The sequence below is a fragment of the Neolamprologus brichardi genome, chromosome 2, assembly GCF_056152115.1.
Source record: "Neolamprologus brichardi isolate AB-2024 chromosome 2, ASM5615211v1, whole genome shotgun sequence".
In the NCBI taxonomy this organism is placed as follows: Eukaryota; Metazoa; Chordata; class Actinopteri; order Cichliformes; family Cichlidae; genus Neolamprologus; species Neolamprologus brichardi.
Genome location: NC_142105.1, coordinates 22,193,846 through 22,254,793, shown reverse-complemented (window position 1 = coordinate 22,254,793; position 60,948 = coordinate 22,193,846). Strand labels below are relative to the sequence as shown.

Genomic DNA, 60,948 nt, shown 5'->3' with positions numbered 1-60,948 from the left:
AACTGCATTTCAAAAACCTTTTTCGAATTGCACTTTAATAAACTTCATTTCAAAAATCTTTTTCGAATTGCACTTTAATAAACTGCATTTCAAAAACCTTTTTCGAATTGCACTTTAATAAACTTCATTTCAAAAACCTTTTTTGAATTGCACTTTAATAAACTTCATTTCAAAAATCTTTTTCGAATTGCACTTTAATAAACTGCATTTCAAAAACCTTTTTCGAATTGCACTTTAATAAACTTCATTTCAAAAATCTTTTTCGAATTGCACTTTAATAAAGTTCATTTCAAAAACCTTTTTCGAATTGCACTTTAATAAACTTCATTTCAAAAACCTTTTTCGAATTGCACTTTAATAAAGTTCATTTCAAAAACCTTTTTTGAATTGCACTTTAATAAACTGCATTTCAAAATCCATTTCCCTTTCCTGTTCGCTCAGGGATTAACATGTGGATTAGCATTTGGATTAGCAGTTGGATTAACAACTTCATTTTAAAAATCCTGCTGCTATTCAAATGAGCCACACCGTGGGATGTAAGGAGCTCTCTGATTGGTTGGTCAGACACAGGCTGTCTGCCAGCCTGGATGTTTCTAGCTCATAGCTTCGCCCTGCTAAGAAGCCTGTGTGCTTGTACAAAGGCCGTTCCACCTCGGGATTTACACTCGGTTCGACAAGGATATGTGAAGAATGAAGGGACCCTGCAGCGAAACGGAGAGCCCAACCTCTGGCTGAGTGCCTGTTTACAAAGTCTGACCACCTGTGAAGGTAACGTGCTAACGTGGCTAACGCTAGCATCACCGCACGTAGCCCCGTTATTTTAAGGTCATTTTAGCTTATGAAAGTTTTACGTCGCAGCAGTACAAGCTAGCTACGTGTTTTGTAAGCTGCTGTGCTCTTCACAAATAAAGCTGGAAGCAGCTCAAACTATTAGAACCAGCACTGAGGCCTGTTACATTTATACAGTGTTGGAGCAACGGCTGCAGCCTACAGCCTTTAAACTAGCGATTAAAATGCTGACAGTAAACTCGTCAGTCCAGATGTTACCACATTACTTTGTAATACTTGTGAGTTAAAACAACTGAGACAGGCTGATTAAAATAACAGCTTTCAGTTCTCTCATTCAGCATATAAAGACTGGAGTTCACACTACTGATTTCAGCTCATTTAATATGTGAGTGCACAGATTCATTCTCAACTGGACATAAACGATGATCAAAGGTTGTATATATGATGAAGTCATCAAACCCCAGCCTGTAACACAGTGCGCTGAATCTTAGCTTTGAATGTCCAGTATATTCTAATCAGTGCAATCTAAGCATTCACTGAACCTACAGTATCTACACCTGTGTGGTAAATGTGTGGTAAAGATACAGATAATGAAATTTAATTATTAATACAATATACGTCATGAGAAACGAAAGCTGAAATTGATTCAGTTTAGTACTTTTCTCTGTATGCTCTGTGATCATAAAGGCCTTAAATTCTGTGATATATACTGTAAATGATTTTCACAGAGGTCTTAAAGTACTTAAATCACTGCTGATAGTCTGGTTGTTTATATTTTCACATTTTTGTGTCTGTAGGGCTGTTTGATGACAATTTGGACTCCTCTGGGAGATGAGGACACACCCACACCTGTTCCATACTGCAGCCAATGATGGTGTTACGGCTCTGAGTCAGCTTTGGGCCATCAGACGCACACACTGGAAAACCAGCACCTGGACTTCATGCAGGAGAGACGGCCTCAGTGATTTAGGTTCATAAGCAAGTTCAAACATTTCTGGCCTATTATCACTTAGATTTCTTAATCTTAAAAGTGAATGCATTTAAAGCAGGAACTGCACACCTAGCCATCAGAAGTGTGGCAGCATGAGTACTGTAAAGTTTTGTAGGGTCCTTGTTAAAAATTCCACAAGCACCACACATTTGTCATATAAAGTTCCATTTTTTACAGTACAATGTTGAAATTATAAACTATATATTCTAGTTGTCCACTTGTCAGTAATTTTTGAGTAAATGGATGTCAGTGATAAATCAGTGTTGATTCACCTGCAAATGTTTTTAACAAACTTTGTTTTTTGTAGAATTCCTCAGCAGCTGTGGAGAGATGCATTTGAATATCTTCTGGTTCCACTTCTCCTTACCTGGAAGCTGAGCATTGCTCATTTCTGACAAGGACATACACCTCAGTGCTTATCATGGGTGTTACATCCTTCGTGCAGCAATTCCAGAGAAAACAAGAGAGCAACGACCACTCATTAAGACCAGCCAGAAATCTGTCCCTTTCTGGCAGCTGTGGAAACTTCCAATAAGAAAGTTTGCATTCTTAGAACAATGCTGGATCATGTGTGATGTGTCATATCAGGATATTACCATTTTGACTTAATTCTGCTCAATGTGTTTTGATCGTTGATCCAGTATTTCAGCTTTGTGTTGTGCTGCAAGTTTAAAACCCATTGTCCTCATGAGCACAGCATCTAACAACTCTCCTTGAAAAAGTCGATTGACTTTAACTGGACACAATGGTTTCCAGTGGGAGATATTTTCATCACTTATCCGTGACACTGGAGAAGTCACCTGAGTGAGTGATAAAACAATTTTCCATGGAAAATCCAGAGGGACTAAACTTTGTTGTTTCTTTGGGCTCTATTTCAGCTCTAGCAGCATCTCTCAGAAGAAAACTGTTTTCCCAATAATCAGATGAAAAAATTGAACCAGGTGGTATTCTCTGGAGTTTAAGACCAAGACTGAACTCAAACAGTGAATTGACATTAGACTGGAATTCATAAGATGATTAGAAATACTGCTGAAGCTGAATGATTCATTCATATATGATTTTTTTTTCTCCAATTCACCAGGTCTGTATAGTTCAGTATGACTGTGGTACATGATACAAAAGAATAAATACAGAAGAATAAAAACTTTGTGAATAACTTTACTCTTCTTAAAAATAACTAATAAAACAAGTAAAAGTACAAATGTGTACAAGTTAGAGACTTCCTCACTAAGATTTTAATTGTGTGTTAAAGAGAAAGAGATTAGGAGGTAAAATAGACGATGCAGAGTCCATCATCACTGAGGCCGTCTCTCCTGCATGAAGTCCAGGTGCTGGTTTTCCAGTGTGTGCGTCTGATGGCCCAAAGCTGACTCAGAGCCGTAACACCATCATTGGCTGCAGTATGGAACAGGTGTGGGTGTGTCCTCATCTCCCAGAGGAGTCCAAATTGTCATCAAACAGCCCTACAGACACAAAAATGTGAAAATATAAACAACCAGACTATCAGCAGTGATTTAAGTACTTTAAGACCTCTGTGAAAATCATTTACAGTATATATCACAGAATTTAAGGCCTTTATGATCACAGAGCATACAGAGAAAAGTACTAAACTGAATCAATTTCAGCTTTCGTTTCTCATGACGTATATTGTATTAATAATTAAATTTCATTATCTGTATCTTTACCACACAGGTGTAGATACTGTAGGTTCAGTGAATGCTTAGATTGCACTGATTAGAATATACTGGACATTCAAAGCTAAGATTCAGCGCACTGTGTTACAGGCTGGGGTTTGATGACTTCATCATATATACAACCTTTGATCATCGTTTATGTCCAGTTGAGAATGAATCTGTGCACTCACATATTAAATGAGCTGAAATCAGTAGTGTGAACTCCAGTCTTTATATGCTGAATGAGAGAACTGAAAGCTGTTATTTTAATCAGCCTGTCTCAGTTGTTTTAACTCACAAGTATTACAAAGTAATGTGGTAACATCTGGACTGACGAGTTTACTGTCAGCATTTTAATCGCTAGTTTAAAGGCTGTAGGCTGCAGCCGTTGCTCCAACACTGTATAAATGTAACAGGCCTCAGTGCTGGTTCTAATAGTTTGAGCTGCTTCCAGCTTTATTTGTGAAGAGCACAGCAGCTTACAAAACACGTAGCTAGCTTGTACTGCTGCGACGTAAAACTTTCATAAGCTAAAATGACCTTAAAATAACGGGGCTACGTGCGGTGATGCTAGCGTTAGCCACGTTAGCACGTTACCTTCACAGGTGGTCAGACTTTGTAAACAGGCACTCAGCCAGAGGTTGGGCTCTCCGTTTCGCTGCAGGGTCCCTTCATTCTTCACATATCCTTGTCGAACCGAGTGTAAATCCCGAGGTGGAACGGCCTTTGTACAAGCACACAGGCTTCTTAGCAGGGCGAAGCTATGAGCTAGAAACATCCAGGCTGGCAGACAGCCTGTGTCTGACCAACCAATCAGAGAGCTCCTTACATCCCACGGTGTGGCTCATTTGAATAGCAGCAGGATTTTTAAAATGAAGTTGTTAATCCAACTGCTAATCCAAATGCTAATCCACATGTTAATCCCTGAGCGAACAGGAAAGGGAAATGGATTTTGAAATGCAGTTTATTAAAGTGCAATTCAAAAAAGGTTTTTGAAATGAACTTTATTAAAGTGCAATTCGAAAAAGGTTTTTGAAATGAAGTTTATTAAAGTGCAATTCGAAAAAGGTTTTTGAAATGCAGTTTATTAAAGTGCAATTCGAAAAAGATTTTTGAAATGAAGTTTATTAAAGTGCAATTCAAAAAAGGTTTTTGAAATGAAGTTTATTAAAGTGCAATTCGAAAAAGGTTTTTGAAATGCAGTTTATTAAAGTGCAATTCGAAAAAGATTTTTGAAATGAAGTTTATTAAAGTGCAATTCGAAAAAGGTTTTTGAAATGAAGTTTATTAAAGTGCAATTCGAAAATGTTTTTTGAAATGAAGACTTAAAAAGCATTTTAAAAATCAGTTTATTAAATTGGAATTCAAAAATGAATTTACAAATGCAGATTTTATTCTACAATTCATTAATTAAGCACAGGATTTTTTATTTCGATGCGCGTGGCTCTTGTGGTCCTCCATAGGGGCTGAAGAAGCACATGCAGCGCTGCGAAAACACTCACATGAACATGTTCAGACACTGACAATGTGCTTCATTTACATGTCAGGATACAACTTATTTATCAATTTGCTGTTCTGGAGCTTTCAGTGACATCATGTAATCTTCAGCTGCCGATTGAGCGCGCCCAGATGTGAACCAGAAATCCCTGAGCTCCTTTAGGAAAAAATGGATGTTAAGAAAGCTGGGCCAACTCTGTCTGCTGATAAAGATCATGTGATGCAATCCAAAACTCCAGAATGGCTTTTAATGGACCTCGGGGCAGGGTTTTCTGAAGAGCTTTATTCAAGGTCAAAAAAAAAAAAGTTGTAATATTATTACTGCATGTTTGAATGTAGGCTGTAAAGTCAAATTACATGCTTTTGTGGGGTCTTTTCATAGGCTGTATGTGCTGCTTATAATAATAAATAAACCGTTTCATTTGCCTGGACATTTTTTAAGCAATGAGAAAACATTCATTTTCAAATCACGAGTATCGGCAATACCAGTTCAACAAAACAAAATTGTTCGTTTTTTAAAGCTGATCGAATAGTAAATTGTATGATCAAACTTGACAGTCATCCTAAAAGGCCACTGGACACTTACTTAAGATGTTGTTTTGAATAATTTTACAAATTAAATGAAGAAAATGCTTAAAAAGTTTGCCGACTTTCCCTCTATAACAAACTGTTTACCTCCGAGCTGAATCCTCACAATCCTTTACTTACCATAATACACAAAATTCGTCCAACAACTGCTCCTACGCAATCAGCATTTGAGCAACCCAACTTGACACATTGGTACATCTTAGGCCCCCGAAGGTTCTCGTCAGATTCTATGAAGTCACCACATTGCCTAGCAACCGCCTACCAATGGACTGAATTGACCCATTTGTTGCATTTATGCACATTCAACACTTTTTTAAAAGCATTGTGTCGTGTCAGTAACTTCTTACTGATGTTCACAAAACTTGAAAAATACATGAAGTCAAGTATGTATTATGACGCCATCACCTTGCCTGACAACCATCTAAGACTAAAATCACAGACCAAGAAATACAGTACTGCATGGGCTTTTACTAGCAGACTATGTCTCTCTCTTATAATGTTTCTGATATGATATCTTTTCATCATCTAACATCTAACTCTAGGCGCCGGGGCGAGATTAAGTACAGAATCTCTATATGCTGCCAGATCTCTATTCACCCAGAGTCTCATTAAACTGTCATTCAAAACTATTTAAAACAGTACAATGGCCTGTCTGCTACATATCTGTTTTTTTAATGAGTCCACAGACAGGTACTGTCTCATTTGCATTGATTATTATCAGAAGCTTGTCACTGATGTCTGTGTGTTACCAATGAAAATGATGATACTGTGCAAATACTACTCAAGCATAATAAAACTAACTTAAAGTTCAATTGTTTGACTTTTGTTTCAGAGCAGCGCTTGAACTAAAGTCTGATGAACATATCAAAGTTAGGTGGCTGTGATTCACTTGGTAAAGTAGGTTTTGCTTTTCACATGGCACCCCCACTATACTGGTGAAGAGCTGAATCACAACCCCTTAAAGACTTAAATTGCTTGTAAGAAGCACAACTTGCTTAACATTTGGCATCTTTTTCTAGTTTTAGGGCCCATTTTGATCTCTATGTCTAGACTCTGAAGCTAGTTTTGAGAACTATAGTCCATTAAAACTGGTGTGCCCTATGGGCAGATTTCTTTTGTCAATTTGCTTGATACAGGACAATTTGACTATATTTAAGAATATTTGGCTTCTTTCTAGTGGGGCTGGTGCCATCCTGCCAAGATCTATCGAGCTCTCTTAGGCCTTCAGAAAGGCTATCAGTGGGTGTCTATCAGTCTGGCTGTGGGTTTAAAAAGATCTCCAAATTATTTGAAATGAACTATTCTGCTGTAAGGAAAGTCTTCTTCAAATGGCTCAGATTTCAAATGAATGCCAGTTTCTCCAGGCTAAGGGTAGACTGGTGATGGATGCATAATCAGAAAAATATTACATAGATAAAACATAGAGAATGGACATTAAGATGATGAGCAGGTGTTTTTGGAATAATGTGCTGAAAGACAGAGTTGTCTGGCCATGGTAAAAGCAGAAATATTAGGCCCTGACCCCCAGACTTCAGGAGAAACTATGAGAAATGGTGGTGGGAATATTAAGGGTTGAGGTGGTTTGGCGCCTCGGGGACTGGGCAGCTCACAGTCAGTTATTCAATTATTAATCCTGCATCGCGCCAAAGAGCGCTTGATGATAATGTGAAGGCATCTGTCTGTCAGCAATTTTCAGTGAAAATGTAAATGGGTTTATCAGGAGAATAATTATTCTAAAGCACACAGAGAAACATATCAAGAAAAGGCTTGGGAAGGAAGAGATAGAGCCAAAGCCCTGATTTCAATCCCTTTGAAATGCTGTTGGGAGATTTGAAACACACGGTACATAAAAACACTCCTGAAGGACACAAAAGTGGTGTCAAAATGTAACAATTGTGCGAAATAGCTACAGTAATGTTTTTTTGTTGTTGTTTGCCACAGAGGGCAATACCGGCTTTCGAGGCTTTATATTTACTTCAGACTCTGTGGATGTTTTTGATAATCAATAATTGTTTAAGTCAGCGCTGCTTCAATGAGGACTGTCCAAATTTATACATAAACATCACAATTTCCTTGGGCTGTTCTTACTTTTTTATATTGTGCGTATTATATTGTGCATGAGCACACCCTGCCTTGGTTGTGTCACTGGTGCATTTATTCTTTAAGCCTCGTAGCAGATTTGTGCACAGAGTGTCTGCACCTATTAAACTGGTCTGCTGGTTTCTGCTGCCAAACCTCTCGTCTTCTGGCTTTTTTTATTGCCTCCTCTAGTCTGAGCCAATTGCTGAAACCATATTGCCTCCTTTAAGCATCCCGACTCAAACAGTATGTTCTCTGGCAAGTAAACCGCAGCACAACGAGCTCTGCGTGGATGGATTTGCACATTATTACAGTTACGAATTAAAGATGCAAGTCACCAGAGCCTCAGCTTCTATGAGGACAAACAACAACAAAAAACGCTGACCTTTTTATTGTCGCACTCTAGAAAGGCCACGCTTTAAAGCTATTTATGACCTTCTGTGGGGGCCAGGTGGGGTAGGGTTTAATAGAAAACACTGCACAAGGAACAGCAAGAAACTTTGTGAAAGTGACAGTGGGCGTCCGCTTCCGGCGTGCTCTGTGCAAGGCCCACAGCAGGAGTCCCTCTTAGCAAGACAAACACCCTTGCGTCTGCCTGCGTGTATGAAAGCGGAAAAGTGTTTTTCAGCGTTTAAATTGAATGTCAAAATCAATGTCCAGATTTCGTTTTGATATGGCTGAGGGTTGTCATATCACATTAAGATGGATGCCCTGTGGGGAGGTGTTGCCAGGAAGTGCGATGAGGAGGATCCTTTCCTCCAGGAGGAGCTAATCAATATGCCTCTCAGACACTCTCTTTTCCAGTCTAAGCACCGCTTTTTTTTAACACTGCTGACACAGTTCAATTAAACTTGTGCTGCAGATAAAAAAAAGTCCCGATTCAGTGGATGGAGCCGAGTCTAACTCATTTCAATTTCAGAACACTCAATCATTTCCCAGCTATTTAATCTCCATTCCACACCTTTTTTAATATAGATGATCAAAACAATTAAGTTACGATGCATCTGGATCAGCACTTGAATGTAACCCGATCGCTCTTTCATAACCTGCGCGTGCATGCTTGTGTGTGTGTGTGTGTATGTGTGCACTGAGATATGACAGATAACACCTTGCACAGTGTGGTTGCATCCTCTGTCATCACTCCATCAGGTGTGCCCCGACGGAGGCAGAACAAGTGTGGAAATGATTATATTGAGGTGCCTCGGGGCTGTACAGAGACACCTGATCAATATTCAATCTCAGTTATTTCACCCCGCATTACCATCTCACGCGGAGCTGCTAGATGACTGGAAGGGCCGCCTCTGCTCGTTGAGCCTGAGAATCGCTTAATCAGAGAAAGTAACTAGATTTAGTGGCGTCAATAGGAACATGTTAGCCAGTGTGTTTGAAGCTGGTCGGGATATTCTGTTCAGTCTTTGATGCAGGAAGACAAATTGAGGAGGATTCTTCCAGCACCTCGAGACAGAAATCGTTTCAGTAGTTGTGCCAGTGAGTGGGAGAGATATGAGGTGCATTAGTGAGCTGTTAGTAGTGTTTATTTATTTTGTGGGTAGCAATATTAGCTTAATGACAAAAGTAAAACAATAGAAGAGCGCTTAGAAAGTGTACTGAACACCGAGGCCAGAGGATATTTTTTATGGTGGATTTGCTTCATAGTACTTGTGGTAATTATCCAAATACAGTTACTGAAGAGTTTTTGGATGTGTTACAACCCTCTGGCATCAGGAGACAACTTCCTTCCAAAGCAAAGATAAATCACAAAAGCGCAGCACTAAGATATTTGCCCATTTCTGGTTTCTGGTGGCACCAGGAGAATCTATTTATTGGAGAACCGTAGCCAACTGGTTTTCATGACAGCAATAACTTAAAACAGTCGCTTTCTTTGTGAATTATCGGTCTCTCATTGCTGTGAAACTCTCTGGCGCTTTTCTACTCTGTTTTTAAAAAATCTGCTGTAGAGTTGCTGCTGTGCTTGGGATCACTGTCCTGTGGCTCATTTCGGGCCAAGCTGTTGAACAGATAGCCTCACATTTGACTCTAGAGTATTTTGGTAAACAGAAGCGATCACGGTCGACTGAATGACTGCAAGGTGGCCAGGTGTGGTGGTTACAAAAAACAGTCCAAATCATGCTGTGCTTGACAGTTTGTACGAGGTGTTTGTGCTCATATCCTGTGTTTGGTATTTGTCAAGCGTGGAGCTGTGCATTAAGGATAAACACCTCTACTTTTATCTCGCCTGTCTTGTGGTTTGTTTAGATGGGACTTTGTAAACTACACCGTGCTGTCATGCTCTTTTTAGAGAGAAGAGGTGTTCCCCTGCAAACTCTTCCAAACAAGCCAAACTTGTTCACTCTTTTTCTAATTGTCCTGTCATGAACATTTCACATGCTAACCGAGGCCCGTAGAGCCTGACATAATAATAATAATGGATTGGATTTATATAGCGCTTTTCAAGGCACCCAAAGCGCTTCACAATACCACTATTCATTCAGTCTCGCATTCACACACTGGTGGAGGCAAGCTACGGTTGTAGCCACAGCTGCCCTGGGGCAGACTGACAGAAGCGAGGCTGCCATATCGCGCCATCGGCCCCTCTGGCCAACACCAGTAGGCAGTAAGGTAAAGTGTCTTGCCCAAGGACACAACAACCAGGACAGAGAGCCCGGGGATCGAACCAGCGATCACAGATGCGCTTCCCAACCCCCTGAGCCACGGTCGCCCTGTGAGATGTAGCTCTTGGCGTTTTTTGCACTTTCTCTATGCAGTGCACAGTCTGACTTTGGGGTGAATTTGTGGGGATGTCTACGGTGGCCCTGAGAGGCCAAACGGACTGATCTTGAGAAAACACCAGCAATAAGAAAAACGCTGCAAAAGCACACAGAACACAACGGAAATAGGAAAAATGACAACGGAAATAGGAAAAAAGAAAACAGAAATATGAAAAAACAGATTTCCAATAGCACAAGGGAAGTGTTTCTGGGGAGATAATAACCAGACGGACCAGTTGCTGGAACCCAAAACATGCTAGGTGTGTTTTATCATGATTCCTATAATACTGATGACAGATTTTTAGGCTAATAGTCAGGCTAACACACTTACCTCTCATCTTTTCTTTCCTCATAAAACCGATAGATCCTCCACTTCTTTTAAGAGTCTCCCAGCGCAACTCTTAGCATATTTTGGTTCCTGCAACTGGTCCGTCAGGTTATTGTCTCCCCAGAAACACTTCCCTTGTGCTTTCGGAAATCTGTTTTTTCATATTTCTGTTTTCTTTTTTCCTATTTCCATTGTGTTTTGTGTGCTTTTGCAGCGTTTTTTCTTATTGCTGGTGTTTTCTTAAGTTGCAGTCCGTTTGGCCTCTCAGGGCCACCGTAGATGTTCAATGCTGGGAAGATTGTGGGATTATATAAAGACATACCTAAAAGCTTGAGACCAGCAAACTGCCAAAACCTCTACTTTTTTTAGAGGTGCTCACACTCACTGATGAATATTTAATCAAATACATTTGATTAGCAGCTCCTAGCTGCTATTTGTCCTTTCCTATGAAGGGAGTATGGGTGTACTTATACATAGATATGGAGAGCCGATCCCGATTCAGACCAAATTTTAACTGGGTTCCACTTTCCCCCATCTCTTCCCCAAGTTTAATTTGGCTCAGGAGCTTTAGTCTTATCTTGCTGTCAGAGTAGAGTGACAGAAAAACAACAGACAGGCAGACAAACGGTGCTGAAAAATCTGCCACTGCCTCAGTAGCTGCGCTGGCTGTTTCAACTTAATTCAAGGAAAATACTCCTGTGAGCAGAGCAGTTGAGAAGAAAGATGGCTGAAAAGGGGTTTAAGTTTGCTTCTTAATGGGGAACAATAGGCCTGGTATCACAGCTCTGCATATCTACGTCTATGAGACTGGACATTACACTGAGTAATGTGCTCATAAAATTTGTTACAGCAACTGTACTGAAACAGAAAGTCTCTTTATGTTATGAGAAAAAAGTGTAATTGTGAAGTTACCGAGTCATTTGTATTAAAAATTGCTTGGGGAGTTGATTATGTTCAGCCTGTTAGAACAGAGTAGGGGAAAAAAGCCAGAACACAATGAACCAGTGCCCTAGCACGGACACGAGGAGAAGTACCTGATAATAGTTGGAAAATATTACCCCATCTTCCCCACAGGCAGTGAAGGAGACAAAGCAAAGAGGTACAAAAGGTAACACTTGAATTGGTAAGCATGGAAGAAATAGTACGCCATCATTTTCTGTCACACCCATGACTCTTTAAAATGAAATCCACAAAATACTCAAACTTGTTGTAATTTAAATTAGAAACAATCATCTTGCACATTTTGACCAACTTTCTTATTAAAAATTAAGAATTAAAATCAGCTTAGTGCTTTTCTAATAGTTTAGATAATAACAGTTTTCCTCCAAGATCCTGGTAGACAAAGAAAAGAAGACATGGAAGAAATGCTCTTATCAAGCCACAGATAAGTCCCCTCCGTCACTATAAAGCATTCAACCTTGTGACTCAAATGACTCAAATGAAAACTCTTTTGATTAAATAACTGCTATTACATAATAATATAATATATTAATTATACTATTTATTAATATTTAAAACGATAATTTATATTAATAATTCTTTTGAAATGTTACAATTATAATATAATACCACCTTTTTACTAAGGTTATGTCACAGCTGTCATCTCCTCCTGATGTTTAAGTCATCAAACAGTCACGAGGTTTTAAACTACAGTTCTTTTAGGAGTTAAGCTGGTCGACAAAAGCTAAAAACTGCGCACATGCATAAATAGCTTTGGGTATGTTACACTAAAACACCAACAGCAGGAAATGGCACAGTGTTCTCATGTTGCCTCGCTTACTGTTTATAGCGTTCAGCCAAGATGTATCTAAGAAATTTGTTTACTTGACCTGGCACGACAACGCTGCCGAGGAGTTTGCTGTTGAGTAAGAAGCAGGGACTGAGGGTTTACGCCGTTTGGAGTGTGTTTTTCTTGAAAGCCTCCATGAGAAAACACTGAATCTTTAGCTCAAGCAGGAATTACACAAAACCTTCATTCAACATAGTGTCCTATATGATTTTCGTTCTTGCAAATATGCATTCTTTTCTGTAGCTGAAAAGTCATGTTAGGCGAGGCCTGAAGACCAAGCTTTGTCAGTACAAGGATCCTTTTTATGTCAATGGAAAAGAGGCCATGACTTATGCTTTCAAGCTTATGAGCCTGGATGACTGCACAAAGAGCTTCCAGCGTGGATCACTGATGTGCACAACTGACTACATATCTGTAATTTCTTTCAGTTCATGTTTTTTCATGTTAGGATATAATGAACACATGACACATCCCACTGTGTCGCTATTCTTTGGAACAAAGACTAAGCCAAAATAAGCACACCCCATGATTCAGTAGCTTATAGAACCACCTTTGGTGAAATAATCATTTTCAGTCTCTCACATCGTTGTGGAGGAATTTTGCCCCAATATTTTCCTTACAATGTTGCTTTAGTTCATTGATGTTGCTCTTAACGTCTCTCAGCTGTCAGACAGATGGCTTCACATCTGAATAATCTGGTATTCATGGTGGATCCAGTGGTTGCAAAACAAGCCCAAATCATCACCGCTCCACCACCTGTTCTGATATGTTGTGTTTGGTTTGCTCCAAATGGGATGCTGTGTATTATGACTAAACCTGTTCACTTTGGTCTCATCCATCCAAAGATCATTGTTCCAGACATTATGTGGTTTGTTCAGATACAATTTTGCAAATCTTTGAGAGAAGAAGCTTTCTCCTGGCATCCCTTCCAAACAAGCCATACTTGCTTGGTCTTCTTATAATTGTAATGTGATGAACTTAAACACTTAACATGCTAACTGCAGCCTTTAGAGCCTGAAATGTAGCTCTTGGGTTGTTTGCAATTTCTCTGAGCATTGCACGGTTTGATCTTGGGGTGAACTGACTGGGACAACCATACATTCGCTGCTGGGAGGATTGTGGATTCACACCTGAATGTTCCAGAGCAGCTGCTTTTATAAAGGTGATCATCAGTTAATTGTTTGCATTTCATTAGCAGCACCCAGCAGCCACTTACCATCCTTCCATAATTCCTATGGAAGCAGTGAGGATGCACTTAGTTTTTTCCACACACTGCTTCTGCATTTAGGCTTAATCTTTGTTAAATGCATAATGATATAATATCATGTTGTTCATCTCAGCTTATCTTGACTTAAATTTAAGATCTGATTAGGACCTGATTATTTGTATTGTCTCCTTAAATGTACTTTCCTTTTTACATGGCTGCATGAGACATGTGATATATTGTCTTATCATATATTAGTTGCCTTTAATACTGCTCTAAAGCCACCTTAATGTGCTCTCAGATTATTTTTTTTAACTATCTGCCGGGACCAATCTGACCTTTGTAGTTTTTACTATTTGCCACAAAGGACTACAAAGCATCTTAAGCTTATAAGGATTAATGAAGTAATGCAATCTAGTATATGCAGTATATGCAAATGCAAGAAATGAAGAACTGAAGCTAAGCAGGGGAAGAGGAGATAAAACATAATTGGTAAAGTGCCCGAGCTTGATCGGGGACTTCCACTGCAACTGTACTGCTGTTATTTATTTTTATTTTTTTGTGGGTTCATATTGTTCTCCCGAGTGTTAAAAAGCACCAATCATTTTAAAGGGCTTTACTTTGTGCACATTTTTCCCAACTAATCACAACTTTGTTTTTACCCAGAGAAAGTCATGACGAGCTTACTTACTGCTTCCTAGCAGAGAAATGTCAAGATGACAATATACAGAAAAAATGGCATAGTTTCTGAATGTCACCCTCTCTTTCCCCTGTGATTTTCACCTTTTCTCCAGGGTTTCGATGTGTCTTCAGTTTTCCTTTGTCACAGGGTGCTAAACCATGCTTCTTCATCCCCCTAAATTGCGCTCTTTCTGATAACGTAAAAAAATGTCTTAGTTGCACTCAAGTAGAGAGGAGAGAGATTCTGGAGGAGCAGAATCCTGAACAAAAACTGTAGAGGCTTTGTTTATTTTCACAGAGCTTACTTTTCTGTGTTGCATATATGCATCAACAGATAATATAGCTGATTAAAGTACACTGTCACACCTTATTCAGATTAATCTCACACAGTGCAGTGTTTCTACCCTTGTGCAAGTTGTGCACAAGTCTCCCCACCCATCTAAGCCCAGCTCTGCCTTCAGCATCCGCCTCCTTCTATTATTATTAAATTTCCCAAAGGCAGTATTGTTGATTTGACTGTAGCGTACTGCTTTCGGGTGAACTGTTCCATGAAAGCAAACCTCCTCCTGTGAGAGCATGCTGGTTTAATATTAAGAATTAGGTTCAATAAAGTTATTAGTCTCTCTGAAAAAAAAATGTAAACCCTAATTTCAAAGAATGCATTTAATGATCCAAACTCAAAGCTAACTTGAAAATGTTGCACACTTATAGTCTGTAATTTGATACACATTCATCAACATGTGTATTTGCAAAGCACTTTACAGTGGTAATACACACAGACGCACGCTGGACCAGAGGCACATTGGAACAAATTACTAACCCTTAAAAACTGACCAAATTAGTGGTCACTTTTTTTATTGGATCTAGAGGTTATATTCTAATTTAATTTGGTACTGTGTTTTGAACATAAGTTGTGATTTCAGTCTCTCTCATTTGGTGTTTAGACTTCAAAACTACTTAGTTAAGATGCATTTTTCTAAAATGACATGCATTAGATTTCAAATTGTGATAAATGGCACCACTGTACATGAAGGGAAAGAAAGAGATCCTATTCTTAACTACTCTGTGAAATGGAGGCGAACTAGTGAGCCGTACTGTCGATTCCACTGACGGGGTTCATATTCATACATTTTAGTTACACATGTTCAATAAGTATGTGGATGTTGACGCAGCCTTAGAATATGCAATAATAATGTGAGCGAAAATCATAAATGTGGCAAACAGGGAAGTCTTAAAATAACTTGTGAACTGACAATAATAACTTTTTACCTTGAAAATGACTGAAAAAGAGACAAAAACCTTCAGGAAGCCTGGAGAACTGTTGCTGAAGACCACTTCTGTCACGGTCCTGAGTCTGTGGACTGTGTTTTTCTGTTATTCTCTATTAGTTATCCTTGAATTCATGATGTGTTTTTGCTAGCCTCTTGGTTTTGATTTCTGTCCCTAGTATTCCGAGCTCCTTAGTTCCTTAGCATTTCTTGTGTTCTAGTTCTTAGGTTGTGGTTCTGTGCTACTTCTGTTTAGTGTACAGTCATTTTTGCCAGTGTGTTCCCTTTGTTCTCTGCCAGCTGTATCCCCTAGTCAAGTCCTCGTCTGTTATGTTTCCTGTTTTACTTTGAAAGTCTGTGTATTATTATTCAATGTTGCGTCCTCCACGTTAGTTGTGTGTGAGTCCCTTGTCTTGTATCGTCAGATCATATCAAGTCACCAAGTATTCTTGGTTTACTTAACCTTCCTAGTTGGAGTTTTATTTTTGTGTGGCCAAGTTTCTTGTGCCAGCAAATAAAGCTGCCACTTTTGAGTTAACTATTCTGTCTCGGAGTCCTGCACTTGGGTCCAGCCATTGCCAGCCACACAGCTCACCGTGACAGTCTCTGACTCCTTGGAAAAATATAAAGAAACGAGGAGTGAAAACTTTTGCACAGCACTTCTTCTTGTGGCTGCTCCCTTTAGGGGTTGTTACAACAGATCATCTGCTTCCATCTCCTGCTATCCCTAGCATCCTCCTCTGTCACATTGACTCTATGCATGTCCTCCTTCATTACATCCATGAATCTTCTCTGAGTTCTTCCTCTTTTCCTCCTGTCTGGACGCTCTAGCTTCAAGTTTCCATCATTTTTCCTCAATCTGCACATGTCCAAACCATCTCGAACTTGCCTCTCTAACCTTATCTGTGTCGATCCTCGACGCCCCCAACGAAAACCTCCTCATTCTCTTCATAGCTGCCCTCACTCTCTTCTTACTAATCCACTGAACTTCCTGATTCACTAACCGTCCTCCACACCATCCCTTCTCCTGTCTCGCATTGTATTGATTCATAAGTGTTAGTTAATTTCCATCTCTATCCTTAATCATCCTAACCTACTGTACATCCTTTCCTGTTTAATCTCTCTGCCTAACCAATCAGTACAACTCCTGCTCTCTTTCCTTAGTGTTCAGTCTCACATACATGCATACCTTTTCCTTTGAATACTACTACACTTCCTCATTTTGCCACCAGGTCTTCTTGCCTTCTTTCCTCTGCCTTGAGACTACACCCAACACCTTCCTGGCAGTTTCCCTCACCACTTCAGCTCTAAGTTCCCAGCCATCTGGTATCGCTTCACTACCACCTAGAGCCTGCCTCAACCCCTCCCTGAACTCTGCACAGAATTCTTTCATCAAAATCCACCATTTAACCCCTGCTTCTCACTTTACTTGCTTCGTCTTCTTAGTTTCTAAAGTCATTCTACACACCGCCATCCAATGCTGCCTAGCTACTTTCTCCCCTGACGCCACTTTTCAGTCTTCTATCTATTTCAGATTGCACCCTCTGCATAAGATGTAATCTACCCGTGTGCACCTTCCCCCTATTCTTATACATCACCCCATTTTTCCACCCTCTTCTTCAAGTACATGTTCACCACAGCCATTTTCATCCTCTTCACAAAATCCACAACCATCTGTCGTTACAGGTTTCTCTCCTCAACACCATACCTACCTAACACCTCACCTCCTCGTTACCTCTGTTCCCTTCACCCATATGTCGCTGCAGCCTGCTCCAATCACTACTCTCTTCCCCCGGAAACACTCTCCACCTCTTCATCCAACTTACCATACAATTCCGCTTTTACTTCTACCTGGCATCCAATTTGTGGGCATACAACATGACAACATTTTAGCTTCAAACTCATGATTCTGCCTGACGCTCTTCACCTCCACAAAACTATTCAGATACTCTTCCTTCAAGATTACTCCTGCTCCATTTCTCTTCCCATCTAAACCATGGTGGAACAGCTTGAATCCACCTCCGATGCTCCTGGCTTTGCTTCCCCTTTTGCACCGTATTTTCAAGACACCCTGAGTTAAGATTTTGTGATTAGATAAGATTGCAATCCTGGTTAGATGGGAGTTTTTCCTCAGTGAAGAATGTTTTTTGTTTTTCAACTTATGAAACAAAGTTCAAACCTAAGTGCAACCGTGTGTGTGTGAGGAATGAAAAAAAAAAGTGCTCGTAAGCAGAGATGGGCAGTAACGCGTTACTGTAATCCGATTACTTTGTTCAAGTAACGAATAAAGTAAGGGATTACTATTGCAAAAACGGTAATTCGATTATCGTTACTTTCCTGTAAGCACGCTGCGTTACTGCATTACTAAAACGAGAATGTCTCATGACAGTGACGTAAGCGAGTGCGACGTTCGTGACAACAGCTGTGTGCAGATCAACAATGGATCATATATCGAGTGCAGGAGAGAGTATGAGCGTGCAGCGTTTAAAGCATGGAAGTACTGACCTTATTTTGAGTTTGATTCCATAAAAAGTGACAAAAACATTAGCGTCCGTTGTGCGTGGGAAGAAAACTTCTCTTTACAGCGAAAAAAAACCCCCTAAACTTCCAAGCAAGCACCGAGTGCGCTACCACGTAATGAGAAATTCACAGAGAAACTCGCGGATTCTTCAACTGACCGCTGCGGCACACCTGCACCAGGGTAAACCTCCGCCTGCCTCACTCCTGCTTTACAGGTGAAAATAGAGCAACAGGACCGCTAGTCTTTGATTTTATTTATTTTCTGCTGTGTTTTACTTGCATCTATTTGAAAGACTGAGTGTAAACACAAAAAAATATTTTATTTTATGTGCTGGAATGTGCAGAAAATAGGTTTAAATGTTAAACAAATTTCTTCCAGTCTGAGAATGTTGCATATAATTAAATTTAAAGTTAAAAGATTAAAACTAATAAAAGAAATTAAAAAAAAAGACTTTTCCATTTGATTACATTTTGTATGATGGATTATGCAGAAAAAGAAGAAAATGAAAGAAAAAGAAAAAAAAGAATTGGGCTGAAAGATCTATCGCTTTATCACCTATTCAGGTTGTAAATCATGTTTTTAAAAAGTAACTAAGTAACTAAATAATTAATTACTTTTGAAAATAAGTAATCAGTAAAGTAAGAGGATTACTTTTTTGGGGAAGTAATCAGTAATTAGTTACTGATTACTTTTTTCAAGTAACTTGACCAACACTGCTTGTAATACATAATCAGATTCCACCATGGAGAGTGTGATTGGCATATTTAGGTCTGGTAATTTTTTATGGATCATCTCCCTGCAGTGCAAATAGAAGTGGGCTCTATCCCGGGGAAGCTTGCTGTAAAATCCCTCGTGCCACAACCTCCTGGTGTTGCATTAAGATTTAATTTCCAGTAAAACAATGAGTCTTAACATGCATCAGAGCTATTTAAAGTCCAAGGGAGAGCAACAAGTGTTGCTCGCATGGCTCTCCATCAGCAGTCACAAGACCTCAACCCCAGTGAATATTTGGCATCATTTGAGGAAGAAAATTTTCAAACAACATCACAAGACATGCTCTGGGATGCTCTAAAAGCGAGCTGGAATTTTGTGTTTTGTATGGTTGAAGGGAAAAAATAGTTACGTGACGTGTGAGTTCTGATAAAAGCAAACAGTGAACAAAACCAGACTTTTAAGAGGGTTTCAAACACTGAGAGTAGTATCGCTGTGGCAGAGGCGGAGTGGAAAATCTGATTAGTGACCAATTGCATGTAATCTGGGATTTTAGGCTGTATCCACACTGATAAACCTGAAAACACATTTTTCTCTCCTGCTGGGCTTTGTATCTGTGCCAGAACTGCTCTTTGCAGTTTCGAAATCAAGCTTTTTGGGACTGCTGACTATAGTAGGTGAATCTGACAGCGCACGTTTCTTATATAACTTAGGAACGAGCCTCATGCTCTTTTATAGCTGCTCCAACCATGCTCTGATCATAATTATTCATCCCTTGTCAATCTTCACGTTCATTAAATATATTTCTGAACTTGACACACACCAGTTTTAAACTATGATTAACTTTATTCACTTCCACTGAGATTGGTTTTGGTCAGTGGTTTTGCTTCACGGACATAGCAGATCAACAGAAAGTCAGCTTATTTTGCCTCCACATCTCTCTGCCTCTGTTTAATTCTCTAATAGCTGATCACATGAGAGAGTAATGCAGGGAAGCTGCTATAACCGTGAAGTTGATGATGTCCGTGAAGATGTCAGAGCCTCGGAGTGGAAAATTCAAGACAAATACACATCTGTGTAACACTTGGCAGTAACATGTTTGATAGGTGATCTCATCGCTGGGGTTTGAATGCAGATCCACTGGGGAAACAGACACACAGAACCAGCATCAGCATGTGTATGCACAAGCATCACAATGAAGGATGATCCACTCATTTACATCCTCTGTGTACACAAAAGTACGTACTAATGCACAGCCTATAGTGATGTGTTACAGTGGACTCAAAAATCCTGGGAAACTTGCCTGGATGACAACGAAAAATCTAAGATGTTTTGATCTAGTTTTCCTTGAATTTTCAACCTCAGGCTGCAGGCCATGTTTATTTGCACAAGAGACATGACATGACGTCCCTTTAAACCAACGTAGAGATGCATGTTAATGCCAGATGTGAACAGGGTGAATGTAAGGCTCCTTGTAATTCAGCACACTCTGTCATCTGTTATGACTTTGCAGACTTGCTACATTTTAAATGTATGTAGCTATGCATGTCAAATTCAGTCTACTGCTTAATTATGTCGTCTATGTGCTCATCTGCAAGCCACCGTAACATCTTAATGTGTTCTGAATTTTGATTGATTTCGACTGCACATGTCACATCCACATTTTAAACTTTATTCTCTTAATCATCTGATTTATTTCATGCATGCAGGCAGAGAAGAGCTCTCTCTGCGGATGGCTCTCTAAAGCACCGCATTCAAAGCGGCTTCCCTCTTATTAGTTCGGTGCTCATCAAATTTTTACACTGTGGTGCTCGAGGGTTTAAAGTCAATACTCTTAAAGTCACTGAGTGCCACCGTATTTAATTTGTACGTGAGCGGTCACAGTTGTTGGAGATCAGCTCCAAATCACCCAACAATCTGCTTCCCATTCACTCGCCAGCTAATAAACCCGCGAGGCAGGTTTAAGACTGCTGCAGTGCACGCTCGTGTCACATCCACATCCAGCGCTCTCCTTCGATCACCGCGGTGCATGTAAACGTTCGCTCCACCACAAGTTCTGCCACACCGCTCACCTGAAAATTATGCTGACGTACGCTGCTGTCGCTGGCGTCCGTACAGCATTCATACGCCTTCCTGCACCCCGGCATCCAGTCGCATTTTAATACTTTCAAATGTCTTACATCAACACTGTGCACACGTTCCCATAATCATGTTTTCCATTTGAGTCGACATCCTGAAAGCTAAGCCTTCTGATTGTGACAAGTTTTGACTGTGCTTCCTGTGTGACTGAATATTTTTATGATTGTCTACAAATTCCGCATTAAGAATCTAGCGGTTCGCATTAGAATTTGTGGTCCGGTTTAAAAAAAAAATAAGCCAAAAGTAAACAGTGTGGCTCATTTATGTGTTCAAACAGTTTGAGCAATGACAGAAAGTTAAATTAAAGCTGACTGTGGCTCCACAGATGATCCCTGTTAATGCTTTTGGTCTTCAACATTATTACTGAATGAATTCAGAGTTTGAGTTTGAGCAGAGCTCCAAACACAAACAGTATATATATATTTTTTTACTGTTAGAGAGATAGATTTTCAAGTAGCATCAGCATTACTGTGAGAGAGCTGTGCTACTGCAACATTTTAATATTCAGTGAAGTTTTTACAGTCAGTGCCGGCCCGTCAGGTTTAACTCCAGCAACCCCTGTGGAGCATCAGCTCACGTTTTCTGCATTCTCTGTAATGTTTCAGCAGCAGAGTGGAAAATGTGTCAGATGTGCAGCTTTTCTGATATCATCATAATGCTGGTTTCTTCTGTAATGCAGGCAAATAAAAAAGAAAGAAAGGCTTCCTTTCTCCCAGCAGAGACTGGAGTGTATGGACTCCATAATTGAATTTATGTTGTCTCCGGTGGGAAAATATTAAGTGAAGCTGGGCTGGAAGGGATCTGCTTCACTGAGATAGGAGGGAGAAGTCAGTGCAGATGAGAGGTGAGGAGGAAAATGTGATTTATATGTTAGCCTGGATCATAAAAAGGACTCCTGTCAAACCTTTGATTGAATCACAGCTGGAACGCATTCAGGTTTAAGCTCTGAACAGGTGCTGCTTGTACCAAGGATTGCGGAGAGGAAGGCAGGATGACCCGTCTACCTCGACCGGCTTCAGTAACGAAATGTGAACACAAGAGTGAGATCTCCCTTTGAAAAGAGCTGAAAATCACATTTTAAAAGGGCAAGCGGGGCAAACCCCTATGAATAAGAAAAGTAAAGGTGGACTGAAAGTTATTTTCATTTCAAATTAAAGTCTACTTCAGAAACATAATCATATAAATACACATCCAGTTGATGGACCTGTTCTCTAAAACTGCTACTTGTTCATTTCGTACTTGGTTAATCATTGCTTGATTGGGAGTTTGCTTACTAACTAATTTCTTTCAGGACTCTAAGAAAATACCTGACATTTATTTAATCACTTTTTTCCTGAGCTTTGGATGAAAAGGTGGACAACACTTCATACAATGGAGGATATAGTGATTTGATCCCCTGCTGGATTTGTAAGTTTGCTCACTTACAAAGAAATGAACAGTCTGTGGTTTTTATATTAGTTTAATATTAATGAAGAGAGAACAAATATCCACCAATAATCCAGAAAAACAAATGACATAAAAGTTATACATTGATTTGCATGTTACTGAGTGGACTAAGCATTTGATCCCCAAGCAAAGCACAACTTAGTACTTGGTGCAGAAAACCTTGTTGGCAAGCACAGCAGTAAGATGTTTCTTGTAGTTGCTCACCAGGTTTGCACACATCTCAGGGGCCACTTTTCTTTATAGAAACTGTCTAAATCCTTTAGATTTCACCCTCCACAGATTTTCTACATGATTCAGTTTGGAGACTGCCCACTCCATGACCTTAATGTGCTTTAGCCACTCCTTTGTTGCCTTGATGGTATGTTTTGGGTCAGTATTATGCTGGAAGGCCCAGCCATGACCCATCTTCAGTGTTCTGACTGAGGGAGGATGAAGACTTCCTGGACCCTCAGCAGAAAAAAGGCCACAAAGTAAAATGTTTCGATCTCTGTGCGTACCGTTTCTGAGCGCACCAACAGTCAGCACCTTCTCACCAAGCTGATGATCCACTGACAGCGCTTTGGACTTACTCATGGGGGGTTTAGCAGATCGAATGCTTATTTCACGGCATGCAAATTAGTAATAAGTTTTATGTAATTTGGGGTTTTTTCCCCCCATTTTTGGTTGATTTTCTGCCCCTATTCATTAAAATGAAACTACCATAAAAATTAGAGACTATTCATTTCTTTGTAAGTGGGCAAACGTATGAATTCAGCAGGGGATCAGAAAATTATTTCCCCTGTTGGATCAGTGCAGCTGGAGTGAGCAGACAGTTAGACAGACCAGCAACAGCCAGCCAGGCCCTGTCTGAAAATTTTAAAAATTCGCCTTCTAGTACTTACAATGCTCACTAATTAATTCTGTTAAAATCCCTATAAGCAGTTTCCACCTGTCATATTAAACTAAACTAGCAGTCTTATCCTGTCTAAAGATTAAGAATTTGACTTTCTCCTTTAATAGGAAAAAAAAATCTGTAAAACTCCTGTTTTAGCTATCAGGAAGATTTTGTTCAACTGTGTTCCCAACTTTCAAATCAAAGATCCAAAGAAAAGAGGAGTGGGGGTGGTGGTTGTTGATGAAATCCTCTGCAACTTCACTTCACTTAACTAAAACAAAGACAGAGGTCGATATATCATTCAGGGTCATTTCAGTGCACTGGTGTGACTTTGAAGCTGTTTTGGCTGCTGACGCTTTGACTCTTGCTTCGAAGAAGGCACGCAGGCATGTCCCAAAACACTAGACTAACCTGGGCCAAGCACACTTCCCCAGTACCTCCTTTTTTAAGCTGGCACTTTCAACTGTTCCTTTGGCATTACTGGCATGTTGCTGGAGTGCTAAATAACACAAGAGCTACTGTACGAGCGTCACCGTAAATAGCAGAGGCAAGTGTTTTTGCTTGATGCGTCTGAAGATAATCAAAGATAAATCTGAAATATTACCACTGCACCAACTGCTGATTAAAAGTCTGACTCTCCATGGATACTCTTTATGGTTGCTAAAGTGAGAATCGAGAGCACCGATGTATTAAATGAAATGCTGCTTGAATTACTGGGAAATGATTTGGAAGGATGCAGTTATACTGTACAATATGCTGCAGGTCTGAACATTTACAAGAAATTCAAAAAGAACTCACAGAGTTCATATATACGATTGACATGTAAGTCATAACAAAAGCTAGAGAAGCCACAGAAGCTTTAAAGAGGCTTTTAAAGCTTTCATTGGCTGAGTAATTCAGCATAAAGGAATGAAAGAAAGAAAATAAAGAAAAAGCACTTTACAATACAGACAGTGAGGAGACCACAGCAAAGCAAGGTCAGGGCTGGATTAACCCAATGTTGAGGTCCCTGGGCAAAAATCAGTTTTATTTATTTTTATTTAGATTATTTGATTTCACTTAAACTTGTTTGTTCTGGATGTAAGCTCAATGGCACAGAAACAATAAAGGGAAATGCCACGAGTTTCACACATTAAACGCAGATAGTGAGCCCTAGTCTGGTTCAACCTGTGAAATTGAGACTCCCAGCAGAAACAACAGCAGCGCTTCTTCCAGCAAATTTCCCAAAACAATATGTTTACAACAAGCTAGTGGTTTATAACTAGTGTCACTATTATAGAGTCAAGTACCAAAGAGGAAGAGAGGATCGGGGAGGATGAGCAAACTAACAAGATGTGAGAGACGGCAGACGGTCTCCCATTTCCTGTGTCAACAAAGTGTCTTTTATGCACCATTCTGGTCATTTCTGGTAGAAGGATTTTACTGTAACCATGGTTACGAAGATTTGTTTACCTTACTAAAGCAGCAATTTTTAATCCAAATCATAGTCTGTCCCTAAGATGAATCAAGCTGCTTAAAGCCAATTTCTTTTAGCTTTCACTTGAAATCTATATGGAAAAAAACCTTTATTGTTATAAAGAATCGTTGAGTTCAGAGGTTGTAAAATGAGGGAAGTGTTGCTTACATTGAAAGTTACACAAGGTTTGTCCCATCAAGTCTGAGAAAACGGTTCTCCTTCAGCATTGGGGGAGAGTTGCTATCCCAAGGGAAGGAGTTTGACCATCCCCGAGTGATGCTAACACCGAGTTTGAGATGGATGAGTGGACTGATTAATTCCACTGTGGTGAAAACATAACCCGAGCTAGATGACAAAGCTTTCCATTTACCAGTCCATCAGTTTTCCAACCTTCTACAACAGTCACAAGCACTGAGTAGTTCATTTCCCATTCGGTTCACGTTTATTTACATAGCACTGAATGACAACAACAGTCACCTCGAGGTTCTTCATACTGTACAGTAAAGACATTACAGTATTCTGGAGAAAACCTCGAGATAACACTTTGAACCAATGGGAAGGAAAAACTCCCTTTTAACAGGAAGAAACCTTCGGCACAACCAGGCTCAGGGAGGAGCAGCCATCTGCTACAACCAGTTGGGAGTGAAGGGAAAGAGAAAAAAGAAAGAAAGAAAGAGAAGACAAAAGAAAGAGAGGAGCAGGAAACCAGACTAACATGGAGTAACGAAGAGAAAAGAGAAAAATGTAACGACTTCCTGCAGGGGTTCATAAACGCCTAGGGAGTGAAAAGAGGTGAGTGGAGATGTGCTAAGTGCATCGCATGAGGTCCTCCAGCAGTCTGAGCATATAGCAGCATTACTAAGAAAGGATTTAGGGTCACCTGATCCAACCCAAACTATAAGTCTTATCAAAAAGGAAAGTTTTAAGTCTATTATTCTTTATTAATCTTTATTCTTTAAGTCTATCTCCCAAATTCATACTGGGAGCTGGTTCCACAGATACAGGCTCTGCTTCCCGCTCTGCTTTTATAAACTTTGGGAACCACAACAAAGCCTCAGTAAGTCTGAAAGCAAAATACTCTGTTGGGATAATATGATACTATAAGATCTTTAAGCTATGATGGGGCCTGATCAGTCAAGACTTTGCATGCAAACACAAGGATTTTAAAATCAATTCTAGGTTTAACAGGGAGCCAATGAAGAGAAAGAGGTCCCTGCTGGTGCTCTCACCGTCAGCGTTTTGGATCAACTGGAGAATTTTTAGAAGAACCTGATAATAATGCAATGCATATCCTCCATTGAGTGGCTGTGCTGAGCTTTCGAGATAAAGTGACAAATCTGGACATGTAGAGGTAAATCTGCATGTTCAAACTCTATTGAAATAAGCTACATGTGGTAGTTCAGACATCTAATAATGATCTCTTCCAGGGCACATTCCCTTTGAAGGTAACTACGGTGGCCCTGACAGGTCAAATGCACAGTAATTTAAGAAAACAGCAAGCATGTAGAAAAATGCTGCAAAAACACACGAAACACAGCAGAAGTAAAAATATAACACAATGGAAATGGGAAAAAAAATGTCACAAAACACAATAGAAGTGTTTTTGGGGAGTCATTAGTGCAGATATGACAGAAGCCAAAATATAAGAAGGACTCCACTGACACACGCTTTAAAAGAAGAAGAGGAGGATGCATCAGTATCGGTGACACAGATGCCTGTTTACTGTTCACTCCACGACTGTTCCTTCACGTTATCGTCTCCCCCAAAAACACTTGTGTCATGTTTAGTGAGATTTTAAGCTGCTGCCGCCATGAAAAAAATGGACAGAAACTGGGATATTCCCGTTTTTCTCTTGTGAGTTTGCATTGAAATGCAACAAGGAATCACTTGAGGGCCGTTGACAAAGATAATGTGAGCTTACTCATTGACAAAGGCTCCCTTTCACAATACAGGGCCTCGACATGAAGTCAGACTCTGAGAGCCACTTCAACACTTTGAGCTCGGTTTGTATTTTGAGTTTCCAGACGAATTTACATGTCGTTAAATTACCACAAACTAATTTTCCACAGAACTTGTATGCATCCAGGGCCCAGTCGCCTAGTTAAGCACAGCTGGTAATCCACAGCGCAGAGACAAACACACTGAAACACACTGTGATTATTTACTGAGGAGCAAGTGTGCGAGGACTCGGGAATGACCTGTAATTAATGAATGTGCGTTCCTCTTTAAAAACTCACTAGGCTCCTTCACCTCAGTTGGCACACAATGAATAAACAACACTCAAAATTAAAAGAATTCATCTTAAAAACGTATGAAAGAAACCAGTGATGATCATCTACTGTGCAGTCATAGCCGTTTCCAAACTATACAGTGACAGTTTATTCCTCTGTGTTTATGCCGCGTCACAGATCTAAAAAGAAGAGTTATACTTATAAAACGTTCCGACTTTTCATTGTGCATTTTAACGTTACACTGAAGGGAAATGAGTTTGCTGCCTCTGTAATATCACTCTGAGCCCTTTATGAGAAAAAACAACAACTTCTTATCACAAAATTACATGTCAGAGGCACAATCTGAAGCACATATCAAATATACATTACATGGGAGGAGAGAAGAACACCAATATTAAATCAACTATCTCAACTCAATATACAGTATCAACACTGTTTCTCCAAATCTGACACTCAACAAGAAAAAACCCCCAAAACAATAAAAAAAACATGCCAGTTTTCAGACGTCCGCTTCTGCGTCCACGGCTTTTCTTTTAAGCTTTCTTTTAGGAAAAGCAGGACAGTGTTTGTGAGCTGTGTGGCAATAAATAAAGAAATAAAACACAGAATGCCTGATGATTTGGGAAACCATTCATTAAGGCGGAAACTACAACACTTCTTGGTCTTACTTTTTGGGTTTAAATCCGTCACTGGTGTTTTATGCTGAATTTACCAGCAATCTGAGGGTAAAACAAACAGGCTGTTCACTGGGGGCATCAGGAGTGGCACAATAACAGACTTTGACTTTGTGTTTGTGATTTTTAAAAAAGTCTTTCTCTTTAAATACTACATTCATTACAAACACATTCCATAAATAGTGCGCGAACCACACCCTAACAAATACTTATGATTTACAGTACTTTGTACAACAATCAGGTAGTTTGTAACAGGCCGCCTGAGCTGCTGTAGGATTTACATGACTGAGAAAATCATCTCTGCTGTTGTTCTAAAGTTTGTCTGCCGTAAAATCGTCTTAAAATGTTTTCTTATTCTGTTTCCTTCAAATATAAAACAACCACATATTGGATTATCTGGTCCCACGATTAAGAAGTGTGTACATTTAGTAGTTGTAACTAATGCTTTTCAATATTTACATTCTATATGGTGAATATATAATTTGATCTTGCTCTACACACCATTAAAAATTGATTGTGGGTTGGCAGGGCATTAGAAGCCTACATCCGACTGCTCTGGGAGACAAACCAAATAAGCCTGGACTTAAACCAGGGAAGTTCTGCCTGTCTTTAAGATTGAATTAAAGAAATATTAATTAGACGGTCGGCTGGATGATGATTAACTCGTGGATTTGTGTCCACAAAACTCAGTTTGGAGTTTTTTTGTCTTCCCTTATTTTTACCCCTGATTAATCTCCTTTTCGTATGCTTTTTACTTTCACTTTCTCCCTGGTTAGGCTTAGGCATCCAAAACTACTCGGTAAGGTTTAAGATCAGGATTAGCGACTTGAGGTAACTGTTGTTCTGATTTGGCTATTTAAAGAAAAATGAATAATTTACAGATCAAAATAACACTCTGTTATAACATTACCCATGATGAAAACAGACTTATTTTGATTTCCCCATTACTACTCCTAATTAACCCCTTATAGTCTGAAATATGAAGTAATTGCCATATATGACTTTTGCTATATGTGATTTTTTTTCATTGCTTAAAAATGTATTGCGGTTTTTTTTCCAGTGTTTCGGGGGCAACAAATCACACTGGTGATGTAGATGTTTCAAAAAAACTGCATGTGACAATTATGATACAGTAGGGGTTGATGACCTATTTCTTTGGTAACGTCTGAGCTGCTGGTGGAAGAACCATGAAAAATTATTAGTAGATTGCCAACCAAGGCCTCATATAAGGTGGAAAGCAAATGGATGGATATGCAAAATAATGATGTAAATTATGTATTCACCATTAGTAAAGCCATCGGTTCCAACACAGGAGCCCTTATAAATAGTTCCTTCTTGGAAAATGGTGCTGATAGCTGTCACATACGCTCAGAATGAACATGCCACCATGTGTGTTAACATTATCCGTCAAACACATAATAAAGCTGACTCCTTCTATCACCCTCCCATGGAAAGAGTCCCGAACATCACATCATTTCGCACACTCAGCATGTGAACGCTTATCCAGCAAGCTGCACTTCAGTGTTGCAACTGACCAGCAAGAGACTGGAAGTACAGTTTATGAAGGCTAATGGAAACACTGAGGCTAAAAGAGAAAAAAACATTACTTCCACTTTCCTGTTTTTTTCAGCTGCGGTTGCTTTTGCTGCTCGTGCTTCAGCTGCTCGTGCCATTACGTTAGCTGGTATGAGTTTATGGTAATTCTATCCATCCGAGCTCCTTTCTTCTGTGTCAAGCAGCAATATATTTACATGTACATATGTGTATATATAAAAAAAAGTTAGATGACCGTACAGCGGTAGTTGGGGTCGTTTGCCGTGCTGGAGCCATCTGTTTTGACCACCGTCACCTTGGAAGAGTGCTGGGAGCTGTGCAGCGCGTTCTTTCGGCACAGACGCTCGCGGTAATTCTGGGCGAAGATGAGCAACATGAGCGGATTGATGCAGCTGTGAGAGTAGCTGAGGCAGATGCTGATGTTGTAGGCATAGACGAAAGCGACGGTTGGCTTGTTGTTGCTCAGGTTGATCACCTGGATGACGTGGTAGGGCGACCAGCAGATCAGGAACAGGGCGATGACCATGAGGACCATCTTAGTGGCTCTTTTAGCCCAAACAGACTGCTTACGCTTGACCCGACGTATGGAGCTGAACACGTGGTAGAGGGTGAGCGAGTAGAAGGTGCTGATGATGATGAGGGGGATGATGAAGCCCAGGATAGACTGGTAGAGAGTGTACCAGTACATATCTTCAGGCCCGTCCAGGTACATCATACACACCTCCAAATGCTGCCTGCTCACAACCTTGGCGTACATCATGACGGGGACGGAGAGGAGGAAGCTGCCCAGCCACACCAGCATATTGATGATGATGGTCCACTGCACGGTCCTCTTTTCTGAGGTGGGATGGACAATAGCTATGTACCTGTGAGGGAGAATGCACTGTGTAAAGAGTATGACCACTCTCTTGAACACAAATGGTAAAAGCAGCTTTGCCAGAGTGCATGCAAGTGCAGGATGTTGCTTGGATGGTCATTTTCATGCTGGATGAGCTCAGGCTACCCAATGAGATACAAGGTACTATGTCAGAGATACACAATCATTAAAGTGATGATTGCACTGATAAATCAGCATAATTTAACAAGAGTCATTTAGCGAGAGGATGTAAACACATTTCCATATGGATTGTGCTTCAGTTTGAAGAGCCAGAAAAATCATTTTGCCATTACATGCAATCATTGCCATTCAAGTAGAGCCAGTGACTGTCTGCATGTTTGCGGCTGACCTTTCTGTTGCGATTTAGCAGGCGTGGACACAAAAACACTCCTGTAATTTCCTCCATGACATGCTGCTAAATTGCCATTGCTCTCTTATCATTAATTTAGTATACTGATCATTCAGAGCCATTCGTGTCCTGAGCTCAGGTTGAATATGTTTGCTATATGCCCAAATACCCCCACTTCAGACTGTCAAAACACTAGATAGCCCTGCACTGTATTATGTGCTAAAAATTTGTCCCTAGATGATTTTTAGGTTTGCATAGAGGAAGAATACTACAGTTTACCTCTATGCAAAGAACCAACAGCCCTTCGGGTATTGTGTTTCAAATAAACAAACACTTGTACGTATCTAAAACCTATAAATCCAACAGCAGTGGGGCATTAAAACATGAGTCACTCATTTGTAAATGTTTTTACAATTATTTAGGTCTTCTGTTAACTGAGAACACGATCATGTTGGTATCCACAAACCTCCCATGAAATGAAATTACACAGCAGCCTGAGATAAAGTGGTCTTTGTTGGGATAAACAGCAGGGAATTCAAAGAAAAGCACCGTAATGGCAGTTTGGACTTTACCTAATAAGAAATTAAGGAAAAAAAAATTATGCAATTACAGTATGAGCAGATGTTGAGCAGATAATGTATGTTTTCTTTGAAAGGTAACATTGATATCAGAAATAAGGGCCAACTCAAATAAACTCAGATAATCAGATATCAAAAATGTGATTTGGAAACTCAGGAAAATCAGCTGCTTTTTGTTTTAGGTTTCCATGAGTTTCACTGCCATTTGACTCAAGACTACAGACTGAAATTATTCGCCTTGAAAGGGAGGAAGTTTTGATTTTTTTTTAAAAAAAGGATTGTTTGATCTTTTCCTCAATGTTTACTACAGTTAAGCCTTTGTCTTTGTTTTCCCCGTTAAAGAAGTGATTTAAAATGATGAAGCTGAACTGATGTGATATAAAGCTCAGACGATTCACAACCTAAATGGCAAAGCAAATAAGAAACCTGTGAGGAATTCTTCCTGTGGAGGCGGTGCCGCTAAATCGGAGCACATTTATCCGGTCCAGTGACCCCCCCTCGCAGAAATGTATTATGTGTATTATTCTGAAGATGTGTGCAATCATACCTCTGTCAAAGCCACCTGATCCAGATTATGTCTAAATGGAGATGTTTATCACTTCAGCTCTTTGGCATGAGGGCTCATTTAATGTCCTGAATGTGTTCAGCTCACAGACCCGACACATTTATATAGGGAAGATTGTGTTTTCATGGGTTGTTACTCGCATGGAAAAACCCACTCAGTGGTACATTTTTAGAAGGAGTGCCTTTCAAAAGAAATGAAAGCTTCACTTACACCCACTGAGGCTGGCTATGTATGAGGCTGAACAAATGAGCATGAGCATGGATTTCTGTTTTCAAACAGAAAACTCTGGAAATGAGATTTAAAAACACCTACTGTGGAATGAAATAAAGACAGTGAGTGCAAAGTGGATACCAGACAACTACTTTTACTTATTTTCAGCTAATATTGGGTTGTTATTATCTTATTTTTTGCACAGATAAATACATTTATTTGTTGTTAGCATGCTTTGGAGGATAACTTTTGTTTTGTTTTTTCCTAAAAGAAAAAAATATTAAAATATCTTCATGGATTGGGAACAACTCTGTGAGAAGTGTGGATTTCAACGCTTACCGATCAATGCACAACACAGTGACAATCCCCACTGTGGTGAACTGGTTGCTGACATCCACTACAACGACCGCTTTGCACATGAAGTTTCCGAAAACCCACTGCCTGTCTCTGACCAGCTGGTGAATGTTGAAGGGCATCACAAGCAAGAAGAGCATGTCTGCTATTGCCAGGTTAAGCACGTAGATGTCTGATACCATTTTCTTCTTGCATGCTGCCACCGCGTAGATAACCAGCCCGTTGGCAACAACTCCAACTGAGCACAAGATGCCATAAATGGAAGGGAATATGTGCATGAAAGTGGTGATGTCGATCTGACTGTAAGGCGAGGGAGTTGAATTCTGACATGACTGATCGGCGAAGCTGTCTGTTTGGTTGTTTTTGCACAATATGCCAGTGTCATTCATCTTCAGCTCGTCCTCACAGTCACCTCGGCGTGGTCGGTAATTAAGTGGCGCACCGTGCGCTCCGGGATCCCCTCAAGCCCGAGCTTCAAACTTAGGGCGGCAAACTTTGGCTCTCTCTCCAAAAGCGCGTATCCGCTTCTCTGCCCTGGCTTTCACTTACAAGTGAGTGTATGATTTAGCACAAGAGGAGGGAAAAAAGCAGTTTCCAATCCAGGCTGACTGCACTAGCAAAGATATCGTCCCGAAGATGTTTATATGTGGGAGCAAATTAGGATCCAAATGTTTACTGTGCGCTTCTGCCGCGAGCTTCTACGGACACCAGTGTTCACTCCCTGTAGAGGATCACGCTGTGCGTTGTGTAATGAGAGGAGCAAATCACAAATCGGCACTTTAACCTCATGACAAGAAATGCCGATTGGGGGGGGGGAGTAAAAAATCATTTAGTGAGGTATTTTTATCATAGGGGCGTTTCCAGGATTTTTTCCCATTTAACGAGGCGGCACACCCACAGTTTCTGCGCCTTTACGCTTCTACTTCTTTCTGGGTGTAGGTTAAGATTCAAGCTTCGTGGATCAAAGAGGACTTCCTGCTTAAACTTTAAGACGGCAAACTGAAAGAATCTCTTTTCAAGTTCTTTCAAATCGTTTAAGGCGTTAAAAAAAAGTTGGAAACAAATCTGAGGTTTAGACTGCAGACAGCTGTAGCGTGCCCCCCTTCCACCCTTCTCTTGTTTCACTTAATTTTTTACATAAAACAAAAGATCTGTCTCCCTTTGGGGGGTTTACCTAGATTTCCAGACGATCTTTAAACATTCTTCTCTTTTGCTTTCTCTAAATTATGATAGCTTCAACTCCAGCAAATTAAGGCTATCGCTGGCAATTAAGTTTTCCTGTGGTGAATAAGCCCTAAAGGCTCCTGTCTAACCCTGCTATCAAAGATGTGATTTTCTTTGGAGCTTTGTTCTGACATCGCTGGGAGCAGCTATAAAGGACAGGAGCTGATCCAGAATCTGAAGCAGCTCAAAGTAGAGAGGGCTCTGCTGGGATCTCATCACAGGTCATCCGGCAGGAATATATATTGGAGGTTTCCTCGTGCCGGTTTCAGGGGCTGTTTGTTCATTCCCCGTAGTGCTTTCTTTCTTATTTTCCACCAACCATTCAAAGACGCATATAATATAATTATTTTTCACACAGGTCCTCACATAAAATATACATTATACTTTTGCCAGTTCTCTCTTGTCCAAAACACACAGCGCACCTGCCTCAGCAAGCACTTTAAACTCAGCTCTGAAATGAGTTTTGCATTTAATTATCTTGATCCTCCACACCAGCCCTCCTTCATGCAGAGATGGACGGGTAATTGCTGTGATCCAGAGTAGAGTACCTGTGCAGGTTCTATCTACAAGTCAAAAACATGCAGAGTGATTAAAAGCAAGGCCGTTCGCTGCGTTTTGACTGAGGCCCCTCCACTTTGATATCAGCAATTCAAGGACAGGAGATGTGACTACGTTTCAAATAGAGGATTTGCATAATAATGTCCCCCCGCAGTATCAGAAGTCATTTGCTTTGCTTAAATGTTTTTGAGCAAATCCTTGAGATCAAGGACTAATCCATTGTTTGCATTTATTTCATTTAGTGTTGCATAACTTCATACTCTCTACATGGGCTCCTGTGGAATATTATATAAGAAGTGCGAGTCCCTCAGAAGGTCCTGATTTCTTTTCGATATATTTCTTTGTTGTATATCTTGCTGGGTGGATGCTCCCCTACACAAGTTATCCCTAGATTGAATTCTAAGGACTTTTATTGTCCTCTGATAGTTTACCGATATCAGCATCAGTGATGTCATGAGTCATCATTGGACAGCTTCTTTTGTGCCTTTGCCTGCGTGGGTTTCTTCTGGGTTTCTTCCACAGTCCAAAGGCAGAGTTTGTTGGTTTAATTTTCTAAACTGGCATACCGGCTGTAGGTGTGGGTGTGAGATGAATCAAGCTCTCGAAGCACAGAAAATCAATGTATGTGTGAATGGATTAGTTTGGCTTGTTGTGAAAGATGGCTTTAGGCGGTTAGTGTGACTACAAAAGCTGTCCATTTCCATTCTTTTCAAAATTTCCATTTGTGCCCTGCACATTGTGTTTAGTGCAGATTTGCTAATGTTAGCGGGCCCACTTGGCAGGTAGTTTGTTCCAAGCTTGCCACGGTCCTTCTGTGGATTTGGGCAGTCTCACTGTCTTTTGTCTCCTCGTGTAATCCTAGACTGACTGCAAGATGTTGAAATCAAAGGTCCACGGGCGCAGTGCCATCTGTTTTAGGACTCATTGTTCCTCTTGTAACAGAGGATAGTTCAGCCGCAGACTGACTTTGGGACCAGTCAGGCAACATCCTGATGGCTCTGCATCATTGACAACAACCAAATACATTTACACAACACTGTGCGGCTCTGTGTGTGTGTGTGTGTGTGTGTGTGTGTGTGTGTGTGTGTGTGTGTGTGTGTGTGTGTGTGTGTGTGTGTGTGTGTGTGTGTGTGTGCGTGCGTGTGTGTGTTTTAATAGCTTGTTTAGAGAATAACAGTATTTCTTATGTGACTATCTGTTTCTTAGAAGGCTAGTAGAAAAATAGTACAAAAAAGACACAGATCTCATTGTTTGCAGCAGCACGGTTCTTGTGCTATAAATGATAGACTACTGTGGGCTGAACGTACCCAAAGCTGTAAGAGTTGAGCTTGTGGCCGATACAAATCTCCAAAGGCGCGCAGTGTTTGATTTTCTCTTTCGGCACCTGCCACTGTGAGTGCTGATGCGCGACAGGGTTAGTAGGGTCTTACCTCACACCTGCTCAAGTGGTCGAGCGCGGAGTACGGCGCTCGCCCTGGTCTAGCCCACGGATTGTAAAAGTGTATTACTGTAAAAGGTACACTGCAGAAAAAAAGAGAGTGACAGACCAAGCCTGGATCAAGTTAGGATTAGCTGACAGCTTGTTAAAGTTTGGAGTGTACCAACAAGTTTCTGGGTACAGATTAAACCAGAAGGGTTAGATGTATTAAAACCACTGGAAGATAATGCGTTACCATGCATTACCCTCTTCAGAAACTTTGCATCAAGGCATTCATGCAGAACACCCACATGAACATTGTCTTAGATCAAGAACCAAGTCTTAGATCCCAAACCATGCAAGCCTCTGATCTTGCGGCAATTTAGGATGAACTGACACAAACTGTTGAATTTTTTTTTTTTGGTGACAGCATTAATTGGAAACTCACTCACATGTATCACGCCTGCCCCACTGACTGTTTTGCAGCCTTTGACCCAAGTGGTGGTTAAATGTAACCAAACAGTGAGCAAAAAAAGAAGTGAACAAAACAAAAATATTGTCTTTAGTGTGACTCAGTCTGTAGTATATTAGGTAATGATCATGTGACCTATGCCACCAGTGTCCTCAAAGGCTTCATTATGGTCTCATGTTGTTGTCTACTTCTCCAGCCTGGATTACGGGAATTGAGCCAATGTGAATGCTTTGGAGGTTCACTCGGGTGCAGTCTTTGAGCACGCAAACAGCAGGTCTCCTCTGGCCAATGACACTTTGCACACTTTGCAGACACTGCCCAGACGCCATAGGTCAGGTAGGCAGCCTTGAAGTGGAAATAGAACAGCAACAGCAGAGTCTAGTGACAACAGGAGGGAAAACAAACAAAGAATCAAGAACAAAGAGTCGGAGATGAGAAGCGGCTGCAGCGGATAGCTTTAATAATTTTTATGTTGGGTTTTCATTCCTTTACAAAGAAGTTCTTTGTACACGGCTTCTGTCGGGACAAACAGAAGCAACACATTCAGAAACGGAACGTTCTGATATTGATCTACACACGGACATTATTTTTTAACCTGATAAAAGCAAATTACCATTTGCCTGTCAATTGCAATTTCCCTTTTTGCTCTTGAATGAATTAGTAAAATCAAGTAATCCAAATGCCATCCATGTGACAAACACCATTTACAGCATTCAGTGAAATTACCCATGCTTCTTAGAAAGTTCCTCAATGCAAACACAGAAGGGGTTTCAAGTCTTCTCCAGACAGTTTAAAGACATTACATATTAGATGCTACCCTGTCCTATTTTTCGACATTTCATGCCCTCCAGAATTTTCTCACATCAGTACAGATGAGCACTCATTATGGTGAAGTGTATAATTGCTGTGACATTGAATCATTTCAAAAGAGCATCGGGGAGCTGGCTCTGAGCTGCGCACAGCAGGTTTTTACCTGTGTTTTCATGGTATCACAGTCAGTATCAAATGTGCATGTAAAACACATGCAGGTTGATTTACATCCATGCAGATAGGCACTAGATTATCGCCTGACATCATAAGTGTGTCAAAAGTGTGGCCGCAACTGCACTGCAGCATAGCCTTGAAAATACACAGATTGAGCATAAATCTGTAGTAGTAGAGTACATCTACAGAGATTTATACTAAGAAACATTTCGACAAGCATGCACTATAAACCTGTTTTGACATCCCATTCCTCCTTTCACTTGGATTATTTTACAAAATCCAAAAACAGACACTAAAACCAATCAATACCTTTCCACAGCAAACCATGCTCCATCACATCAAAGGACACAAACCTGAGTACATCCTGTGCTCTATGCCCGTGGTACACTCTGTGGACATGGAACTGAAAGCAGTGAGTGGCAAGTGTAGCAAAACATAATGTAGTGTCTGAGTAACTTATCTAGGAACATCTTTTATGCAATATAGTGCTATGCCTTAGGCCGATAATTAAATTATGAAAATGTGAAACGGCACAGAGAAACTGTCACTGTATCTATATGTCAAGCTGAATGTATAGTATAGAAGGAGACTTCAAATTAAATTAATTTCGAAGGATCATGTTTCATTTCCTGCACATTCTGAGCAGGATGCAATTTACTGAGCAGATACAGTAACATATGGGGTTGTACGTATAATGTGCTCAACGCTAAACTAAACCAGGGTAGAAGTGTCTGTTTGCAATTCAATTGCAAAACATGAACCAAAGAAAATGAAACTCCAGCCTGTCCACTGTGCAGTTAACAGTATCACATGCCTGAGAGGTCGCATGATACTCTGCAATGAAAAGATGCATAAATGCATATATATATACTATCATGATCATAGTGATCATCGTTATTATTATCAGTAGTAGTAGCATAAGTAAAAGTAAAAGTAATTACTTAAGAATAAAGACAAGACAGAACGTGGTTGACTTGGCAAGGTTAAGGCAAAAGGGCAAAATGTGCATTGACTATTTAAAGTTGCCAACAAAGTTGAAGCTGGAGTGGGTGTGCTGGGTTTATTTATTAGTGTGTAAATGTAGAGAAGCAGCCAAGAGTGTGTTTAGGGAAAAAATACATCAAATGGTTTTAAAAATACAGGCACAGATTTGTTGGTACCCGAAGCAGCTTACATTGTGAGGTTTTTTTAATATCACTTTTAATATGATTTTTAGTCCTATCCTGTATTTTTGAATTGCAGCTAGTTTACCGCAAAGCCATGATACAATCTTTTACTTTAACGTATTACAGTGGAGTTATCTTTTTATTTGTTTGCCTTAACAGAGTTTGCATGTTTTCCCTGTGCCTATGTGGTTTTCCTGCGGGCAAAACACCAGAAATGGTGTTTTGTAGTATAAAATGATCATTAGCAAATATATGACGATCAGTCCTACAGTGGGTTTTTTTCCGAGTGGGGTTGCCACGCCGTGGCAGAGCTGTACGCAAGACTGCTGTGTTGGATGCAATAAAATGTCAGATACTGTACTGTCTCTCCTTTTCATTACTTTCAAATGCAGTAAAAGTCCCTGGAAACTAAATTTAGTCCCCTCTAAAGTTCAAACCCTCACTTTCTACAGCCATGGCTGGCTTTCATTCTACTTCCAAAACATATAGGATTGAAATACATCCAACTACTGGTTCTACTGAATTTTCATTGGCCGCAAGTAATAAAAAGAAACTTGTGAGCTGTGGAAAAAAAAAATGCTGACAGGCAGAGCTAAGAGATAAGTACTCCACATTGCTACCACCATAATTAAATGTGGCATTAGGGTAGGACTGAAGCTTATAATGATTTTATTGCCCCTTGTGACATTTCTGATAACAGATCTTTGCCAGCTATCGAAGGCAAAACTTCAGCTTAGCACAAATTTCCCTCGGATAGTCCTTCCTTAATAGTGGATGTTTACTCTCACAGATGGATGCTATATCTTACTAAAGGCAAAATCCCCTCATTATGGAAGACTACCCAGCTTCACAAAAGTTGTGACTTTTGTGACAGAAGCAACTGTGGATCTACAGTTTCTCAAAGCTGCCCAGTCTGTTTTTGACTTCCTCGATGATCAAAGCTTCCGTGAGTGACAGCATTCATGCTTTAGACCTGACTTCTGCATCTCCTCCAGAGCAAGAACTCAGCTCATAAAAAGTAACACTGTGCTGCAATCCTTGTAGATTTGTCCAAAGTTACAATATCATTACGCTTTGTTAAATAATCTGCTTTCAGCGGGCATTGAAGCCGCTCGTTATTCCAGATTAGACATACGAAACACACAAGATAAAGTAACATTCAAACATCCCTCAGATGAGAATGAGCCCCTTGTTACTGTGGTCACTGGGTTAAAAGGCATCCACCACAGCCCCCGATTTATAGAGCTGCCTCGCCTATTGATCAAATGCTATGAAAATTCCTAGAATGGGACCTTTAGTAACAATTTGCCCTCACAGTTGAGACTAGATGCTGGAACAGATAAAAGCTATTCACAAACCATCTTTGCCATTAAGAGCTGATAAAGGGAAAGCGTGTAAGGAGCGGGATAGGGAAGAGGATTTATAAGAGATTATTCAGTCCTCTAGTGCAGCACTGCGGCCATGCATCACAGTCTGATCAGGATGACAGCAATATTTCAAATACTGATGCAAAGAGGTCTCGGTCTGCATTTGATTATGGCATTAGTGTGTAAATAGATGCAAGAGGACTACCAGCCAAAGGTAGTTTCAGGTCACAGTTTGAACAGTCCCTAAGAGTTTTTGTTGTGGTTCACGGGGAGCTGGAACAAACACATGGGAAACACTTGACCCGCTTGGCCACATTCAGACTCATTAAGCTTAATAAGAGAAGTATTTATCTCATTAAGCTTGAATTTGGATGCGACTAGTTTGTACATTCTTGACTGCGGCGTGTAAAAGCTAACCTCATTTTAGACCCGTGTGTGATTTCCTCTCAGCCACAAATCCCATGATTCAAGGAAATGTGCCTTTTATATTTTCAGCTTCTTTGTTTTATATTTTTAAAATGAAATTGTAGTTTGCGATGTAGCTACCCTGCCATGGATTACCAGAGACTCGTGGAATTTTGATACCATTTTGTGACTGATAACAATCAGTCCACATTTAATACCTACCTACCTAAAAGCTACATTTCTAGGTCATAGATTTCTGCGTTGTTACATATTTGGTTGTCTTTGTGGGAAACCAGATTTAAATTGAGGTGATTAATAATTCAATCTTTGGATGAAAGTGTGCTGCATGACAGGCAGACTATGCTGGATTTGGATGAGAGAGTGAAGTGCTGAGATATCAGCTAATGCTTGCAGCCTGTGGCTCACATCTGCCAATTAGTAATTAGTGATATTAAAAAAGCCACTTTTGCAAAACAAAATCTGAGAATTCTGTTAGTAAAATTAACAGTAGAGGATTTTATTAATTAATTAATTTATTAAATTTATTAAAACACCAAGACCATCTTGCATCTGAACCTAATCATTGTAGCCTTACATACTGCATGTGACAGATTTGCTAACGTATTTGGAAATTCAATGCAAATCTACAGGTGCTACAAGATTTTGTTTACTGTGGCTGTCAATATCTATTCAGCTGGACTTTAGATCCACCGGCATGGCTCACATCAAAAAATCTATGGTTTCAGGGTTTTTAAAAAAAAAAAACTTGACCTGTCCACGTCTGTATGTTTTTATGGGACAGTGATGGCCGAGTTTGCACAGGTTTCTACAGAGACAAGCACCCATGGGTCTTAAAACTGGTCTTAAAAAAGTAAAATCCTTTCATGGTACATATAGATTATTCTTTTTTCAGTGAGGACAGTGTTTAATGTCTGCAATGGTTATCTATATATTATAAATCTCAGCAACTTGAGAATTTCCTTGCTACTTTGACTTTCCGTTAAATATATTTAAATCATTGTGGCTGTTTTCATGCTTCGGGGAAAGCAGGATGTGCAGGAAGTGTTGTAGAAATGTAAAAGCGCACTTTCCCTGCTCTCTGAAACATAAATTAAGGCTTAATCATTCATGTATTAATGTCAGGTTGGCTATTTATACATTCTAAATACATCTGTAGTTCGAAACTTGGCACAGAGACTTATTATGAGGGAGTTCTTGGCCGTCTAATGTGAGGGCATGAAATATGAACAGTATGCACGGTTTGACGTTGACTAAGGAACCGTGAACACATTTCTAATGTGTTGGATATGAAAGCTATGTTTATCAAAGCTGTTCTGTCTAAATGGAGAAATACTGCGTGACTGTATAACGAGAGTGCACAAAACTTTTTGTCAGTGTTTTTTTATTATAATTATACATAAAAGCGAGAGGTCAATCTGGATTCATATCATGCATTCCCACATGTTTTTATCTCTTATTATTTTGGGGGATTCCCAGTGGTGCACCACCTCACATACATGTCTCCTCTGGCTATTCAGTATGAATTTGTGTTTCTTCCTTATGTGCTGTTTTCAGCTGTGTAACACTGCTGGCCACAAGGAAGCTTTTTGTTCGGCTTCTTCTTCTCCGGCTAAGCCTGATGAAATATTCATGGAAATTTCACCCAGAACAAAGAAAAGATCTGAATATAAATTACATGTTATTCCGCGACTATTACAAAGCATGAATCCAGAACAATACTGTGGCTTTAGGGTCTTTTCTCATTACATATAGTAACGACGCTCCCTGTATGTTTTGTCCCACGTGAGTTGTCATTTTAATGTGCGATTCATTCGGATTAAATAGTCGTTTAGGCAATGACTCACTCCAGGCAAGAAGAACGAAGGATAGGTCAACGCATGTCAGCACAAACTTACCAGACTCGGACTCAGCCCGAGATATCTCAGTCTGTGTTTGGATCACAGAATGAATGACGGGCATGTCTTTTAAGAAACTCCGATTGTACGACTTGTCCTTCCATGCTTGTTTTGTTCTTCTCTGGTTGTTGGATGACACAGATCTTGTGAAGGTTCTTTGGACCATCATATGATCTCCTTCAGGGGAATGAGCAAGATGAATTCACATACTGTATGCAGGGAAAGCATCCACTTATAAAATACCCACACATCTATTCTGGTGTTACAAATAACTCACATTACTAGCATCTCAGTTTCCAAGAATTAACAATCAAAACATTGTATTTTCCTACGAACTCGGGACAAAGTTTGGATTTGTGGACATTTTAAATAGGCTGCCATTTAAGTTATATATGCTGGTAATTCGGGAAATAACGACCAGAAGAAAAGTGGCATGAAAATTGTATTTTCTTAAGATACAGCAAGTGAAGCGAAAACATGCAGACAGGTGCTGAGCTCGAGGAAAATGTCACCACTTTCCTAGAACAGTTTTAATGCACATTGGCATTTACTGTCCAAGTGTGCTCAAGTCTACTGGAGCGTTGGAACACAATAAAAACTAAATAAAAGAAATAATATGTTAAGCACTTTCTAGCATGTCAGCAGTGTTAATATTTGGTAACTTTTATTCTGAAAATAATATCTGAGTCTTAGAATTACAGTCTGTTAAGAATAAATCAACATTACTATAATACAGGTTTTTACAATAACACTCATACATTCTGAAAGTGTTACCATCACAACAATATGCATGCCATTTGCACTTTATATGACCACGCACTACTACACTCCTGTCCACAGTAGTTGCTTTATTTTATTAATTTCTTCTATACTTATTATTCTTTTATTTTAGTTTTTCTTAGTTATTTGTCTTATTTATTTGTGTACAGTGAACTTGTAAGTAAGAATCTCCTTGCTGAGTGTAACCACTGTTCTGCAGTGTAGGTGAGAATAAGGAACACTACAATAATACCATGTTGTTATTACATTTATTAAACTATACAATAAGAAAATGATTTCATTTTTTGAACAATTGTGAAGTGGAGGGAGCTGTAAAAAGTAGCTGCAAAGCTATGCAGTTGTCATGGTCCTGAGTCTGAGGACTTGGTGTTTTGTGTTTCTTTATATTCTTCTATATTCTTGTTTTTTCTGCCTTGTCTTTTGTTTAGGTTTGCTATTAGTGTGTTAGTGTGTTTGTTTCATGCCTGCCTATGTTCCCTCTGTCTGTCCATGGTTCTCTGTGTCTGTTAGTTTCCTGTTTTATTCTGAAAGTTCATGTCTCATATCAATGTGTTCAGTTTTACCTTTCTCCTGTCTCGTTAGCCTAATTTCTCCCAGCTGTGTCTCCCTCCTGTTGCCCATTTCCTAATTACTCCCCTGTGTATTTAAGCCCTGTGTTTTCCTGTTGCGTCACCCTCAACTTGCTGTGTGTTCATGATTTCCAGTCCTCCTGCACCTCAGTTTAGAGTTTTGTTTGCTTTTGTGAGTTTTATTTTATGTTGAAGTTTTGTCCCAGCAATAAAGCTGCATTTTCACCTCGTTTCCTAAGAGTCCTGCATTTTGGGTCCACCACTCCTGCCTGCCTGCCACACAGCCAACCATGACAGCAGTCCACTTTAAATTAGCTTTTAAATGAGCCTTTAACCCAAGCCAGTTGAACAAAGTCTGCGTTTACTTATTCTACATCCATTTATGCAAATGAATGAAAAAGAAAAGAACTGCTTTGATAATAATTAATACATTTAGTAGCCTAATAGCTTTGATAGTTTCAGTTTAATTCTGGAAAAAGGTCCAGCTAGACGTCAGGCATACTGAAAAACCAGCGGTGCGGCGGAGAAAGCAAAGAAATCTAGCCTCGAAATTGCTCCCGGAAGTTAGCGACATACGGTTGCTGAGTACTATAGAAAGCAGCACTGATGTTTGAGGTCATTTTTAAAAGGTAAGATGTTTTTTTGTTTGTTGAATAAGCAAGCCTGCATGTTATCAGCACATAAATCAATTTAATCTGTGTATTGAATCACAAAACTGTGGCTTACCTAGCAACAAATTACTACACTGTGGTAGGCTAGCAAACTCTTAAAAGCAACGAGGAACAACAAATTCATTTATCAATTAACCAAATATTTTATCCTAATGTTATTTCATTCATTGACATCATGACATGTTTAAAAAAAGTTTTTGCTGGGTTGCTGGATTGAAATATTAGCTAAATATAACATTAATAAAACATTATGTCCTACGGCTGTCTTCCCTGTTTATCCTCAAATAATGTTTTCAATGTTTTCAATGTTTTCAAGCTTTGTCGTCCTGTTTACCGTTACTGTCTGTATTACAGCTGAGCTGACTGCTGAAGGAGAGCCAATGAGACTGAAAACACAAGGTAAGTTTATAATATGCTACCAGGTCTGAAACAAATACTCAAGACTTAATGGATCAATTAGACTAAATACGTAAAATCCTGTATTACAGTATTAGTATTTATTGAATATGTATTGAATTACACAAATTCATAATAAGTGATGACACTCGTCACAAAGTTCTATCATTAGAGTTTTCCTCCTGATGCATTTACCTGTCCAGGTAATGTGGTGACATCACCGACAACCACCGTCAGTCTCTTTCTGTCCGACCTGCAAGTCTTGGAGATTACTTTCACTCTGAGATGTGAATCATGGAGATTACTGAAAACACAATGAAGAAAAAATGATAGGTAGACAATAATTCATTGTGAAATATAAATTTTATTGTATAAAAATATAACATAACATGCTTCAACATACGCTTCACTGTGAGGTAACAATTATTATAGATTGATTAATTTATTGACTACTAATTGCCGTTACTATTATGCTCTTCCACAGTGTCTTGTCTGTCTGCCTTCTACTTGTGCCTGGTTCTTCCTGTTAAATGGGAGTTTTTCTTTCCCGCTGTTGCCAAGTGCTTGCTCACTTGATTGTTGGGGGTTTCTCTGCCTTATAATATAAAGCTTGAGTCAACTGCTGTTGTGATTTGAGGCTCTATAAATATAATTGAATCTTATAAATTGAATATTCCAGCTTCCAGGAACTATCTGAATCACACGATGACCACCATTCGAGGGCTCTGACTGAAGCCAAACCATGTCTGCAAATTTCCTCTTGAAGCATAACAGTGCCACTAGATCTTGGGGTCAAGAGTTTTTGACACATGTTGGAGGAGGACTTATCTGATTTTATCACTTTCTCCCATCTCTGCAGACCAGTGCTATGGTTTCTCTCAAATGTGTATTCATCTGGGATCTATGCTCTGCTCTGCCACCAGCGTCATCCAGAGCTTCCTACTTTATTTACTTATTTATTTATAACGTTTTAGTCACCCTACTCATCTCGGCGACCGATGCTCACGGTCACAACAGCAGTGACCCTCCCCCTCTCCCACCCCCAAATCACAATACTGAACCAGACTCCGCTGGGCCTCCTCAGCGCTTTCATACACCACAGAGCACAGCTGGATGTTAACAGCTTAATTGTACCACGCAGTGCAGCTGTGTGGTACCGTTTGCGTTCGTAGCGTTTCTCCCTTCATTTAATTTACCATTTTTCCTTTAATTTGTCACCCATCTGCAGTTATGCCGTGCGTCTCTATTTACCCTCAAACTGCGGGGTTTTTGACAGCAGTCTGATGCGGTTCCTGTTTGATTCGTAATGCCTTTCAAAACAGCGGTTTAGAAAGCACAGAGTTCTCTTTCTGCAGCTTATCTGATTATAGATTTGATGTAAAACAAGAATCAGCCACACTTGCAAAGTTCAAGTTGCAAAAGCTCCTTCCTTTCCTTCCTTCCTTCCTTTCTTCCTCCTGGCAGGAGTCTCTCAGCAGTTTCTAATCTTTCCTTTTCTTTGTTTGTTTGTTTGGAAATACAAATATTTTCATATTCCTGATGTCTTCTTATGGCAGCGGGGTGTAGGATGAAGAAATTACAAAGAAAAATAAAGGACAATAACCCAGCTTGATAACATTTAGCATCAGCTTAAGGAACTGTTTATATAATCACATCTACTGTTGAATGCCAGTATTAAATGGCAGTGTTTTTCATGAACCTTGATGTGACATGTAACTCATCACAGCTCCCCGATGCCACCCTGATGCTTTATTTGATTTCATATTCTAAGATAAAAGAAGACGAAGGAGAGGTAATAGTTCTTTGTTCATAACAAAGGCTTCAAGCAATCCTGAGAATGTTTAATTACTAATAGCAGACATTAATCCCGCATCACAAATGCAGTGCCAAAAACAGACTACAAAATGCCGAACATGTTTGATAAAACTTTTCTAAAATGATAACTAATGATAACGCGGCATAAGTGGATTTGGTTTCAGTGACGGAGGCTGAGGACGCCAGCAGCATGCCTTTCATTTAAAGTGGTAACTTTAAGTGATAACAAAGCCCTGATGGGTTAGTTATAAAGGCTTCTTTTTTTTAAATTAGATTAAAAACAAACAACAAGGCTGTAAACATGTTATTTTCATGGTTGAATTTGGGCATTTTAAAACATGAGTCTATGGGGACTGACTCGCTTCGAGTGGCCTCGAGGGAAACAACAATTTTTCCTGCTTTTTTTTATTTATTTATTTTTAACCCTAAAACTGTTAACTATTAGGAAATATTGCAGATTGTAATTTGTTTTTCCACAGATTGCACTCCACAGGGGCAGCTCTCCCTTGTTGTCACTAATTGCATTACTGGATGGCTCGAGCTGTAACTGGAGTGGGGTTTTTTATGTCTCGTTTTATCTCTAAATATTCTGCATTTGCACAAATGATTGTTGTTGGGTTTTTTTTGTTATTTGTGTGCTCATTATACAGCGCACCGCAAGAGCCGATTCTCGGTCCACACTGAGAGTATCAGTGACTCTAACCCTTGCTCATAGGAGGTCGCTCTATTAGTGTGGGGTCTTTACCTAGCATTGTTAAGTGTCTGTCCCATTTAAATCAGATAAAATGAATGAATTTGCTCCTCTGTTCATTGTGTTTACTGCTTATCCGGTTTAAGGTCACAGGGGAGCCTCCACCAGCAGACACCAGTTACAAGGCAGGGTACACTGTGGTCAACACAAACCATAACCCCTCCCCTTGTGCTGCCCCCTGCAGGCAAAATGTTTAATTAAATTATATTTAACTAGATATTTAAAAAAAGGGAGCTTGGTACTTTCCCATTCTTCTGCATGTCTTCTCTATCAACTCATATGGAAAAGAAATAGTAAAAACTTATAAAAGACTTGCATAAGATTTGGCCTACTTCATATAGTGAATCATATAAGGCTTACATGATTTACTCATGAAAGTGGCCACTTTCTCATTACTTTCATATATTGTTTTAGTAAGTATCCAAAACATACAAGTTTCATTTATATAATTTTTCAAGGGATCTTATATCTGTTTTCACTCTTGTATGCTTTTCATACAAGTTTCACACAAGACAGATGCAAACTTTATAAGATTTATATATATCTTTTCCATATGGGAATACTTGAGCTTTAATCCAGTTTAGATTGTCTTTACTGGTAAAGCTGTTATTTATTGGTTTAAAAAGGGTAAAATGTGATCGAAATACATCACCAGCACCGTCAGCAAACACGTGTTAGACATTTCTAAGTTGACGGAGACTTGCGGCAGTCTCCGAGCAAACACGGAGGGATTACACCTCGAACGTAGCCTGGAAACACCTCTGTGCGATTCAAGAAGGGCTGAGGGATGCGACTGGACAGTGGGGAAAAAAAGAAAGCAATTACACGCGCATATGAAGTGGCACATTTCCATAATGGCAGTATTTGATTTACCCAAAAATTGTGTATTGATTTATTTGATTACTTGCCTCACAGACTCACAGAAAACCATGGCAAATAGTGAGTCATACCCGACCAATTTCATGTGCAGACAAGCATAATATTTTGTGTGGTCTTATGGTGGGTGCTCAAGATTTAATCAAGGATCCACACTGGATCTTACTTGCATAATCACAGCTTTGATATCGTGAGTCACTCAAAAATAGGAACTGCAGAGGAGAAGCAAATCCTCCATTGTCACAGGGCTGCATGGGGAGGATGGATGCCTGACCACATTGTGGTAGCATAGGAGAGCAGTGACACCCAATGAAGGCTTTATTCAGTCATGGGCACAATTCTTCCCTCGCTTTCTTTAAACCAAGCTGTAATTTCAAAGTTTAATTTAAAAAATGAACTGAGGTATTTCTGTGCCTGAAACTTGACAAGTCTAAACTATAGCATTTCTGTTTCATAAAACAGATGAAGCTTTAATATTTTGGGAGAAAGCAGGGATCGTGTGCTGCAACAGTGTCTTCTTAGATTTTCTTTTGCACTGTTATTAACACCACAAGAGGGCAAGATGTTATTTTGGGATATTGACGTTGCTTTTGTGCAGATTTGAACTGCAAATAAGAGTTTAGCGTGTAGTATCATAGCTCTTTTTAAGCATTAGAAAAATAATTTCGCCACTATTCTCACCTCAAAGTGCAGCAGCACAATAAAAACATAGTGAATCTTGCAAACTATACTTGCCAGATGCCACAAGACTAACAATGACACTGCAGTGATTTCAGGTCTTCTCCTCCTACTTCAGTGCACAGAGAGAGGAAAAAAGGAAATAAAAACCAGACACAAACCAGAAAACAATAGCTCACTGTGAAAACATCATTTTAATTTATTTATTTTTTGCTTCATGCGCAATCATCAAATCTCTGGAATAGTTTTTGCCCATTTATGACCTGTCTCAGCCACAACAAACATTGCCTCTCATAATTGGATTTTAAATAAGAGGATGAAAACTGAGCCACAAAGATGCGTTGTTTTGTGAGGGGACATCAGTATGCCAGTCTGTGTCAGAGCTCCCTCTGGAAATGGAGTCATTCCGGTAAAAGGGACGAATTAAGTAAGGTTCGGATTAGAGATTTGACGTTTTTTAGGAGCAAAGCCAGAACGAAAATGTTTGCTAAAGAAAAGTTATTGTATCAAACAACGTCTCAAAGGACCACTTTTTATGACAACTGTGTCAACAAGGCCACTGGTGGAGAACTTGAGATTGCTTTTTCCTCAATGACCGGTTCCCCTGTTCCTATCCTGGTTCCTGAACACCCACTGATAGCACAGAGAGTGAGTGATATAAATAAAAAAAACAGATTTCTACTAAAAATGTATGCCAAAATTTGTTGGATGTGGATAATCGGTTATGCTGCAGAGTACGCGTGCGCAACACTTGGTTACACATTTTTCTTGCAAACTGCAATCAAAGTATGAAACTGCAGTTTGTCTTCCTGCCATCCCCTTTCCCGCTTCACCATGCTGAGCGCCAAACTGCACCGCTGAAGTTAAGAACTTCCTTTTTGATGTGATTTTAAGGTTCTAATGGCATAATTAGTCTTTTCTCCAGGCTTAAGGGAGGGCATTTATGTTTTCTCGACAGTCATGAAAGTGGCTTTATTCGAGGGTGTAAAATGCCTGTGCGCAGTTGCTCGTTTGATGACTGTTTGAAAAGAGAAGAGGCACGTCACTCGGCTTTACACAAACAAACAAAAGTCTAAAAGGCTCAAAATAGTTTCGGGGGTGGCGGGAGAGAACAAAAACAATAAAAAAAGACAAACACCGTATTGATCCTTCATCGCCCTCGGGGGCTTTTTGAATTAGAGCTCGCCATCTCCGCAAAGAGTTGTCTCACCTCTCTGTAGCATCTTAGCATTCACACGGTGTCTGTGGGGTTCCAGCACTATCAGTATGCGGCACACATCGCCTGCAGGTCTGCAAATAACTCTGTGGCATGCCCCCCACCTACCCACCCCGCCCCTTTGTTGATCTATACTTTATTGCTATATTTATGAGTAATACACAGGCACCAACGCAGTTGTTCCAATCAACTGGGGGCTGCGCAGATTTTTTTTCCCTTCTAGCTGTAAAACTTAATGAATAATTTGAATAGGTGCTGACGCAGATAGAGAGCATGGTGAAGTTTATTTCATTAGATTTTACATATAATGCTTTAAAGTTACACGCTAGCCCTCAAATCCCGCGAACGTCCTCTAGAAAAGCATTGATCCGAACATTCCCTTTCCTGCGTGTCAGCCCGTGGATCAAAGATGAACATATCAAACACAGTGTCATTCCAGATAACATCTCATCCCTACCTGTCTTTATAGAAGCAGAGCCTGCCTTAGTGCAGTCACCACTTTATACATAATCCTCTGTGGATTTCAGTGATTTCACTGTGGAGATACGGACAAGCACTAAGCCTGCAAAGAAGGAGGAATCAATAAAACCACCAGAGAGACCGGGTTTATACCCGACACGTAACTGTCTTTGTCGCCAGCCCATGATAGCAAAGCTGGCATCATTTTCACCCTGTGACTCTGTAAGGCAGGACCTGCCAACCAAAAAGGGTTTTTTTTTCTCGAAGCTCATTGGCAGTTGTTTATATTCCTGCCTGTGGACAGCTTTAGATGATGTAATAATGTCAAGATACAGACGCTAAAGTTTACAGGTGTGTAAAGATCGAAGTGAAGGCCAAGTTCAAAGATGGATGAGGTCATGGGTGGCCCATGAGTGCTCAGTGAAAGATTTTGTGTGTATTTGTAACTCCCATTTAGAGTTTATGAATACAGACTATTTTCCAGGATGGGTAACTCATTGGCATTACTGCTGAAGGATGGGATCACACATGGTCCATCCATTCATGCCTTCAACCAATGATCCATTTTCTTGTCCCCTTATCCAACGAAGATCGCGGTGGAGCTGGATTCCATCCTAGTTGGCACCGGGTTCAGTCAGTGTTCAGCCGCCATAAAATACGACTCAGGACAGAATTCCTCTTCTCTGACACCCATTTTAGCAGCTTAAACATGTACACACAGGGTTCCGTGGATGAGCATTATCCACCAGAGGAAGATGGCACTGCAGCAAAACCTCTTGGCACTCACTCAGTCACTTAATATGCATGCATTTCCACCTACTGGTCAAGGGATAACACTGCACATCATGATCTCCCCACCACCCCCAGTTTTTCTTCTTCTCTTTTGTCAGTCTGTGATACGAATCTAAATTACTGCTGCAAAATAGAGATTCGGGCAGATAGTAGACATGCATGTAAAATTTGAGCATATTTATGTAATAGATTGCAGCCAGTGGAGCATATCACAGGCTGCCTCAGGGGTTTATAGAGGTTGTAAAAGCGGGCTGGTTCAGGCCTGAGTTGATTTGTGTCCCTGCTCTCAGGTGTTCCTGCATGTAATTTGTCCAGAACACCCCCACACCCCCTTTTTTTTGATATCCGAGCTGCAAATTTTCTCTCAAACAGGATGACACAGTGCGTGAGCCATTATTGCAGTGCATTTTAAATTAAGCTTGTCATCCAGACCTGCTCTGACTGTTCGGCTATTGGGAATAAAAACAGGTGGTGCCTCCCCCTCTTGTGGTTTGATGCATTATTACATTGGTTTGTGCAGTTACTGCTTTAAGCTGTGCCCAGTCATTAGCGCTTTTTTCTTTTTGATAACCGCACCGAGGCTGCGTCTGAGCCGGGGCAGTGCGTAAGAATCTGCATTTCATGAGATAAATGTGCGTGCAAGGGTGGCACCGATGTTTGATCTCAGCAAAACATCCCAGACGCTCTCCTTTGTGAACGTAATGTGGAGTTATGCGACTGGCTGTGATCATGAAGACAATGTTTGAGAGGGAAGAGAAAGAAATCAATGTCAGAATTGAAGTAGATGCCTTATTTCCTTTGGAGTGCACTGTATTGCTGATTGAGCGTTCAGACCCATTCAAAACCAAGATTGCCTCTCCTCTTTATAGGCAGCTTCAGCTTGGATTGACTCTCAGTCTCATGATGCTGGTAAAAATAGCCCTGTTCTCAACAGGCTAGATTTAATTTAGCAGTCTCTACATCGGCAGTTGATGAGAAAAAGTTGGAGTAGAACCAGGTTTAGAAAACTGTGTTATGTGTGACTTTCATGAAAAAAACAACAACAATAACAACAGTGACAACCAGAGTGATTACTGTAGAGCTTTGCATTGTTTGCATTTGTGTAACTATGATCACTTTCCTCTACCTTCACATCTGTCTGTGTGCGTGTGGGGTTTTATTTTTTTTGTGACAGCGAAGACAAGTGTTCAGCATGGCAAATGTTTCCCCATGCGTTCAGAATTTTCTTCTTTAATCTCCTCCGAGAAAGCTTCGGGGCTTGGCTGCAAAGCATGGGTGCCTGGATGAGTTATGGCATGCCAGCGCCTCAGAAAGGTTTAGAAGAACGGGTGAAAGAGGAGGTTTCACCCAAGAACATGCTAATAGTGAAAACTTATCACGTAACCGTGCAGAGATCACAGATCCCTATCTGTTATTAAAAAGCTATAATATGAGACAGACGGTATTGTGTCCTGGAGAACAGGGTTCCTGCAGGTGAGGGTGAAATGCCGCACACGAAGTGGTGATGAAACTGCAAGTATAGATTCTTGGATTCATTCTGAAAGCATCAAATTTAAGTGTTTCTTTTTCTCTTTTGTGCACACATGATTGTGCATACACTGGTGTGTGTTTGTGCACAGGAGGCTGTTGGTGTATCAGGGGGTTCAAGTTATGTGGATTGAAATTCATCAAAATCAGCAGAGCGTTGTGATGAAGGTTTTGTGAGGGAAATTCAGCCACGACTATAGCCAGGCTCCATGCAAAGTTGTTCGTTTTCTGTTGCCTTTTTAATGAAAATTCTCCCCAGCTATATTGGTCCTCAGTATAGCTTTAACCTCTGCTGTTTTTACTATCCGCTGAATTGGCTGGTGCCATCCACTGGGCGGGCTGTGTGAATTAAAATCATCCAGGAGTTGTTTAGCGTGCTGAGAGTCTGGCCACGCGTCTATCTATCGCCTGAGTCCCTGGAGACAGATTCCCCATATTAAATTTGTGTTTGTTCCATCCAGTTTCCATTTGGAAACTGATTGACTCAGTGCATCCCCATCCGCCATAATCACCAAATAATTTACCTTGTTGTTATCAAGAGGCAGATAATGGGAAAGAAAATAAATCTCCAATCTCAGCTTTGTTAGGCCAGAACATTACAATAAAATGCTCGAGTTGTTTGTGAGGCACCAAGAAATGAAAACGGAAGAAAAGCCTCCTAATGTTTTACTTGTTTGCATGATTGCTTTAGTGGTTCCTCACCTGGGTTGTGTCTTCTTAAGTTCAAATGGGTTCACGTATCTATGGCCAGTCGTTCACTTCCTATAACCCAGCACATTAGTGTGAATGGCATGACTGAAGCTGCCATCATGTCCTCAACTACTTGCAGGATGATCACAGCCCATTGCATATGCATTTACAACCTCCAAGTAGGAGGCATGAAGTACAGTTGACATTAACTCGCTCTCAGTGCACCATCATAAACAAATTCAGTGGCCTTGTACAATAACCTTGCCCAAATCATGATGGATGATTCGCCATCAAGATGATTTTTGGTGAGATGTTTGCTCTAGCAGTTTTTATGATGCAGTGTTTGGAGGCAAAAAAATATTATGCAACAGTATTGCACCATGACCTGTTGTGCATTAGCTGACAAAACTTCCATCTATCATTGGCAGTCAGAGGTAGGAAATATTTAAGTAAGTACAAATACTAGAATTTTCAGGTATCTGTACTTTTTGAGTATTTTTTGTCAACTTTTTACTTTTATTCCCTACATTTTTTAACAAATATCTGTACTTATACTAAAGGGTAGTAGAGATGAATTTGAAGCTAAGCTGATGATGATTGTGTAGTGTATAATACAAAGACAGGATAAGCATTGAACTGTCAGTGTAGAGGATGGAAATCAGCGAGGACAACTGATAAAAACATCTGCTTACACTTCGTTAAATTAAAAAAAGTCTGCTGATGCTTTCTATAGACATTATTGTGAGTTGCGATTCCTTTATTAGAATTAAAAATTAGACTGAAATGAAGTTTATAGTCCTATCTACTAATATTTTATTATTACATTAATATAGCCCAAGGTTCGGTTAGCGTTGCATAAAATTAGGTTGTTGAAATGTTCTTCAAGGAACTACATTTACTTGTGCTGATAGTGCAGCATTGGGATGCTGTTTACAATGTAAATAAGATCAGGATGCAATGATGTGAAAATCTCATAAACCAGAAAATCTTCGCAATAGAACATCAAAACCATCTTAAATGTTTAAAGTCAGAAAATCATTTTGGTAGAAAAATAATATCATGTCAAATATAATGGCAGCAACGTGGGCAACAAAAGGCTGGGAAAGTAAGTGGTACTAAAAATAACCAACAACTGGTTATGTTATTTGGCATAAGTGGGCATAAAAAGAGCAACTTAGAGAGGCACAGAGTGTTTCTCAGAAGTAAAGATGAGCAGAGGTTCACCGATCTGCAAAACGTGTCTACAATTTGTGAAGTAATTTCAAAATAAAATGATTCAACATAATTATCATCTACAGTACATAATATCTTTAAATGATTACAAAAATCTGGAGAAATCTATGTGCACATGGTAGAAGTTTAAAAGTCAATGGTGATCACGATCTTTGGGTCAGTACTGCAATAAAAACAGTAAGGATTCTTTCATGGAAACCGCTGTATGGGCGAGGACACAAAGCCATTGACAAATGTAGGTTAATTTTTTTTTTTTTTTTTTTTTTTTTGGGGGGGGGGGGGGGGGGTGTCATTGATGCAGATGTATGAAGAGTATCTGCCTTGTTATCAACATTCAATGATATATGGAGGTGCATTTGTGCCTATAGAATTGTCAGCTTGCACATATGGAAAGCCAGCATCAGTACTGAATGTATACTATATTGTCAAAGCTCATCTCTCACTCAGGTTTCATTCACACAAATAAGAATTTAATTTTGAATTTTTGAATAATTAATAATTAATTTTGAATTTTTAATCCATAGTGTTTAATTTGATGTCATCCCACTCCTTCTATAACAACTTCAACTCTTCTGGGAAGGCTTTCCACAAAGCTTAGGAGTGTTTTTGTTCTTCAAGAAATAAATTTCTGAGATCAGACACTGATGTTGGATGGGAAGGCCTGGCTCACAGTTTCTATTTCATCCCAAAGATGTTCTGTCAGGTTGTAGTCAAGACTCTGTACAGGCCAGCCAAGTTCTTCCATACCAAACTCACTCAACGTCTTTATGGACCTTGCTTTTTGCAGTGATCCACAGTCATATTGCAACAGGAAGGGGTCATCCCCAAATTGTTCCCACAAAGTTGGGAGTATAAAATTGTCCAAAATGTCTTGGTATGCTAAAGCATTAGGAGTTTACTGGAACTAAGTGCTGAGCTCAGCTTCTGATTAACAACCCCACACCATAATCCCACATCTACCAACCTTTACACTGGGCATACCTACTCAGGCAGGTGCTGCTCTCCTGGCAACCACCGCCCCCAGACTCGTCCATCACTATGCTGGAATTCACTGAGCTCCTGACCGCCACCCATTCTTTCACAAAAGTTGTAAAACAGTCTGCATGCCTAGGCCCTGGATTTTATACACCTGTAGCCATGAATGTGATTGGAACACCTGGAATCAATCATTTGGATGCATGAATTAATACTTTTGGCTATATAGTGTACTGTGTGTATATATGCTTTAGAGTAACATTTGCTCCAATCCAAACAACGGCTTTCTCAGGGAAAGCCGTGGATATTTCATTAAGAAACTGCTAACCCGCACACTGTGATTTGCAGTAGAAGCGAGGTTGATTGACAATGATTGGGAATTTTTAGCTGAGAAAAGTTTTAATATAACTTTAAATTACTCTCAGAATCAGGAGTCACAATAGCAGACGTGGTATTATTTGGTGTCCAACTACGTATGAGACAGAAAAGCTTCTTCTGTTACTCTCCACACATACAGCAACACAGACAGGAGCAGAGAGTAAAGGGAAAAAGTAGAAGTTTCTTTTCACATTCATTGCTTTCATATAGCACATTCATGCCGGGCTCCTGACAGATTTCACAACACACCATGTTGTGTTGATTGAAAATCCACTGATATATTATCACCTTTACATAAGCCGTGTGGTTTTCACTGTAAAAAAAAAAAAAAAAGTCCATATCTTTTTTTTGTTGACAATAGAAAATCCACACCTCTCATACCAATCACCTAATACTTTAATCACACTCTTTTGTCCCACACTTGTGAATGTAGCTTCTTAGCTGAATCCACTGGCAGATTAACACGTTGTTTCAACACTGTTAGCACAAGTGCTGACAATGATATTGCCTTCTCCCACTCATACCTCTGGCTATCATATCTGTATTTGAACTCTTGGTCTTCTGCTGCTCAACATTCCTGTCCACTCTGCCTTTAACAAATTTGCATCTTAGTGCAGTGCAGAGAGGAAGGTCAGAGGAAGAACACTGTGTAAGCCTATCAATGAGCAAACCTGTGTCAAAGATTTGGCCCAGTCTTGTTTTCAAAATTAGTGTTGAGCATCTAAAAATATAATCTGAAATGACAGAATGTAAAATAGATTGGTGTGTATGTAAAAAAAATAAAATGTTTTTAAAAGGAAGGGGTTTTGCACTGTGAAAGTACATACATAAGGCTTAAAGGTTTATTAAAAGCCCAAAACCTCAGTTTACTCAATGGCTACTCATTTATTATTAAGTCAGAATTGTTTATCCATGGTTAAAAGCACTGCACTATAATTAATACATGAATGGTTTGTGGGCAGCCACACATAGAGAAGGTGCATTTAGCTTCATTTGCACAGACATGATTAAATTGAAGTCCAGAGAAACACAACCAGAAAAGGGAAAATCAATTCCAATCAGCAAGAGCCTGACCTAATGTTAACGATGAGGCCCTGAGACACTTGTGCTAACTGCATACTCTGACCACACTACAGTGAAAGTAAACAGCATTTCCAGCCTGGGTGTAAAGTCGATCTCAATGGAAAGAGAATGAGAATGAACATCGTGACGGTAGGATCCGGTAAGATCCCGGCGGCGCTGATTGATAGCAATCGCCTTCCCGTATCAGAATAGAGCACAGCGGGCTCTAATTATGAGATGATGTTAAAGTAACATGTCACATCTGCACCTTGGAATCTCTCCCCAGCATGAATTCAACATGACAGGTCTGTGTGCTGTGAGAGGAAATCAAATTATATTGTGACAAACCGCTCCAACGATGATACAAACTGCACAGAAAGAATTAAGCCTGGAAACCTGTCTGACAACTTTATTCTGAAAGCTGGGGAGCGGACCATTTATGAACATCAAGCATCAAAATCAGGAGCTGCAAAGAGGCCACCGAGTGTCATAAGTGTAAAATAGTCAGTTAGCGCATTTGGTTTCTGAAAGCATCAGGCAGAGAGGTTAATTGTACTTTAAGGTCATACTCAAAAACTCCAGTGCGCGCCTGCCCAGCGTTCCTCTAACTGTTCAACTCTGTGATACTGCAAGTAGATTATTATGTCTCTTATGTTCAATGGCCCCTTGACCCTCCCACTTCGGCTGCCCTTTACTCCATACTTATAGATTACACCCTACCATCTTCATTTTGGTCTGAACTGCATTGATGTAACATTTCATGTCTGCACCCTGCGTGATTGCAATGCTCATGTCCTACAATATGTTTCTCCAGAAGTGTGTTTTGCCACGATGACGCACACTGACAGACTCACAGGGTGGAAACAATACTAATGATGCTATACGTGCTGGTCATAAAACTTGGATTTGCAGCAGCTGAGGCTGATCTTGAATCACCACCCACTGATAATGTCTCTCCCTGAGAAGATAAAACTGATGTCATACTTTGAGTTTTCGAAACTATCCCAATATTTTGTTAAGTTTGAAAGTTCATACAGCATGAAAGGACAAATTTGCTGAAATAATTAAATTACTTAAGAAACTGTAGTCATTAAGGGATTAAGAAATGGCTCATTTATCTATACAGAACGACATCTGCTGATGAGCGAAGGACATTTATTATTGAAAATGCAATGAGTCAGACTATCAGCCTTCACAGCACACCGTGCAAACTTGCACAAACATATATTAAAGGTGCTGCCATCAGAGCCGTTAAAGGTAATTGATACAATGGCAGTGTGCTTTACAAATATGAATGAATGTTAATGGAATGCAAAACACAAATTACGCTGAAAGGACATCAAAGCCATCAATCAATTTAACAAGCATACATGATGATTTTCAGGCAGGCAGCAGAAGCATAAAAACAAGATGCTGTTTTTCTCAGTTTCTCAGTCTTTGAAAGTGGACTCAAAACACTACATGTATTAAGGCTCATTTACATCATGGAGCCGTCATAGGTTTAACACTTTCTATGAAGCTGGATTTAAGCATGTGTGTAGCTTTGTCGACAGTACAAATCGGACACCTTGGATTACTAATCCAAGGTGTATAATAGCCTTAATAAATAGTGTTTCATGTCCACTTTAAGTTCTCATGTCTTAACTTGCAGATCCCCCAAACAGCAGCAAAACACAGATAACAAGCAAAATGCTTTTTCTTTCTAATTCACTTAAGTTGATTAAAAGTGAAGTTTTTGTGTCAAACTAAACCATGATGGTCCAGCTTTTTTAGTTTGCCAGGTGGTTTTACATTCTACTGTGTATAGAAAAAGAGCAGAGGAGTGGTTGTGCAATGTAATCTACCATTACAGTAACTATAAAAGAAGAATAGTTACATAGCACTGCACAAACTGAGCCATGTAAAGTGTGAGTACCAACAAAATGCACTGTGGAAATACATCATCACCCTTATCTTCCGCATCATTCGGTGTGTTTTGTCTTTTCCTCGCCATGCCGCAACATATCCCTGCTCGTCTTCTGCTGACATGCTGACCCTGTGAAATGTTTATTTTCTCCATGTTCACAAATAGTTGCAACTTCCTTTCGCTCAAGTTCTTTACAGACATGTAAAGACAAGTTTACAGCGCTCATACTTGTGACTTAGGTCGGAAAGGGAAATGGTGCAGAAGAGCTGTAGAGCTAAGGTCTTTAAATTGTTATGGGGATGGGGGGGGGCGACTCCTCCTCCTCCTCCAAAATGACTTCTGGTTGTATAGAGGTTTATGTGGGGAAAACGCCCTAGGCTCTTTTGTTGTGTGATGGCGTAATTGGGTTCAGTCTCTCATTGAAAGACAACATTATGTCCATTTTGCAATTTATGGTCATTCTAAGAGTCAGAAAGGAGGATTACCAAGCTCACTGGCTAATGATTTGTCAGTCACAAGTTGTTCACCAATGAATCAGTCACATCCACCTATCACTGCTCAAATCAAGTTCAAATCACCAAACTGGCAGAGGTGAAAACACTCATGCTGAGGCTGATCCTTGATTAGATGAACTATTCTGCATGTTTTGACTCACGACACAGTGAAACGATTTAAACAGGAATAAAACAATTCAGCTGACTTAAATAGATACACAACCAATATTTGTTTAATTTGTAGATAATTGGTAGTGTGGATGTTAGTGCCATCGCCACACAGCAAGCAGGCTCTGGGTTCTAATCCATCAGCTGGATGGGACCTTTCTGTGTTAGCCATGTGATATTTTGGTGATCTGTCTGGACTGTACCCCGCCTCTGCCCTATCACAGCTACGATAGGCTCCAGCCAAGCTATGACCCTGAAGTAGATGAGCAGAAGAAGATGAATGGATGGACTTTAGATAATTGTACTCAATCCTATTTGCCTCCATTTCCTAAAACATGTATAACACAAAGCGCTCAGAGAAAGCAAACCTTCACGAAGGCTGGTCACTCTCTCAGCAATATTTACTTTAAAGAGAACAGTCTTGAATTTTTTGCATAGATTCATTTTGTTTTCTTTGTTCGTTGTAAACAGTGCAGTAAAAATAACACACTCTGAGATCAACATAGAAGAAAAACTGTAGACAAGCATCACTTCTCTGAAAAATAAAATGCATTTGATGAAAGTTTGACCTTATTTGATTTTTTAAAAAGAGGTCAAAGGTCTAAATTAGCATTATTTATGTAATTCCCAATATCATTATGCCTATATGTCATCAATACAAACAATGGAAGTAAGAAACATAGTTTTAAATAGATCAATATAGCATTTTTATTACTTTAACCTTGAGATCATTCTAATGACCTTGAAGGAGAGGTCGGAGGTCAGGTGTGATGTGATATTTAAAATCTTTATGTGGTACTTTCTATATGTTAACAAAACACACCACACTTGTAGGAGTCATAATTTTTAAGTTATAAGGCTTTTGGTCCATTGCTGACCAATAAAAACTAAGCTGACTATGAAGACTTTGGTGCATGTTAACATGACCCCACTCTATACACCTACAAAATGTAATCAAAACACATTCAAGGCTTTTTGAGCTATCGTGTTTGCAGACAGAATGACATGCATGCAAAAACCAAAACCATAACCTTCTAGGTGCCACTTTAGCTCAGTGGGTGAGCAGGCGATCACATGTTAGATGGCAGAAGGGCAGTGCGCTGGGTTTGAGTCTGACCTGCAGCCCCTTGCTGTGTGTCTAGTTTCCTATTTTCACTGCTAAACAGTGAAAGGCAAAAATGCTACAAAAAAAAAGATCTTTTAAAAAAACACAACCTCCTTGGTGGAGGTTATGTTTTTTTAAAATAATGAGCAACGAGAAATGCTTTTTCTGACACGCACCATTACGAACAGCTTTGAAAAAGTCAACTGTCATCACCCGACAATTGAACCAAATCAACCGAGAAAAACAGAAGGTACAAACCGAGGAGGCACGGTTAAGTAGTGGTCTTGATTTGGTGGAACAAATATTCCTCTTAGTTTAGTTCTGTTTTTGAGCTTCATCAAGCCCTGAGAAAAATATCTGTTTCTAACTGCCCGCTGCTCAATTTTCCTCACAAGCAGGACATTTTCTTCATTCCAAACGCTATTTAAAATTGCATGTATGCATAATTCCACTCCAGTGAATGTTTTGCATATGGACTGCAACACAATAAAGGGACTCAATTATATTGATGTTAATGGCTCGTTCCCAGCCGTGATTTTGTTTTTTGTCAGAGTCAGCGTATTGTTCCAATACGACCAGGTGCAAGGCAGCTTTTAATGCACTTGAGCACAGATAGCTTTACGCTCAATTCTGTTGGCTGGTGAATTACATAGCAGGGGGAAGCCAGAAGTGCACATCTGTCGGGATAAATTTTTTATAAGGAA

The 60,948-nt window shown here is 39.9% G+C and overlaps 1 protein-coding gene and 1 long non-coding RNA gene across 2 annotated transcripts; both read right to left on the bottom strand.

Annotated features, from left to right (window-relative positions):
• Positions 1-2,922: 2,922 nt before the first annotated feature.
• On the bottom strand, positions 2,923-4,364 carry LOC148106127 (uncharacterized). Its single transcript, XR_015719792.1, has 2 exons — positions 4,051-4,364; positions 2,923-3,243 (listed from the first exon to the last, which is right to left on the bottom strand). It is a non-coding gene; the product is annotated as an uncharacterized LOC148106127 (long non-coding RNA).
• A 25,030-nt stretch (positions 4,365-29,394) lies between these two features.
• Positions 29,395-32,862, bottom strand: mchr2b (melanin concentrating hormone receptor 2b). The gene is made up of 2 exons (XM_006781665.3): positions 32,180-32,862; positions 29,395-30,127 (listed from the first exon to the last, which is right to left on the bottom strand). The coding sequence occupies exons 1-2, from the start codon at positions 32,581-32,583 to the stop codon at positions 29,488-29,490; spliced, it is 1,044 nt and encodes a 347-aa protein (XP_006781728.1). The 5' UTR covers positions 32,584-32,862; the 3' UTR covers positions 29,395-29,487.
• Positions 32,863-60,948: the final 28,086 nt, after the last annotated feature.

Coding starts and splice junctions, on each gene's coding strand:
- mchr2b (XM_006781665.3), bottom strand. CDS start 32,583: ATGAATGACACTGGCATATTGTGCAAAAACAACCAAACAGACAGCTTC. Junction 30,128..32,179: donor ACTGTGTTGTGCATTGATCG/GTAAGCGTTGAA, acceptor TCTCCCTCACAG/GTACATAGCTATTGTCCATC.